The sequence below is a fragment of the Mangifera indica genome, chromosome 2 (assembly GCF_011075055.1).
Source record: "Mangifera indica cultivar Alphonso chromosome 2, CATAS_Mindica_2.1, whole genome shotgun sequence".
Taxonomy (NCBI): domain Eukaryota; kingdom Viridiplantae; phylum Streptophyta; class Magnoliopsida; order Sapindales; family Anacardiaceae; genus Mangifera; species Mangifera indica.
In genome coordinates, this window is record NC_058138.1 from 6,440,601 (window position 1) to 6,512,689 (window position 72,089).

Sequence of the window (72,089 nt, forward strand, 5' to 3'; positions counted from 1 at the left end):
ATGTCTCACTAGTGCTCCCTTGGAACCTTTGTTGCAACTCTTTACCTATAAAATATTAAATTAAATGTAGTGAACAACCATGACTTAGTAAGAAAATCATACTTAATATTTAAAGCATTTCATACTAGTACTAATATCTTCCATACTCAGCGTGTTTGGGTTATTCACAGACAAAATAATTGACAGGGAACACGCTTTAAACATATATCATAATTCTCTTCTTTCACCCATTTATTCATTTCCTTACTATACAAATATGATTCACTTGTTATGATTTATGCATGTATGAGTGCCATGATTTTTCTATTTTTTGATCATACATCTTTCTCAATTCTTTATCAGCCACATTGGCTTACATGTATGATTCTAATGTAAATGACTTTAATAAAATATTTGCTAATTCTTTCTTTTTTTTTGTCAAATGTTTTCATTGACCAGTGTAAACTACATATGACAGTACTCGTACTCACCATACAAGGTACAATCTCCTCTTACACGCATATTTCACTATTTTTTTCTTTGTTGTCCACACAGTACAGCTGATATTTTTCTTTGTTGTCCACACAGTATAATCGATATCTTTCTTTGCTGTCCATACAATACAGCTCGCATGTAAGAATTTTAAGCACGTTTTCTGTTTTCCTGTATCATATGAGTCATTATAAAACCAAAAACATTTGTTTTCTATTTTCTGAAAAAATGCATAACTTAGAAAATTTTTTTCCTCTTTCTTTTTTTTTCTGAAATCATGCATATGCTATGACTTCTCACGTATGTATGTATAACCATAACATAAAATATGTCTATTCATTATTTTTCCTTATTCTTTTCACTCTTTATCAAACATCATATTATTTCCTCATGCATTTATATATATTTCATGCATTGAATTAATTTCAAAATATACAATATAGGCTTAATATAAGGGTTATTACACATATCATGCACATAATTAAGCAAAATTAACCTATATCACATAAAATGACATTTTTGCCCTTATGGATATAAGCGTTATTCCATATATCATACACATAATTAAGTTAAAATTAACCTTATGGATAAAATTACATGCTTACCCTTAATGCCAATTCTTTCATCAATTCATCATTTCTCATATATTCAACACACAAAATCCACTAAGCTAACCCTAGGAATATGAAATGTCTAAAATACCCTTATAGCCAAAAATTACATCATGATTCCTAATGAATTTCTTTATCCTTTTAAGCATAAATCACCTTAATTCTAATACTTTACACACTTATACAGGTAAAAGTTATTTAACTAACCTAACTCAAATTATTTCGAGTATGTAAAGTATGAAATTCTTACTTTTCTTTGCTAATTAGGTTATTTAAGCTTATCCTCACTCTTTTCTTCTTCCTAGCAACCTTAATCAACCAAAAATATAATCATCCATCAAAACTCTAAACTTCACATCTCTTAAAAATTAAATTTTTTACCTTAAAACTTACCAGAATTGATAGATTATAACTGGAGGCTTTGAAAATTAGGTGGTTTAGCTAGGTTTTTTTTGGTGAATTTTTGCTTGAAGGAAAACTTTAGCTAAAATTATGGAGATTCTCGGCCAAGGAAGAAGAAAATGAATAGTTGGTTGGTTTTATAAGCTTTTTGGACTAATTTACCCCTGATCTTTTCCATAAATGACTATTTTATCCTTAGTCAATTACCAAAAACCCTTAGCACCACCATATAATTTCAGGTGTGCCATTCAATTTAAATTCCCACTTTGTCTTTTAAATCCTTCTAGAATGACCATTTTACCCCCTTTGAAAATTATTGCTCATTTAGTAACTTTCTATAATTCTTTTACAATTTCTTTAAACAACAAGATATAAAATCAACTCTAGGGGTAGTTTTGGAAGTAGAGTTCACTGACATACCTGAATCTGAGTGTTACAAAATATGACTTGCCATTGAGTGTTTTTGTGTTATAGGATCCCCAAGTGTCTTAAATCTCTTATTACTTAAAGAAAAAACATATCTAGTTTGTTTTGTCCTATGCCACACATCAGAAGACATCTTCTTTTAGCTAGATTTATCAACATTATAGAATTCCTTTATTCTTTGAAATTGAATATGCCTGAGCCTCATAGGAAGGATTTCAATGTCCAAATTTAGTCTTGTTGACTTTATTATAAGTTTAGGTTCTTTATGGAGGTAATAAAGTCTTATTAGTTCACCCACTCCAATAGTCTTCTTGGAGTAAGATCTTGCAAAACAAATACATTAGTTCCAAAAATAATTTTACAATTAGAGTCTTTAGTGGGCTTACTAATTGAGACCACATTGCCATTAAAATTAGAGATCAATGAGGCATCCTTAATTAAGACAAATAATATGAGTTATTTTTGCCATTCCAATGGCTTCTACATTAGCTTGTTCATCAGTAGGAAGTGTAACCTGCAATTATTTTACTAGTTTTGTTATAAATTCGAGTAATGCAGCATTGAATACAATGTGATCCAAAGCTCCACTATCTAATAGACAACCTTGGTGTTTAAAAGAGAATTTAGATATATCACCAACAAAATTCACCATGATAACTTCTTATTTTTCTTCTTCAAGATCCATCAACCAATCGAATTGTTTTTTAGTGAGATTTCTTGGGCTCAATTGCATTGGTTGTAGCACTTAACTTTTATGTGTCCAAAGGCTACTCAAATACCATGATATAAAACATAATGTAATGAGAATAATTCTTTCACCTGCCTTGAAACACTATCATATGTACGTTATATAAATTGAGGGAGTGGTTGTAATTTCATGAGCTAAAGTGTACAACAAAGGAACAAAATAATGGGTATTGATTATAGAATCAATCACCAAATAGTCTTCCTTGATCTTAGGCGATTTTAGGAGTGAATAATTGTGGGAATTGTCCAGATTCATAACAAAAACAACTTTCTCTGTATAAATATTAAGAATCAAATAAATAAGTGAAAATTAGTTAATGTACCTGACTTTCGTCAATTTGTAATATAATAATCCTTAGGCAGCTTTCATGACCCGGCCACCACCATTCCAATGCACAGCTATAATTCTTCAATTTAGCACATTGCTTCACCACGTATCTTTTCAATTTCATCAAAAATCTACCATATATTTGTGTTTAAAGTTAATTGGCTAAGTATCAAAGTACTAAATTTCTCCGGTTACTTTTCATGCTTATACAACAAACCAACATAGTTGATTAGTTTGGGTTGAAATAGGAAAATAGGCCCATTGGGCTGTTATGGCTGCATCTCTAACCCTATAAAAATTTTCATGGTGACAGCTATATCAATAATGATATTATCATTAATGAATTTTACTTAATAGTAAATATTAGGCCCATTGGATGCATTCAAGCCAGCTCTTACTTGACTAGGTGATGAGAGGAACTCTCCTCGAGCTAAACCTCCGTTATCTAGTAACCAATTTCACAATCATTATTTATAAGTTAATATTTAATCTTGATATAGACTCACTGAATCTTGTACCCAAGATCTGCGTCTTAAGGATTCCCAGCTATCATCGCTCCAACTATCCTTAGGAGTCTTCTTCAAAGATTTTGCTTTACCGCTCATACTACTGCTTGGGGTGAAGTGTTCTATCATTACATCAAGCCTAAAAGTTTGATGTGGTCAATTCAGCTATAAACTATAAAGAAAGGGATCAATTATGCCTATGAGTTTATCAGGTATGAAACTAGAATCAGCAGGGAAGATACAAACACTGAAATGGTTGTTGACATAATTCAGTTTCTACAATATTTCCTTTCATTTTGCACTTCCATCGTCACTTGCTTATCTATATTACATAGCAGTAGACTTTGAAATATTATCCGATTTCCATTATTGTTACTTTCAGAATTTCAGGGTGGCATGATATTTATTTGAAGAGTGCGTTCACTGCTGCTTGGAAAACGCGTTTGTTTAAATAATCTTCCTGCTTTATTATGAGGTCAATAAGTCAATTCCACCATCCTCTTTTTATTTAATATATATTCTGGTGAGTTTCCGTTGTTAAATCAATTGAATTTCGTGGAAACAACTCAAACCTCTTCATCTCCATCAACTGAGAACGCGTTTGATAATGAATTATTCGCAGTAAAGTTATAAGCAATTGATACTGAAATCTCTCTCCATCTTCAGTTTTCTTCTCTGAGTCATTCAGAAACCACTCAAATATACTTTCACTCACAAACCTCTCTGAAACCAGTTCCCTTGGTTTCTTGCGTACCCTAAAATCTTCTTTATTTCACCTATTTTCCTTACTTTATTTGAGTTTGCACCTTGGTTGTCGTGTTATTATCTGTGTTTCAGTTATTTTCATTTGCCTTGCTTCTCTACCGTTTTTCAAACTTGAAAAAAAGTTTTAAAAAATGGTTGATGTTGCCGGGAATATTGGGGGTGTGTTGAGTCCTGTTCTCGAAGTTGGCAAGTGGTTGGCTGCCCCCATTTGGCATCAATTCAAGTATTTGTACAACTACAATACCAACTTCAAAAATTTGGAAAAACAAGTCGATAAGCTGAAGAATACAAGAGAAGAAGTCCAGCGTAAGGTTATTGCTGCTGAAAGAAACGTAGAAAAGATCAGACAGAATGTTAAGGACTGGCAGAAGGATGTGGAGAAGACAATTACAAAAGCAGAGCAATTGATTCAAGGGAAAGAAAAAATCCCTGGATGTTTCAAGGGATTGTGCCCCAACTACAAACAAAGCAAGAGAGCTTTCAAATTAAAGCGGGATGACATTGATCCTCTCCTCAAGCAAGAAAAGGAATTTGATCAAGTTTCCTTTCCTACTATTCAACAAGATATCTGGCTTAGATCTAGTGAAGATTATTTGACGTTCGAATCAAGAAACTCCACTGTGAAGCATGTATGGGACGCTTTAAATGATGACAATGTGTACATGATTGGTGTTTATGGGATGGGTGGTATTGGGAAGACCACTCTTGTGCAGGAGGTTGGCAGAAAAGCAGAGAAGGATAAGCTATTTGAGGACATTGTTTTTGTTGAGGTAATGTTTGAACTTTCTTATGATTATTTTGAGTGATAATTATTTATATGATTGGTATTACTTGAGTCAAATTAATAATAGACAAATGAAAGAAAATAAAATAGTTATTACTTTAGAATTATTTTTTCTCTGTTTGTTGTTCTTGAACTGGCCATATTATTCTTGTCTTTAGGTAACACAAACTTTCGATATAAAAAGGGTTCAAACAGAAATTGGAGACAAGCTAGGCGTAAAATTCAGTAACGAGAGTGAAAGAGCAAATAAGTTATATGAGAGATTGAAGAGTGGTAAGAAGATCCTTCTAATTTTAGACAATATTTGGGAAAATGTTGATCTCAAGACTATTGGTATTCCTTCTAAAATGGATCGTGGAGGATGTCAACTAATGTTCACGACAAGAAACTTAGATTTATTGGAAAAGATGGGTTCCACAAATAATTTCAAGATGGGTATTTTAGAAGAAGGTGAAGCATGGAATCTATTCGTGAAGATGGCAGGTACTCTTGTAGAATTTCCACTTATATATTTTTTAAGTTTCCCCAATGTAATATTATAACATCCAGATATATTAATGTAGCTCTCATTCTTACAGAATTTTCACAATTTTAATTGGCTTAACAAATAAATTTTAAGTTGACTAGAATCACCTATTGTTAAGTTAGTAATTTGTTTTTCATTTGTCATTTGACATTATTAAATCCAAAGTAGGCATGTAAATACAAATGCAATTACTATAATCCTAATCCCAGCTTTCTTTGCAGGTGATGTTATTCAAACATCTGAATTGAATTCTTTACCAAATGATGTATGCAAGGAATGCGGAGGGGTGCCCATTGTGATTTGTACTATAGCAAAAACATTAAAATACAAGAGTCATCCATCTGTGTGGAAAGTGGCCTTGCAAGAATTGAAAGCACTTTCAACAACTAAGAGTCACTCATCAGTGTTAGGTCAAGCAAGGGTAGCCCCAACTTGAGATTAAGTCAAGTTAGTTCGACTCAATCAAATTGTCTGTAGAATCATCTTCTCTGATGACATTTCATTTGATGACTTTTCATATTTTTTAATGATGTTTTTCTTTTCCAATAATTATTCTTCTTCATTTTTGGCAACTCTTCTTCTTCTCCAAAGACTTCTCTAGCAAACTCATTGTCAATCAAAAGAGTCAAGTTTGATCTTCTTGAGGCTTGACTCATTTTAGCTTTAAATAATATTAGTGCAACATTAATAATGGTAACCTGAGAAATAATTTTTTAACTTGACTATATAATATGACACAATTCTGAAATAATTTACTTGGATTAGGGTTCATAGAAACTATTCATTTTTGTTTTTTTAAATCAAGTTTCTCAAACCCTATTAGTGTTATGTTAAATTTTTTATTTTAAAATTTATGAACCAACACAATAATGTTTTCAAGTACCATAAAAAATTGGTATTTGCAGTATGAAACTTGTCTTTAATGATAATATATGTAAATTGATAGCAACACATGATGATACATATTGTCTCTGTACATTATAGTAACGCCTTCCGATTTCACATTTGGTAATTTAGTAAGTTATTTCAGTGGAAGAAGTAACACTATAGATGGATAGTGTATCTAACACTAAATTTGCTATTTTCCAAGCTTGTATAATATAAAAATAAACAATAAAAAAAGAATTAAGAAAAAGAATACTATAAAATAGAATCATAGAATCTATTATAAATTATTCTTGAGCAAACACATGTAGATATTTAAGAAAAAAACAATAATACACATCAATCTATATGATATATTGAGGAAGAGATGAGTAACACATTGAATAGTAGAGAGAAGATGAATTCAATATGAGATTTAAAGACATTTTCGGTTTGAAAATACAAAAGATATGTGTTTAAACGATTTCATGATTTTTCTTCTAAAAGAAACGTGTTTCAAAATTTTTCAGAAATTTTGAAATGACTCGAAATGTTTTCTACAAGTTTTGGGGTGTTTTGTAAACGGAAATATTTCCAAAATGTGGAAACACACCCCATTGTAAGTTTTCGTGCTATTTTGATTTTACATTGTTTTTATTGTAATTGTAAATTACTAGTATTGTTTTAGATTCTCTTTTGTACAAAACCATGTGCAGAGAATATTACAAAACATAACATAATAAACAGAAAACAATTTTATTGTGTAAATTATATATGGTATCAGAGCAGCCACAGTCTTGATACAGAATGACCACCAAATTCGCAATCAGCAAGGGATGATCCAGTAAGAAAGAGGAAGCCCCTCATTACATGCTGAATAGTGCCGACAGACCAAGAGATCAACTCGTATCCTATCCTTTGAAAGGGTCCAACTATCCAACATGGCGTAGGACTATAATGAATGCGTTGGCATCCAAACACAAGATTCGTTTTGTGGATGGAAAACTGAAAAAGCAGCCTGCTGGTGAACTTGAGGTAGAAGATTGGGTGACATGTAATTCCATGGTAATGTCATGGATTTTGAATTCACTTAATGAGGAGCTACATGAGAGTGTTACATATCATGACACAACACTCAACATGTGGAAAGAATCGGAAGAACGTTTTTCTCAAGGAAGTGGAACTCGTATTTAGGAAACTAAGAGGGAAATTGCAAGCACTTAACAAGGAGACATGACAATTTCCCATTATTATGCAAAGATGAGAGGACTTTGGGAGCAACTTGTTAGATTTGTGAAACCACACACTAATGGATGCACAGGTTGTGTTTGTGGTGTTGGAGCAAAAGAAAAAGAGGAGGAACAACTGCACCAGTTCCTTATGGGACTCAATGAGGCTTTCAATGCAGTGAGATCAAACCTATTATGTAAAGATCCCTTGTCTTCCTTGTCTAATGCATACTCATTCCTCACATCAGAAGAGATCACCATGGCACAACCTAATGTTGATGTTGCCGCTTTCAAAATAAATTCTCATAACTATAAAGGGAAAGAGCAAAACAAGAAGCCAAAATGTGAGCATTGCAAGAAGCTTGGACATATGAAGGACAATTGCTTTGAAATCATCGGATATCCTTCCAACTAGAAAACTAAGACAAGAAAAGGGAAGCACATGGTCAATGTTGTCATCATGAAACAAAACGAAAGGGAACAAGGACAAACTAATGAAGCTGCCAACAAAAGTAGTACTTCTTCTAAAAACTCTTATAATTATAATAATAACAATTGGATTTTGGATAGTAGGACGTTTGACCACATTGTATTAGACACCACTCTTTAAGATATGATCGAAAGCTAAGAACCAAAATTCATGTGATACTTCCAAATGGAGAAAAGGCAGTCACGGACAGAGTTAGAGTTATGGAAATAAGTCATAATATATGGTTGAAGGATGTCCTATATATACCCAACTTTAATTGCAACTTAATCTCCATTAGTAGATTGTCCAAGATTCAAATTGCAACATTGTATTCACACCTACTGGTTGTTCACTATAGGTCTTTCCAAGCAAGAGGATGATTGGTACAGGTGAATTACAGGGGGGCCTTTATTACCTAAAGCCAAAACCAATGACAAATTTTGTGTCCAAAGTTGATATAGAAATTCTACATTGTAAACCTGGCCATGCTTCTTTTTAGAAAATAAAATATGTGTTTGATGTTGATGTATAAAAAATAAAGACAGAACTATGTGATAACTATCATAGAGCTAGACAAACTCATCATGTTTTTCCTATTAACAATAATAAATCCAATGATGTTTTTGAACTAGTACATTTAGATACTTGAGGCCTCTACAATGTTAATACTCATTTGGGCGCATTGTATTTTCTTACTATCATTGATGATTATTCAGGATCTACTGGGATTTGTTTGATGAAAAACAAGGGAGATGGACCTACTTTTTGTATAAAACCATATATAGAGAACATTACAGAATGCAGTATAATAAATAGAAACAATTTTATTGTGTAAATTTTGTAGTGTGTGTCATTTAGTCTAATTCACTTAAGTAAATGTAATTCAAATTTTATAATTAATGATCAAGCAAACAAACTTGTTTATAATATTAATTATAATATTTAGTTCAAAAGTAACTCAATCTCACCATCAATTCAACTGGTTTGATCACCCGTTGACTTTGATTGACCTTTTCATTTGGTCAAAGTGCAATCTGGGTCTAAAAATATTGTGACAAATTGTTAACTGATAGTAAGTTCACAATGCCATTTATTATGAGAAAACTCAAAAACAAAAAGAACAAATACTAGTATTCAACATATTAGCAAAAATTCTATTCAACCAAGAAAAACTTTACAGAATTGTTCAATTTTTGTGTCCCTAATCTTGATATCATTGCAAATTTATCAACTTCCTCTAACATTTTCTATGTTCATCTAATTACATTTAGATGAACATTAGGCCTTGCACTTATAGTTGTAACAACACCATGAACTATTGAGAGGTAGGAAATTTGCCTTTCCACATAACAGTTTTCATTAACCGGAGTGGATGACAAATGGATGAATGGACTTTTCAAACCTCAAGGGTAAAAAATCATCATTCAGCCTATTATTTATATTATGTTAGCTGATAGCGAAATATGATGATACAAATTGCCTCTGCTTATTACAACAAAATGCCATTCAATTTTACATTTGGTAATTTAATAAGTTTAGTGCAAGAAGTAACATCATAGATGATAGATTGACAACAGATTTGCTATTGTTCTCTAGCTCAAAAATCACAAAATTTGCGGTAGTTTAACATAAATAGAAGACTGAAAGTTAAGGTTCATAGTCCAAGGACTGGTGGTTTCCCAAGGGTTGAAACCATAAAACTTTCAAAGAAATATGACAAATACATTAACAACAACTAAACTAATAAATTAACCAATTTGATTAATCTAAAGTTACCCAAAAATTAGAAGAATAAAAACTTGTTGATTTAGCATATGCTCGAGAATTCTACTCAAAGAACTTTACAGTATTGTGCAATTTTTGCGTGACTTATTCTTGATATCCTCAAAGTTTACAACAAAAAGCTCATATTATTTGTTGAAATCAATCACCACTTCTATTATAAGTATTTATGACAATACATCCAAGGTTGTTACTGCCTAGTCGATGGGTGAAGACCTACTCCTTAGTTATTTGGCGAGAGTTGCAGAAGCTAGCACCGTCGAGCTAGTAGTAGTGTTTAACTACCCAATACCTACTCCTTACTTGTGTAATAGATAGGGTGTATCCAAGTAGACACTACTCTAAAGAATAAAAATTTTAGTAAAGCTTGGTTTAGTGATAAGAATCCTAATAGGGTTAGGTAACTGGATGATAGTCATAGTATATATGACACATTATTATCTCATAAGAGTGTGATGGTAAAATAATAGTTTATTAGCAAATAAATTCACTGTAATGAGAGAGTTCATGAAAGATTGAAATAATATTGATCCTAGACTAGTTTGTTTGTTTGGTTATTGTTTATATTTATGAAGACTACTGGGTCCGAGTCCACCCATGACAGGTCGACCCTACCAGTTTAATTTAACTGTCAAGGGCGGTTATAAGAAGGATTTAGAGGGCAGTTGAACATATATAAATTGTCCAAACTGTCTCCCCAATAAGTGAATGCTATTTTTTATAGAAGAAAATTCTTCTTCTGCACACTATACAGAAACTAAGAACAGGGCTCAGAAAGATCATGTCTCCCAAAAAGAAAAGCAATATGTGAGGCACATTGGGTTGTGGAAACAACTAACGTCAACTCCTCGTGTCGTATTTGAAGGGATTTCATTATAATTGAATTTGGGTATGCTAATGTAATATTTATAGAATTTCATAGAACTTATTTTTTGTATGATTGTTCCTAACATTGGTATCAGAGTTTAGGATGCATATATGCCATGTTATCTGTGAATGAAATTGCGCATTCTATAGAAATTGGTAACCTATTTTATATACATGGTTAATGAGACAAACAAGTGTTTGTAATTGGTCACCACATGCAAACTAATTTCTTTTATATCTTCTATGAAATAGGACATTCAACAAAAATTTTAAATTAAAAAGAGAAAATCAACCAACAGATAATCATAATATTGTAGTATATGTTTGAGGTGAAACATAAATGAATAGAAGAGATGATTGGGAGGCTGTTGCATCCTACCTTTTTTCTGTCATGTGTATTAATGTTTTTACTTCATTTGTTGTATTATTGTTGTTTTCTCTTAAATTATTGGTCTGGTCTCAACCTTTAAGTACCATGTGACTATGGTTTTCCACTACTATCCTTTATTTTCATCAATGTTTTTATTGTTCACTGCTATAAGTGGAGAAATTTGATAGTATTAAATTTATGCAACCATCTGAATTAATCAGAATTTCAATAATTGTAGGTTATGATTTTATTTTTCTGTTTTTTAGATGGGTAAAACATATTATGTTTTCGTCGGTCGAGCTTCATACTTATTTTCTACTTGGGAAGAATGTAAAACACAAGTTCACAAGTATCCAAATGTTGTTCATTATGTTTTTGAGTCAGAAAATGATGCTCGCGCTACTTTCATTACTTTCAGTGAAGAAAGTAAATGGTGTAAAGAAGTAAACAATCCTTGTGCACATTTTCTTAAATAATGTTTTGATGTAACAAGATGCTATATAATGTTGGTTTTATCTTGATATTTTCCTTACTTTGCAGAATTATGTTCTCGTTTGTCCTTTATGTCAAGATGACATGGAGGTGGGTATTTCAAACCGTCAAGACACTATCAGTCAACATTGTTTTAGTTGTCAAACTGCAGTAAGTGCAATCATTCCTCTTATGTTATAATTCTCTAATGTTTGTATTTTTATGCATTAATTATGTTTGGTTTCCTATACTTGTTGAGTTTAAGGGTTGTGGTCATTTGTTATAGACAAAATATGCCAAGAAAGGTCACCATAAAATGAGCAAGATAAAATTTTCCATGGGACTTGATGATATTTTACAACTTTGCAATATTCATTTTTAAACATTGCCTTAAAATGGTTTATAATTTTGTTGAATCCTTTGGTTTTCCTTTTTAATTTTTATGGAGATCATTTTCTCTTTCCTTTTCATATTTGAAACTTTTTACTTTTCATTTTCAATATATCTTCAGTCTCTTAGCCTTTAAATCTATCTGTTGTTGGGTCCAAGATAAAGATGGTAACAGTAGGTCTTTATCGGATGATATTTCAAAAATGCCAGAAAAGGTGTAAAGCTCTTGAGACTGAACTTCAAACTGTGAGAGAGCAAAGAGACTCCACAATCATGACCTGCAATTTATACAAGGATTTGATGCATGGATTTCATAATTTGAATTTCAATGATAAGTTAGGGAAATGGATTAATGAAACAATACGTATCATTTTTTATCTATATCATATCATAAGATACTTCAAAACATTATATAGCAACTTGTTACATCAAAACATTATTTAAGAAAATGTGCACAAAGATTGTTTACTTCTTTACACTATTTACTTTCTTCGCAGAAAGTAATGAAAGCAGCTTGAGCATTATTTTCTGCCTTAAAAGCACAAGGAACAGCATCCGAATACCTGTGAACTTATGCTTTACATTGTTCCCAAGTAGAAAATAAACCTGGAGCTCGACCGACAAAAACACAACATGTTTTACTCATCTAAAAAACAGAAAAATAAAGTCAGAACCTGCAATTATTGAAATTCTGATTAATTCAGATGATTGCATAAATTCAACACTATCAAATTTCTCCACTTACAACAGTGAACAATAAAAGCATTGATGAAAATAAAGGATAGTAGGGGAAAACCTTAGTCAAATGGTATTTAAAGGTTGAGACCATACCAATGATTTAAGAGAAAACAACAATAATACAACAAACAAAGCAAAAACATTAATATACATGACAGAAAAAAGGTAGGATGCAGTAGTCTCCCAATCATTTCTTCTATTCTTCTATGTTTCACCTCAAACATGTACTACAATATTATTATTATCTGTTGGTTGGTTTTCTCTTTTAATTTAAATTTTTTGTTGAATGTCCTATTTTCATAAAAGATAAAAAAGAAATCAGTTTGCATGTGGTGACTACTTACAAACACTTGTTTGTCTCACTAATCATGTATATAAAACAGGTTACAGGTTAAATTGAAGGTGATATGCATATAATCGAAGACAAAAAAGGTATAAAATAATTTGCTACGTATTAACTCTATGTTTGTGATATTAACATTCAGACTTTTACAACATTCACTTTAGTTTTGTAAAACACTAATAAATAAAAAGCATTCACTTCACTGTATCAAGAACTAATAACAAGAATATATATATAAGACAAACATTAAGCACAAAACTACCTTAACTTCACACAGGCCTTTATTCAAATACCTTGCAAACAATCAGTGAATAATGACCAATCTTCTTCCAAACAATCACTCTTAATTCCCACACAAAACAGACAATCAAAGATTCTAACTACACAATAGCAAGTCAACAACACAAAAGCAAACCTCTTATTTTAACAACCAAATCCTTCGACACAGCTAGCATTAAAAAAAAAAAGCGGCTACAACAAGAGGAAAATTAGTTGTTAAAAATTTATTTCCCGTTGTTAAAACTCTTTATCGAAGGGAAAAATCTCGTCGTCACCCATCGTTATAACCTCTGCTGCCAAAAGTATAAACATCAAGAAGAAAAATCTCATTGTTAATATAAATAATGAGAGATGTAAGTCCCGTTATTAAAAATAGTAATTTTAACGATATATATCCTCATAATTATAACAATATTTATCCATCACTATACATAGTATCAACGATGAATATCCCTATTGTTAGAACAATATTTAATGGTCGTTAAACATAACATCAATAAAAAATATTTCCGTCATCATAATAATATTTTTGGCATGAAACAAAAACTATACATGGCGAAAATAAAACTTTACTTTCTATGAAGTTAATATTAAACAATAAAATAAAGCAGCAAAATTCTGCCATTAAAAGTAAAACAGTACTTCTCTCAGAAGAGTTGCATAGTAATTCTATGCACACATATAAAAAGGATTCAATATTAAATTCAAACCAGAAAGTATATCTCACCTTAAATAATTATACATAAACAGCTCTCATACCATACCTAAATCATGTTAACCTGCCTTTCGACAACCCAAAAATTTCAACAATATAAAAACCAAAGATGGCACTATTGCTAATAAACTAAAATCTAAATGTTGAGTGGACCTACAGAAAGCATGAAAACTTTTACTCATGAAGAGGTAACACCTAACTCTTGTTTTTATCTAAAATTCAGAACAGTGAAATTCCACAAGATCAGAACATTTCGTGATGTCCCTCGTTTACAACTCAAAAAGAATAATATAAATATATACATATACATATAAATACCTCTCGCCATTAAGGTCATTATCATCTGCAACCTCCTTATCCTTGGCTTCTTCATCCTTAGGTTCTTCATCCCTTGCTTCCTCATTTTATAGTTTTCATCTTCAGCCACTTCATCTAGTGATGATTCAGCTGAAGTAGCTTCTAGCTCTGCCTCAAGAAATGCAGCAAAGTCGTCGCTACTGGATGAATTTACCAGAGAATCAATCACAAGACTTGTCAAATACGATTCATGAATTTTGCATAAAAATAAACTGAATGAACTGAAGAAGAACAGAGCGAGAACGAACCGAAGAATGAACTCAAGAAGAATGGAGTGAGAGTTAGGGACTGGTGAAAGAGAAGAGTAGGATTAAGATGCGGGTCTATTATTGCAACACCAGGATCAATATATTTGTGCCTAGCTACTTCTATTATTGCAAAAACATCACCTCTACAGAGATGGCAAATGCCAGCATTAAGCTGTGGTCCTCTTACTCCATATTTTTTCATATATCTCAATCGCCTTTTTGTATCTGATAAATGAAAAGAATTCTACTTTAACTAATATGAACCAGGGGCATCATTCATGGCTTTCTGGATTAGGCCTCTAGATTGAACATATGACATGTACAGCCCCAAAAGTGGACTCACTTCTACTAAACGCTGAAGTCCAACTTAAGATTATGACAACTTCTTATTATAATTGCATAAAATTATTAAATGCAACTTACCGTTCTTGTTGAGTAGAAAATTGAGCAACTTTCAGTTTGCACTATTTGGCTGAGGTTGTTGCTTCTGCATTTTCAAAATATTCAGACGCCTGTTCAAAGAATAGAGTAGCCTTCTCATCATTCTCCTCAAGTTCATATAACTCACCAAAATCCTAGATAATACAAGAATAGTTACTCAAGTCAGCTCGTGTTAATTTCAATTACTGAAGTTACACAAACAAATTATTTATACAAAATTTTGCAACAAATTGATATATCACATATCATTACTTTGTACAACACAATTCATCTATATTAAATTGACTTTCCTAGTTCCGTTTTTTCATTGTGTTATCAATCTGTATACAAAATTTATAAGAGTAATATTCCTTTGTTTCAATGTCTTTTATCTTTCATAGAAATAAAAACATAATGGACACGCAATATACATACTCAAAACATTGCAGAATGAAAGCTACGAAATTCCAACCAATCAGGAGAAGCCATTGATGGATTTTACTGATTTCTAACAAAATAACAAAATCATGAAATCAAAATGTACCTTGCAATATCTCGCAGCAATGCCGATTCTACCTAAGTGTTCTAGCTCGGTCTCCTGAAAATTAGTATAGAAACGATTAATTATCTAATTAATTAATGTGTAAAACACAATCAAACGGAAGATTAATTCATTAATTGCACATACAGGATTTGGCAAGTTTGAAATGTTTGGCAGATTTAGCGTACAACTCAGCAGCATCATCAAATGGACAAGTTAGGGTTTATCAGATCAAGAGAATTGAAATTTATGGTGAAATAAAAATAAAATAGAGTAGACAAAATGTTTGATGAAATACCTCAGAAGAGTCTTCAAGAGGCAGTTAAATTTTAGTAAAATGGCCAGTGAAGAAGGCAACTTGAAATGTGAATGGAAGGACAAAGTTTTTCCAGATATCCAAAGAATTTATGACGACGAGGTAATAAGAATGGTGGTATATGTATTCAAGGCTGGGGGTTTCATTCATATGATTCATTGGTAGTACTTTATTATAAATATGGATTGAGTTACTCAAGTTAAAAATGATTTAGTTTGATTTTTGCTTGAGTTTATAACTTAAATTTGTGGTTCAGTTATGTGGTTCGAGTTCATAGTTCATTGACAAAACAATATTGTTTCATCCAACAATGGGGAAAACGATGGTGTTTTATACAATTCCTTGATATAACTTGAATTAAGGAGCGAATTATATTTGAACTGAATCGAGCCATCCTACATATCACAATTTAGATTGAGTTGAATTCCCTCTAATTCGAGTCTGACTTGATTTTAAAATCAGCTAACTTTCCCAATTCAAACTCAACTTGAATTTGAGATCGAGTCAGCTCGATTCAATTCAACTATACAATAACAATAGGTTTCTACGTTTTTTAATGAGAAACTTATAAGGTCCATCACTAAAAGTACACATTTATTTAGTTTTAGCAGGAGTATAAATAGTTAGTTGCTAACATTATGAAAATAGTACTTTTGACGATCGAATATTTATCCAGTTGCTATTTTTTTCTCACTAAAGACTTTTTTATTTTTTTAGTGTAGCAACAAATCAAACCAAAAATTAGGTTAAATAAATTAACACAGCAGCAAACTAAAATTATAAACCGTTCAATTCTCACTCATACTTGAAGTCTTCTACACTTTTTGGATAAAGTCGACAAAGAGAAGGTAAGCAAAGAGATTGAGAGGGAGGAGTGACGGTGGAAGATTGGGAGACCTTTCGTTCGTTAGCAAAGAGACTGAAAGCGAGGAGTGACAGTGGAAGATTTTGTGTGAGACCAAACTCATTTATAATAATGTGTAAAGTTCGGATTTGGGCTCCAACTCGCTTTTACAGTGCTTATCTCAAACTCATTCGAACATCCCTTGGCTTGAGTTTGACTCAAATATAACATGATTCGATTTAATTTGATTTGACTTAAATTGATGGTTTGGATTCATTTGACCCGAAATTGATGTAGCTTTATTTGGTTTGGATTTATAGCTCGAAACAAACAAAACCTTTTGACTTGAATTTAGTTTAAATTCAAATTAAATAATAATTCGAATAAAATCAAATCGAGATTTATATTTAATTACTTCATTGGTAATTTACATTGACTTATTTAACTAAATTCGAATCGAATTAAATTTGGTATAATACAATGTACGTATGGTTCATATCTAGACCTAAACCCTAACACGATCAAAGATAAAATCATGTTAAAATTTCTCAATCCTAAATCAAATCAAAATATTGTCAGGTTGACCTGACCGATTTGAATTAACCTAAACTATATAATAAGTAAGGGCATGTCAAAACACATATAATGACATGATTTGTTACAAAAAAACGCATTTTGTTAAATTTTAAGGAATAACACAATTTATTACACAATAATACACAAAAAAAAAAAGACATTTTAATATGAAATGATATTTTTTTCAAAACAAAATTGAGCTATTTCAAATTAATACTAAAAAGGCATTTGGTTCACTGTATTAAAAGATTACTTTAATAATTTATTTTTTATTACTAATATTATTTTATTTGGTTTGTCATTAATAAAAAAATTTGAAAATTTTTTATAATTAATAGTGATGTGGTAGGTTAGTGGTGTCAATGGGCCGAGTTGGGTCGGCTCTGGCTTAGCCCATCAGGTTAATGGGTCGGGCTAGGCCTGAGGCCCAAATAGAAATAGGCCTTCGGGCCAGGTTGGCCTATTGATATATAAAGGCCCAAGGCCCGACCTATATAATAATGTGTCTTAATTGGGTTAGGCTTTAATCGGGTTAGGCAGGCCTATTTAATCAATTTTTTTAAAAAAATTTAATTAAATTTTTAAAAACACAAATTATTTTTTAATTATTAAAACCGAAAACAGTATCCCGAATATTTTATTTATAATCTCTCACTTGTGGCAGAAGAATACTATAATTGTATGGTGAAAAATATTATAAATTGATAATATAGTATAAATAAATTAATTTACATATTATATAAAATATAAAATATAAATAAAATATATCTACTATATAACATTTATCTAGTCACCTTCTATATCTAAATCTTTGAATTTCTCAAAGATAAAGAATTATTATTTGTAAATTCAGATATTTTATAATATTTTGTAATTATAAAATTAAAATAAAAATAAAATTATAAATATAAAGAATTATTATTTATGAATTTATATATTTTCTGAAAGAGAGTTAATAATAGAAAATTAGATTGAAAATATAATGAAATAATTGAGATTGAGAGATTAAAAGATTTGTAAATAAAAGTGAAAATGAAGAAAAATAGAATGAATTTATATAAACAAATAAATTAATTAAACAATTTAAAAAAATTAAACAGAGGCCAATGGCTTTTGCCACAAAAGGCAGAAGCAGATTCTGCCTCTGCCTTGTGGCTGAAGCAAGGCAAAAGCTTTGCTTCTCCAAGGCTAAAGTTAAAAAATATATATATTTTTTATTTTTATTTTTTATATATAGTATCGGACCGGATCGAGCTAGCCCATGGGCTTAATATTAAAACCCTAAACCCGACCCGAAAGGCTCATTGGCCTAGCCTGACATGCTATAGTGCTATGCCGGGTCTTCTCATGTCGGGCTTTTTTTTCATACTTCAGGTCAGGCCCATTTAGCCCAGCCTAATTGATGTGTCTATGGTAGGTAATATAAAATGTAATATGATTATCACTTCTACTTTAACTATTACTTATTAATTTTTATAACAAAATTACCTTTATTTTTAATTAATATAACAAGTCATATAAAGAATATTATAAAATAATTATACTGAAGGACATTTAATTAAAATTATATCTTAGTTTTTTTTATTACATCCAACCAAACATAATAATTATTTATACTTACCAATTTTTATCAATATAATAATAATTTATACCTAATAATTTTCTAGGATATCTATCTTTATGACAATCTTTCATTTTTTGTAATAAAAGATTATTCAAACCAAACATTATATAATAGTTTATCTGTTGTCTTTTTATATGATCAATTGTAAGGATAAAAAAACAAAATATTATAATCAATAACCCAAGTAAATCTGTAACTTCAATTTTAAAATAATGCAACTAATAACCAAACAAGATTGACAACCATTTGTCAAATATTTAAAAAATTTAATTTTCAATTCATATAATGAACGTCATTCTCATAAATATTAAAATTATTAACAAGTGCATGAATATGACACTCCAAACATAATAATTTCAAATTAATAATACTTATAACACATGAACAAAAAAAAAATGCAAATAGTTTTTTATAGGTCTCCCAAAAAGAGTTATTAAATTAAAATGAATGTCTTTGGTAATACATATTTTGTTTTTAATGATAAACTATTGATTTCTTTGTTGATTCAAGTTAGGGAATATATATTTTATGAATTGAAACTTTTTTGGTTAAATGAAAAAAAATAAAGGATGTTAATTTTTTTTCCTTTTACTATTATGATGCTATGCAATATTTTATTTAAAATTTTCGGGTTAGTTCAGGTCAATTTGAGTTGGTCTCATGTCAACCCTAACCCAACCCAATTTTTCAAGGGTCAATCCTAATCTATCCCAAATTACTTTTTATGTTGAAAATCATAACCCTAACTTGATTTTTTTTGTATCGTATTGTGTTAGGTTAATAGGTCATGTCAAATTTTATTAGGTCTATTCATATTGATAAAATTAATGATATGGACAATACACCTTTTTAAAGTAAATTAAATATATAATTAGGAGTGGATACAAACTGAGTCAAGCTCGAACACCACTTTGCTGAAGAATCAAGTTGAGCTCACTTCTGATACTAGGTTGACTTAATATGGATGTAGCTTTTATAGAAACAATGTTATTAAGAGTTTGTATGCACATGAATAGTTTGTGTAATTTTATCATAGTGGACAATATGATTCAAGGGTGAGAAAAAATAAGATTTGATAGCCTGTTAAAACATAGATAGAGTTGGATTTAGGTTGAGTTTGAATATGGTCAGACTTGAATCCTAAATAATAAGTTTTAGTTCAATCAAACTAATTAAAGATGTTGTTAGAGGTTGTCATTGAGATGAGTGTCACCAACGAGATAAACAGTAACATTGATGAGATGAAGAGCATAGTCAAAGGGAGATTTAAGATGAATTTGAGTTAAGCTATCAAATTGAAACTCCAACATGAATTCAATACGAATTAAGTTAAACACTAATTTGAGTCAAGATGGTTTGGTTTGAGTGCAACCTTAGTTATAGATTCTGTTCAAGTCCATCGCTAATCTAGCCTTCCATGGGCCTCATTTGGGCTTGCTTCCACAATAACTTGTTTGGGTTAACCAAATCTATTCTATGAGTTGCCCATTTTGTTCTTATAGATATTGAGAACCACTAACACTTTAAGGGAGCGTTTGGTTGGAGGTTAATAAATATTACTTTAATAATCTATCTTTTATTACCTACGTTACTTTGGTTTATAAGAATGATGATATAATAGTTAATATAAAAGGTAATATGATTATCACCTCCACAAGGTAATCTTAATTTTATTATAGTTATATTTTTATTATTTTTTTAATGCAAAAAAATCTCATTTCAATTAATATAACCTATAACATAGAAATATTTTAGAATAATTATACCCAAAGACATTTAAGTAAAATAACATACTAGTATTTTTTGTTACCTCTAACAAAATACAATAATTATTTATGCATAATTATTTTTACTAAATTTTATCAAACATAATAATAATTTATATTTAGTAATCTTCAATGTAATCTTTCAATTTTAATAATAAAATATTTTTCAAACTAAACATCTGTCAAAGATAAGAATAAAACAATAATAATTTGTAAAATGAAGTTCAAAATATAATATTTGAAACAATCAGGCTAACATAAAATAATTTATAACCATAAGGATGAAAAAATTATCTCAAAATCTTTCTCTCGTTTCCAGGTTGTTATTCTTCTTTTGGCCTCTAGACAATGTCCATGTCTAGTCAAAGTCTCACAGCTCTCTCTAGCTGGAAAGCACTCAATCAAGCTAAATGAATGTACATTTTTATTCTTGTTGGACCTTAGATGTTTTGATTTAAGTCGATTTAGAATTTTTTTTAATTTAATTTTTATAGGCAGATTAACCAACCAGAATTAGGGTGATACTGTTCACCCAATTGGCAGCCTAAAATATCAATCACCGATTGGCTCTTATTTGAGTGTGGCTTAGTTTGAATCCACTTTTATTTACATGATATTGGAGCAATCCATAAGTTTGAGTATTGTGTGTTGTTTGTGCATGAGTGAAGTTGAATTTTTCACTTGGTTATGAATACTTGAATGTATGGGAATAGAATTTTTAAGTAGCTTTCGAATTTTCTTGATTTAATTTCTATAGTTAGGACAACCTACTAGAATTAGGGTGATACTGTTCACCCTATTGGCCACCTAAAATATTGATCATTGATTGGCTCTTATTTGGGTGTGGTTTAGTTCGAATTCACTTTTACTTACCAAAATATTGGTAGTTCATTTATTAAATATATCTTGACTTTGCACAATTCATATTATATAGAGGGATGAGTTCAAATTGAGTTTGAACATGGTTTGACTTGAATCCTAAATAATTAATTTGAGTTTGATTGAATTGGTTAAAAGTATTGTTAAAGGTCATCATTAAAGTGAGAGTTACCGACTAGATGAATAGTATTATCAATGTAATGAACAATAATATTGACGAAATAAAGAGCGTTGTTAAAGAAAAAATTGAGCTGAACTCCAATCGAGTTATCAAATTGAAACACCAACATAAATTCAACACAAATTGAGTCAAAGACTAATTGAAGTCAAGATGATTTAGTTTGAATCTACTTCTAATTATAGATTCAAATTAGTTCCATCATTAATTACTCCAACATTCCATGGGCTTGATTAGGGCTTGCTTCCACAATAGCTTGTTATTCTATAGTTTGACCATTTTGTTCTTATAAGCAATGGCTTCCACCAACACCATTTAAAGGATAAAAATAAAACAATAAAACAGTTTGATAAAAAGAAGGTTCAAAATATAATAGTTGAAACAATCAGACTAAATGTAAAAAACTTGAAACCATAAAGATAAGAAAAAAATTATCTCAAGCCTTTCTCGCATTTCGAGTCCCTTCTTCTTCTTCTGCTGGTCTTTGTGAACAATGTTAATGTCTTGTCAAAGTCTCTATAGTTGGAAAACACTCAATCAAACTGACAGAATTTACATTTTAATCAATCTTCACATGTTAGGTCTCCACTGTCTTCTTCAATCATTCACACTATAGTTAATAGACTTTTACTATAATATCTCTTCATCCTATTTAGTTTTTCTTCTCTTGTAATCATTTAGAAACCACCCAAAATTACATTCACAGGCAATTTGACAATAAAAACAAAAAACAACAAAAAGGAGGAGGAGGAGAAGAAGAAGAAGACAAAAGAAAGGAAGAGAAGAAGAAAAAACAAGAATTACGAGAACTCAGGCAATTTCACAATGTCAGCATTTCACCACATACACTAGCATAACAATTCAACACTTGAAATCACAAAAGCAGGAGTGAACATGGGAAACATAGCAGCATAAATTGACATAATACAGATTCAATGCAATTTCACAAGATAGCAATTCTCAGAGAGCAAACACAACAGAGAATGTCATACATTGGCATTGTAACAACATGCCTCAACTGTGTGAACTTGCAAGGAATTTCTGAGATTTGATGAAATATCTGAACAAATAATAGCAAATAACAGATATGTTGTAGATTGAGTGAAATGAATATCAGATCTAAAGAAATAGTATAGATCTAACATCAAGAGCTAATATTTGATATAACACTTGAGACAATCAGAAATATCAACGGCAAATATGTAGATCTACATTATTAATATTAATAAAGACAATCCAGCTGCTATGCCAATGACTTGCCAAAAAATCTTAAAGTCGAAGCCAGTAACCCATAGCCTTTAGTTATGTCTTTGTAGCCCCTCACATGTACCGAGGGAGATTTTTTTTTTTTTCTTTTGAACTTTTGTTTTGAAAAAGTTTTCTATAAATGCATAAAATATTGAGGCTTGTACGCCGATTTGGGCTGTTGGGCTTTCGGCCTGAGGTCTTTTTGAAATTTCCATTATTATTAGCATGCAATAATTTTAGGTAAGTCTAACGTTAAAGGGTGAGTTTACGCTACATACTTCCAGTAAATATTTTAGCTATTGTGCTCATTCTTTTTTACAGCACACAAAAGTAAGTTTAGTAGCTTCAAAAAATTTTCAAAATTACATATGTATTAAAAATGACTAATTTACATATAATATTTTAATTTTTATGATACATCATCTTTTTATATAAGGGTGTACATAGTCTGGTTTGATATGATTTAAAAAAATTTTTAAACTAAACTAAAAAAAAATTTAGAAAATTTTTAAATCAAACCAAATAAAACCAAACTGAAAAAATATGATTTAGTCTGATTTAAATTATGCTTTGAATTTATTAAAATCATTCCCTTCTAAATATTATTATTTAATAAATTTATAATTTTTTAGAACATAATATAAATATGTAAAATAAATATGAATTATATATACAATATAAATATAAAAAATGAAAAAATAAGTTGTATATCTTATCACTTATTAAAAAATTATGTCAAATATAGTTATATATATTTTAAAGAAAATATGATTTATAGTGTGATTCAGTTTGAAAATTATTCAAATTATAATCTAAACTGAAAATGGTTTTTTAAAAATTTATCAATCCAAACCAAAATAATTTTACAAACCAAATTAAATCAAATCATAATTTTTAAGTGATTTAGTTTGGTTTTACAATTTAAACCAAATTATGCACACCCTAATTTTACAAGTGATTTATAGTGTGTATATTTCCCAAATGATGGGGGATAATGATAATTAGAAAGCCTGAAGGGAGGCAATTGAATTTTACCGATTAGTGGAGAATCCGAACCTGATTCCAAAGCTGTAGCTTATAAGTGACAAAGTCCAAACCTAGCGCTTGAGTTTGACTTGTGGCCCGGCAAATCAAAAATTTGGCTAGTAGTTGGCTTTATGCCCAGTCGCCTCCATCACAAATTCGCCCATTTGGGCTTTAAAATCTTATTTATAGTTAGGCCCAAAGACTTCTTCCCACCCAAGTATAGTAAAATCTCAAACATACACTTGCTAACTTTTAAAAATATAAACACTTATTTATCATCAAACTTCTATTAGAATTTTTTATTATAGTTAAGGGTAAAAAGTTATTTTATCAGTAATATTAAAAAAATTATAATTTTATTCTTCTCCATCGACAAAGATATATTTTTATCAACAGAGACGAAGAGACATATATCACTATTTTCAAAATTGGAAAAATTTTGAAAATGATATGAAATTATTAGTTTTCAAAATCTGGAGAGGAAAAAGAATGAAATTATAACTTTTTAAATATTATTAATAAAATGATGGTTTTACCCTAAACTATAAGAATAAAATTCTAACTGAAATTGAGTGATGGGAGGGTGTTTTGGTTTGAAAATCAATGGATATGTATTTAAAATTTCACTATACCTTAGGTGGGATTTCAAGCCTTTATGCCTTACGGTTATTTGTGGGCCGGGTCATATCCACCATTTACAATTTCTATTATCTAAATTAAATGTTACAAAAATGAGTTTATAATAATATTTAGTTTTATCATCTTTGAAAGATGATGAAGTTCATTATCCACCATCTCAAAATGACTAATATTATGAGTATATATTTTTTTGTATATAATTTAGATATACAGATAATGTATTTTTATTTTAGTATTATCAAGAAACCATTAAAGAACATATTAAACTTGAAAGATGTCAAATTAAAATAATAAATTTCTCAATAGACTTGTTATATTATATGTTTTTAGTCTACTTTTTTTAATTATATATTGTTAATAAAACATAATGTTTTTATGAACCCATGTTTGGATATATTTAGAAATCTATTTTTGAGCTAAAATGTATTTCTTATAAAATTAAAAAAATCATTAAATATCTAACTTATAGTATAACAAATTAATGAATTTTCATTGCACAATCATGTGAATTATTAAGATCATAGTTATCAAGAATCCTACGATATACAATATGTATTTTATAATATGATATAATACAGGTGGAAAACAATATGTATCATAAAGTGTATCAACTTAATAGTAAACATAGTATACGATACGATATGTATTATACAATATAATATATATTACCGATACAAATCAATACATCTTTTTAAAGAAATTGATGATGTAATATGAATATATATGAAAAATTTTAAATTTTTGAAAGTGTTTATGATATTTTCTAAAATGATAACTTATCAATTAGGATTTTTATTATTTTATTTTTTAAAAAAGTGTATTATGCCATACAATACTAGATACATGATATTAAAAATTAAATTTTTCATACACAATACGGCTATCATGATTAAGATAGTTATAAGTTATTAGTATGAAGAAAACTAGAAATTTAATTTTCTAATATGATATTTTTTTTATACATATTATGGGTGTGAATCTCTAATTATTATTATTATTATGAAAATATTATTCATTATTGGACTAAACCCTTCTTAGTTGGATTTTTCCTAACTAATAATCTCATTGCATAAAATAAAAACATAATATAATATTTTGGTCCATCAATCTCACAATCAACTATGGTTGAATTCGGTTTGTTTTTACTTAGCCAAAAAAAAAAAAAACTACGGTTGGATTTGTACCATCTCTAAATAAGACTCAATTTAAATTTAATTTAAACTCATTCAGATTAGCTCAAATCATAAACGATAACATTAGAGTTGTTTTTAGAAAAATAAAAGTCACCAAAAAAATCACCAAAAAAGAAAATTTTCAATATGAAACAATTCAGTTTATATCCACCTCTACATTAAAACATATTTCTTTTTTCTTTTCCTTTTCTAAATCTCTTAAATTCAAACATGCTAATATTAACATCAATCATACATTCAAGTACGAGTACATTCAAACCAAACTCGACAAGGGTGAATTCGAATTCAACTCAAACTTATTTGAACCATCTCAAATGGTAAATAGTAACATAAGCAAGAAAAAGATTTGCCAAAGAATAAAAAAGTTGTCAAAGAAACAGAATCGTTGAAAAACAAAATTTTCAATGCGACAATACTAACGAATCCTTGAACTTGAGTTAAACTAAAACTTCAATTTAAGTTTAACTTATTCTAGCCTAAAATGAACTCGAAGCCAAGACAACTTGGTTCAAATCCACCCTTTTATTCAACGTAAACATAAATTTCTTTTTACTTCTTCCGAATCTCTTAAATCCAAACATACCATCTTATTGGTTACATACTATATCGTACAAGTTTTCATCTTTGATCAAACCTTGACCACGATCCCTGGAACATGATTCTAAGGAGAAAACTGGCTGAAGAATGTCCAACCATTTTTATATCCAAGAACTTGCTCAACCATGAGAAAGAGACTTTTTGTGCATAGAACCAACCAACTGATAAGTGCATACCGTGTTAGCATGTGTGAAATACACACTTTCTTTTTTTTTCAACACGATAACATTAGGAATAATATAATATAATATACATAATATTATTTATATCTCTTATAGTACAAACAAAATATTTTCATTTTAATTATTTTATATATATTTTTTTTTTCAGACTAAATTCTTGGTTGTTGGAAAACATCTGAGGAGAGCCAACAAAGCTGGACGTGTTTGGGGCTTATGTGGGCAACAAGGGATTTTAGAGTTTGTGAAAATAATAAGATCCAACTAAAACAAAACTTGCCAATAATAAATCAGAGCAAGAAGCGCCAAATCCTCTAATGTTCTTTATATAATTTTTAGTTTTTATAAAAATTAATCAAGGATGGATAAAAAAATTTATAACCTTTTTAAAGTAAAATTCTTGTTTAACTTCAGTACAGACAAAAAAATTTATCTTTTTATATACTTTATAAAAAGAAAAAAATTAGCTAATTGTATTAACAAATTTAATAAAGAGATGAGATAATAAGCTTTTCAAATTTAAATAATTTAAAATCATCCTTTTACCAGAGTTGGGATGAAAAATAGTAATTAAGTTCAAATATAATATAAATAAAAGCCTATAGGATCATGTGATGATGAATAGGAAACATGCACATAATTATTTAAAAATTTCCACCCATTCTATTCTCCGTTGACAAAAAAATAAAAAAATATAGTTGACTAACGGTTGACTGTCTCCTTTTGGAATTTAGAATTTAGTGGATTTTGAACTAACATATATTTCCATTTTGTTGTGCTATGATCAAGTGGGCTGGTTATAAGATTCAAATCAAAATTAATTAAATAACTTTGAATGCTCTTGATATATTTGTGTAGGTGTTATAACTTATAAGATTCAAATCAAAATTAAATTAAACCATTCAACTGAAACTCAAATTTGAATTTGGCTTAGTCATGTCATACCTCATTCGAATCGAATTGGTTTGAATCTATTCATGAAGAAAGAATCAGAAGATGTAACATCATTAAGTTGAATCAGTCCATTAGGGAAATTCCACATTTGAAAATGACCTAAAAACAAAAAGCTAGTGGTTGTAATAGAAAATTTCTTGCTATTGGCTTTGAGATAAAACGTGAAGAAAGGTTTCTATCGTTCTAAAATTATTGAACCAATAAGGAACCGTCACATCAGGTTGTCTGACGTGCACGAGCTCCATCATTGGCCCCTAAAATTCATAGAAAAATATTCCTATTATTTTTGCATGTGAAATCAAAAGAACATACTAAATAATAGTCGTCGGTCCACTACCTAAAGAGCCCACTTGTTCCATCAATCTTTGCAAAATTTTCTCCCATTCACCTTCAATGTGTAATAATAATATTATTATTACTATTATCTTATTTAGTTTGTTAAGTAATAAAAAATATTATTTAGATAATTTAAAGGTAATTGAAATAATCTAATAATTAATTATAATTTTCCCTTATCTATTATTATTTTAGGATAAAAACACCTTATTATTTAATTAAAATAACAATAAAATTATGTGTATCTATTATAGTATATAGATGATATGTCATCGTGTGATTTTGAATTAAAAACAAAACAATATATAATTATAAAATAACATCTTATCTATATATATAAATTGTGTAGAAAAAATAAATACAGATAAATTGCTTTTAAAATAATAAGTAACCCTTAACCTTTGTAATCTTTCCTCTTTCACAATGTCATTTACCAAGATCTCGATTCCTTGGTTGCATTGCCCTCACTTACATGACTAGAAATCTGTGGTTGGCTTCATGAGACTGTCCCTTTTTTATTGTCACCACCCTTTTGTTTTCCATTGGATCACCATCATCACTTTGATATTGCCCTCCACCTAATCCCATGACATTGCTCTCTCGATGTTGATCCAAGGTGGGCCAACATACCTTAACAATAAGTGTTAGACTCTTCAATTCAATCCACACATTTTGATTTACTACAATTTATCCTATTTCATTTCTCTCAAATCTCCCACCTTTGAATTGTCGTAGTTTTCTGCTAACACATTTTAGAGTATTTCAAAAAAGTAATATTTTTTTATTGTTTTATTATTACAAACCAAATACTATAATTATTTATATACGTTAATTAATTGAACAAATAATGTTCTAATGACGCAAGTCAGGTTGGGCCTCAATTCAAAGGAGATGAAGGGCCAAAAAGTCTAACACCTAATAATCTTCAAGACAATTTCATAGGCTCAAATTTCATTTTAGATAATAAAAAATTACTCAATCCAAAAACATTCTTAGTATTTAAGAATAAAATCTGGACCCACAGGGACTAAAATGCAAAGAATAAAAAATCTCGTATGCATGGAAATTAAAGAAAATGAATCAAGTAGACTTGACCTAGTCATCCCCCAGACCACAGGTAAAGCCCCGAAGCATATACTTACAATGCACCTATATAAATAGATTTTTAGAAAAGGCTAGACATTATTGGTCCATTCTTTGCTCTTTGCTTCTTGAACTCATCTTCTTCAGCTTTAAGTTTTACATCTATATAGAGAACAGCTGTTGAACGAAGAAGGAGGTGGAGATTTCAGCCATGGGAGTTGGAGGAGGAGTTGCAGAGAAGCAATATGTGAAGGCTAAGACTTCAGTGTGGTGGGATATAGAGAATTGTCAGGTGCCAAAAGGGTGTGAGCCTCATGCAATTGCTCAGAATATCAGCTCTGCCATTGCTAAGTTGAATTACTGTGGACCTTTGTCCATTTCTGCCTATGGTGACACCAATCGGATCCCTCAATCTGTGCAACATGCCCTCTCCAGCACCGGCATCTCCCTCAACCAAGTCCCTCCTGGTACCTCTTTCATCATCATATATAATTACCATCTTTCAACTTTACTCTTCTTGCTTTTACTGTTACGATTCTTAACTTATAGATAATGCTAATTAGATGGAGTGCAGGGGAGATTAAGATTCTTATAACTCTGGACTCACAAAAAAATTTATTAATTTCACTAAATTTTCTGTTTTGATCAGGATGAATTTGGATTAACATTTCGAAATTTGATCTTACCGACTTAGTTTTCCTAGAATTTGCATTATGTTTTGAGGAATTTTGTTTTTCAGGGTTGAAGATTTTCAGGAAATTCAATGAATATTTATGGGTTGTTTTGTTGAATGAGCAGGGGTTAAAGATGCAAGTGACAAGAAAATTCTAGTGGACATGTTGTTCTGGGTAGTGGACAATCCTGCACCTGCAAATATAATGTTAATTTCTGGAGATAGAGATTTCTCCAATGCTCTCCATCAATTGAGGATGAGAAGATACAACATTCTGCTTGCTCTCAGCTCCTCTCCTTGCCGCTGTCAAGAGCATATGGCTCTGGACAAGTCTTGTGGCTGGAGGCCCTCCATTAATGACTAAACTTGGTAACAAAATTTCTGTCCCTAATGATATGCCTTTTGTTGATGTACAAGTTCCCCAATTAGGAAATTCTAATGAGAAATTTAGTAATAGTGCACTAGTCAACATTTTGGAAGATCAGAAACCAGTAAATTATCACCACCCTGGTACCAATTATAATCCCAAGAGTTCCTTGATGGGGCCTTGCTTGGATGGATTTACTCCTTTCAATGTTGTTCAGAATGGTTATAGAAATCAATATCCACCACTGCCTTTAGCGCTAAACAATCTCACTAATCAGCCTCCTAGTTCTGTCCAAAAAGGTAGTGGAGTCACCCAATTTGATCCTACTAGCATGAATCCGAAGCCTGCATTATTGAGTCAGTCACAAAATGGACATATAGAGCATAAGAAGCTGTCGCTTTCTTCACCAGTGAACTCGATTAACATTCCTAGTAGTGTCACATGGGGGACGTGGGGGTGTCCAAAACCATCTGATTATGTCCAAAGCCTCATAGGAGTTGTGTTACTAACATTGAACTACTTGAAAACTGAAAAGATAATGCCGACTGAAGGTAATATAATTGATTGCATTCGATATGGGGATCCAAAGCATCAGAATATTGACATTAAAAAGGCCTTGGAAATTGCTGTTGATCAGCAGATGGTAGTGAAGCAAAAAATTGGAGCTATGAACTTGTATGTTGGTAGGAATGAGAAACTCTGGAAATGTGTGAACCCTATTGCTGGTAATCCTATGCAAATCTCAGAAATGACATGGGAAAAAATTAAAAAGTTTCTGGTGTCTCCTGGAGGGCAATCTGCAATAATGGCTTCTCAATGCAGGTAAATTTCCTTTGTTTAGTTTAGCCTTAATTAGCCTCTAGGATTTATAATTACACTGTTTTTTCATTCTGTCTTGTGTGCTTTTGCATTTTTGTTTGTAGGTATGAAGCCGGCACTATTTTGAAGAATATGTGCTTGACAGAGCTTACATTAGGTGACATACTTCAGATCTTGAACATGGTAATTACCATAAAGAAATGGATTATTCATAATCAAGCAGGATGGCAGCCGATTATCATCGCTGTTGCAGAGTGCAGCCCTGAATTAGGCGCTATATCTGGTTCATAGAGTTTCAAGGTAATTACCCAGCTATCCATGGTAAGGGAAAGGGACCACTTGATAATTTCAAGGGCATTAAGTGTATATAGATAGATGATTTGTTGCAATAAGGTTACTAAAAAGTCTCTTCGTGCCAAGACTCATTCTGTAGATTTACTAGTGATAAAAGTTCTTACGCATGATGGCTACCGTCTAGATTTTTGATTAGAGACGAACTTTCAAGTGAAAATTTGCTAGATGTGTCAAAAAGTATACAATGCAAGGCTCTGAGGTACAAGAAAGTGATCATCTGTTGCATCTTCTGGATTCTATCGACAATTGCAAGGATCATCTGTTTCCAAATTTCGATGAAACATATTTCTGCAGAAAGATTTCCTACCTCTCGTATAATTCTTGGTGCCATGAGAGCTCTAAATGCAAGGCCTGATTTAAAAGTGGCATTGGAGAGGTAAGAGTTCGGTTAGTTTGTGGAGAAGCAGATGACAAAATTTACAGAAATTTATGAAAAAAAATCCAAATGTAACTTAGATAAACATAGAAAATGTTCTGGTGGAAGCTTCTCATTCTCCTATGATCACATCATACCATGAAAATATCAAGATGAGTCACGCAAAGGCTGCACAATGATGTAAAGTTCTTCTGGATAGAATTCTTAAGCATGTGTCAAATCAACAACTCTTTGTTCTTATTATTTTCGGGTATTCTCAGAATAAATGGATTTGTAAATTCATCCCTCTGCAGCATCAGTTTAGCAGTTTGCCACTGTATTTGCTCTACTTCTTTGAAAGCTGTATGGTTCCCAGAGCTTGTGAAACCTAAAATCCTTATATTTAAGTCTCCTGCATGCAAACTTTGATAGAAAAATCAAAGTGTTTCCTATTTTTGCCCCCATTTGGATAGTGCTTTCACTTTTGCATTGAAACTTTTCTTTCTGTTAAATGGCTGCTAGTTTTAAGGTTTTCAAGCTTGGAAAATAGCAAGTTTCATACTGTAAATACCGAAATTTAATGGTACTTATTTGAGAACATTATTGAGTTAGTTCATAAATTTAAAATCCAAATAAAATATGTTAGATTTGTGTCATATTATTAGGTTTGATTCGAGTCGAACTTGTTCAAACTTGAAAACGAATTTAGCTCGAAATGAGCTTGGTTTAAATGAACTCAAGCTTGAATTCGAGAATTAAATATTTTTTAGTTTGAGTTTTAGGAGTGTTTAACTTGCCAAGTTTGCACGCTTAGAAATTTTCGATATAAATCAATTAAAATACCCTATGTGCAAAGGCCACAGTAAAAACATTAACCAAATTAAGATTTTATTAACTTACCAAAATTGTAATAGATATGGCTTAAAATTCATCAAGAACTTTTTTTAAATTATGAAATCATCATAAAAATCTCCAAATTACCATACTTCAATTTTAGACTAGATGGATTCGTGGATAAAATCTCCAAATTTCTTAAACTTGATGGAAAAGTCTGAACTTGATAATAGTTCTAGTAAAATCCCTAACCCCAACTCTTTGATCTTTATATTATCTGTGTAATTGATTTCATGAAGTTGGAATTTTGATTTATAGAGACGACATCACAACAATTACAATCGGTGATTATTCCGATTGTGGTGATTAAAAATATGAAGTATAGTGAATTTCAAGTGTAGTACAAAATTAACTTTTTCAAGTGATAACTATTTGTATAAGAGTTATGACTACAAAGTGCATGCAATGCACACAAAATAACCTGTTTACTATAAACATTTATGGTTTGTAATCAAGAATTTACAACCTAGATCACAGGACTCCAATATGAGAATAAGCAGAAACACTTCCAACTCAATTTTTTTTTGGTAAGTAAATATACACATTAAAAACCCAAAAATGGGGCACAAAAACAACCTAAGCTCATCCCATAGGACAGCCAAAGAACACTGAAGTACAAGACACCACGAGCCCAATGGCTAGAACTCTCACTCAATTGCAAACCAACAACGAACCACTTGAGAACAGAAAACGTACTAGAGACGACCAACTAAAATTAAAATAACCATAAATCCAGCACATCCAGCCATGGCAGGACGCCAAAGACAGCAAGAAAAACCCAGCCAACAGTATGAAGCGTCAACCGGCACACACCTGATGCAGCATGCACCATCCCAGGAACCAGGAGCAAACACAGAAATGGACCAATGTGCAGCCATTTCACTAGGAAGCAACTTACTGGAACCACAACCAAGAACCACCTACGCAAAAACACTACCGGAACGCTCCAGGAGACACAAGAAAAGACGCTGGGAGAGAAAGGATTAAGAAAGCAGCAACCATCAAACGAAGGAAGAAGCCAACAGAACCGTCAGCCGAGAACTCAAATTCGGCAGCAGCAAGGCAGCAAAAGGCCAATAAGCCCAATGAACCCCAATGCAGGAGAGAACCAACAGGGGAGAGGGATGCAGGAATCAGCAACTCCACAGAAGGAGAAAGGCAAGAGAACGGGAGAGGATTTCAGCACCAAATCAGGTGCAGAGAGCCAATCCAAGCCAAAATAGACCAGCAGCAGAACGGCCCCTCCACAGGACCCAAGAACTCACGGGAAGAAGCTAGGCCGATGCAGAGGAGAACCACAGAGAGCCTGAGACCTCCAGGGAATTATAGAGAAAAGGCTGAAAACACACCAGAAGATGGAAACAGGCAGGAAACATGGATTTGAGACTAGAAACTTCAGAATCAAACATGGAAGTGAATATACTTGAGAATTAGCAAGATAATTTACACGATAAATATGGCTCCATAGTTGTGACTGAGTCCGGCGGGTTTACAAGTTAAATCAACAAAGTAATCTGCAATACATTTCAGTGTTTGCTTCTTGACAGCAACCTGTGGAAAGATATATCCAAGTCAAAGAAAAGATTGCTACAAAAACCGTATTTCTTGCATCAGTGAAGAAGGTGCGGAGATAACGAATAGATATAATCATATAATAGTAAGAACAGAGAAATTATCAAAATCAACATCTTCAAATATCCACATAAAGTGACACCAATGTGGAACATCCTAGATGAATTTTGCATTGACAAAACACGAGAGATATTGCTTATATATGAACATCCCATGTCACAAGAATCCTTTTGGGTTGCAAAACTCTGCTTTGCTAATTCGTACAGTAGTCAATTACAGTTGTTAATGAATCTTTAAAATTTAATGATTTATAAAGGGTTAACGGATTTAACCACTACTACAACTGAAAGCAACAAAAAAGACCAGACCCAAACCCAGTAAAAAAATTTGAACACGTGTACATTGCAATTGAATGTCTAAGATCACTGCCTACAATGCATTGCCATTATGAAGAACAACCAGATGAGACCAAGGCTTTAAAAAGGAAAAAGGCTTAAACGTGACAAATTCTTAACACTATGGCTCAAGCCATGACTGCACATTTTGGGCTCGATTGAGCTGAGTTGATATACAAGCTCAAGTCAGCTTCGCTCAAATCACACTCTTGTCATGTGGTTGTTATGACGGTTTGAAATTGATGGTAAAATGAAGCTACTAAGCTAGATACTAGAGCAAACTTGACATGAGTCATTGCCATTAGATAGGGGTATTCAAAATCGGTTAACCAAACCAAATTGTCAGTTTGGAGAAAATCATAAATTGAAATTAAACTGAAATTATTGATTAACCAAACCGAATTTTCAATTAATCGGTTTTGAACTAAATTTGAAAGAAATATCTTATTTTTATTATTTTTTCCAAGTTTTTTTAATTAGGTTCAATATTTTATTAATTTTTAATTCAATTCTTTTAAAACCGGTTTCATTCAGTTAACCTTCTATAAAAAGTTGATGAACCGGATTTTCTATTTTTTTTAATTGGTACCTAAACTAGTTTTTCAAATAACTTATTTTCGGATTGATTTTTTATTCAAAAATCAGTTTGATTCAATTATTAGATATTTTTAAACACCCTTTCCATTAGACGCCTAACTCTGCCAAAATTTATATAATTGGCTAATGTCATTTTGGTCTGTTGAATTATTAATCAATATTATATTTAACCATCCAATATCTTAAAATATAATACCTAAAATCTATTTAGTCAATTGACTTCTTATGAATTATGTTTAAAAAGACAATGTAAACTCATCTAATACCATACACTTACCATGTGACTTTGCAGTTTGCTACCATGGGAATCTTTCCCATAACCTTGCACAATCTGTAATCATATAGAACAATACATTAATGGTAAAAACAAAAACTGTGGACAATGTAAACTCATCTAATACCACACACTTACCTTTGACTTTGTAGTCTAATATTCGGGGAATCTTTCCCACAACTTTGCACAATCTATTATCATAAAGAACAAGACATTAATAGTGAAAACCAAAACTGTAGAGAATGAAATCACAAGATGAAGAATTTCGTCATTAAACACCTTACTAGTTGAAAAACACATAAATCCTAGTATTGTAACTTCTCACTTTGAGGATTTTGTTTCAATACTAAAGGCCATACATGATTGATTAGAGTTAATTCAATTAAGGAGAATAGAGAACTCTAATAAAAAATATATTGTTAAATAAATGATTACTTACCATTTTGTAATTGTTGTGTAACTGAATTTAAATCACTTGAACAGTTTTTCCTGTTCACCTCTACTAATCTTGGCATGCTTAAGCCTCCTTTAGAGAAAGTTTTCATCTTGGAGCATCTACTCACAAACAATGCTCTCAAGAATGGGAATTTTAAGGTGTAATTCCCATAGTAGAAGTGCGTGAGACTTTTTAAACCAAGCAAAGACAATTTCTTCAATTTTCCAAAAACAATTTCACCGTTCAATATATCTCCCTCATTTGCTAATACTTCTATCATCATTTCACATTCTTCTATTGACAAACTTTCAAGACACATTAGACTTTTGGCTATTGAAGATGTCATTAAGTTTTGCATTCCATTACAATGATGTACCCTTAAAGTCCTTAGATTTTCAAAAGATAGTGAAGGCATCAACAAAGTATTCAAATTGTGACAATAGTATATATTTAAAGAATGAAGATTTTGAAGAACTGAGTTCAGTCGGGAGTCTTGCTTTGAAATGCACTTTAAATTAAAAAGCCCCCACAATTCTAATTGTTTTAAGTTTGTGAATACTCCAATGTCCTCTTCACCTTCTCCAAACTAGAATAGTTCTTCGTATGAACTCACTGTCAATATGAGGTTTTCAAGACTGACAAATTTCTGAAGGATTTGAATCGGAATATATGTATGTTCATCTGTAATCAATCCAAGAGTTTCTATTATGCAAAAGTTCTCTTGAAACTCTCCTTGCCAAATCACCATGATATCCCTTCCATTTAATTTCAATGTCTTTATATTGGAGTCAACCTAAAGAAAAATCATGTGTCAATCAATTTAAAATTAATTTTATCTTAAAAACATATGAAAAATTTAAATATGTTCAACAAGAACCAAGAAGAATAAAAATATAATGAATTGATAGCCAGTTGTATCTTAGTAAAGAGGCGTGAAAGTGTGTGGTGACCACTAGTTAAATAATAATGCTCAGTAGATGCACAAACTAATATTTTTTTTAATGTAGAATCGAGGTCAACATTTTTAAAACAAATTTATTATAATTAACACCCAAAATATATTATTATTAAAAAATTGCATAAATCTATTTAAGCTAATTAATTTAATGCATACCTTTTCTTTGTGTGCTTGTTGTATGGTTAAATTCAAGTCATTCTCTTCATTTTCTACCTCCTTTCTCTCATAATTGACTTTGTGTAACATTGGTGTGCTTAACATTCCTTGGCAAAAATACTTCATATTGGGGCAATCTTCTATAATTAACTCTTCCAAAGATGGGAAATTGAAAGAGTAATTCCCAGAGCAAAAATATAAGAGACCATCTAAATGTTCAAGTGGCAACTTGTTCAGATTATTTAAAACAACTTGTTCACTACTCCATGCTGCATCTCCCTCGTTTTCTAATATTTCAATCATCATTTCACAATTTGATATTCTCAATTCTCTCAATTGCACCAAACTTTTAGTTATTGAAGGTGTTGTTAAGTTAACCAACCCATGACAACCTTCTACTGTAAGAACTTTAAGATTCTAGAAAGAAGGTGTAGATAGCAATGGACTCAACAACATTTCACACCAAGATACATCTAGAACTTCAAGACTTGGAAGATCCGATAGCATCTTAATTTCTTTGTAATTACAACCATTTAATTGAAGCTTTTTCAGTTTGTAAAATCTCTGAAGGGGTCCAATTGGAATATATGCTGACTTATCATAAGAGATTTCAAGAGTTTTAGATTTATTTTGCCAAGTAATTTCTGCTAAACCATTCTGAAATTCAAATACCTCCAAATGGGAGTTGATCTACAAATTCATCAAAACAAAATTCAGTTAGTATTTGATATTTTTAAAACAAAACTTTAATCCAGTTACACTAATTTTTGAATTTATCATCCTTTTAAGTATGAATGAAAATTGCTCATTTTTTACAAAGTAAAAATAAAATTTTATTGTTGATTTCTAAAATCATAATTAATAATCTATCTAAAAAAATAGGACTTCAATGACTTTAATTGATAGAATCCTAAAGAGAAATTGCTCAAATCAAATAACCATTAAATAAACAAAACTTTAATCAAGTTAAACTAATTTTGAATTTATCATCCTGTTTAGTATGCATTCAAGTTGCAAATTTTTTTCAGGTAAAAATAAAATTTTATTGTTGATTTCTAAAATTATAATGGATAATATATTTTCAAAAATAGGACTTAAATGACTCTGATTGATACAATCCTAAAGAAAAATTTTCAAATCAAATAGCCATGAATTTTTCTAAACTTCAGTTCCAAAGGAAAATCAAAGAAGATAAGAATTCCACAAATAAAGTTTTGAATAAAGTGTTAAAACATATAGAGAGAGAATATTAATTCTTTTTAAAGAAGATATTCATACCTTATCATCCAAAAAGATAGCTTTTGGATCTAAACTATCAATTTCACTCTCCTTGGTGATACTTTTGAAGCTCAGATACTTGACACAATTTCTCACCACCAATTCCTTCAACTTTGGCCATTCTGAAGTATGTATTTCAGGGTAGAAAACAGTCAGATTAGGTAGATTTTCAAGCTTCAATAAAGTTACATTTGGAAAGACAAAATTGACCATAGCATTTGCTCCTTCTTCTTTTGTGACAATCTCTTCTAAAGCCATACAGTACCTTATCTTTAATTGTTGGAATTGGTGGAGAGTTTTGGCAATGGAAGGTGAAAATGCATATTTTATATTTCCACAATTCCAAAGGATCAAGTGTGTCAAATTTTGATAAAAGGAAGTTGGATGTTGGTTGTAGCAAATTTCTATAGAATTATCATCTTTGAATGTCTTGTGCTTGAAATCAATGGAGATTTCCTGCATTACAAGTTGATAATTGTTTCAATATAAAGTAATTAAAAATTGCATTAATTCTTCGTCTCTCTTTCTAAATTCACTAAACTTGCATAAATAAGTAATTACAGAAAACAAATTAATTGATTGCGTACCTCATCTTTCTTTTTGCACAATCCATGTATGATTTTATTAAGATCATTCCCTTTATTTTCTATTTCCAATTCCTCATAATTGACTTTGTGCAACTTTGGAGTGCTTAGCATTCCTTGAGAGAAAGTCTTCATATTGGAACATTTTTTTATAATTAATTCTTCTAGTGATGAGAAATTGAAAGAGTAATTCCCAGAGCAAAAATATGTGAGACTTTCTAACACTTTAAGTGACAACAACTTCAAATTGTCAAAAACAATTTCAGTACTTGTTGTTGCTTCTCCCTCATTCTCTACTATTTCAACCAACATTCCACAATTTGATATTCTCAATTCTCTTAACTGCACTAAGCTTTTAGCCATTGAAGGTGTTGTTAAGGCAACTAACCCACTCACACGCCAGACATCTAGGACTTTAAGATTTTGGAAAGAAGTTGAAGATGGCAGTAGACTCATCAATTTCATACAATGCATTACATACAGATCTTCAAGATTTGGAAGATTAGATACACTCTTAATTTCTTTGTATTCACACACATATAGTTCAAGCCTTTTCACACCTTGAAATCTTTGAAGGAGTCCAAGTGGAATATTTGCTTTGTCCAACGAGATAGTAAGAACTTTATATTGACTCTGCCATCTAATTTCTCTCACACCATCCTGTAATTCAAATTCCTCCAAATTGTGGTTGATCTACATATTCATTAAAAAAAAAAGTTTAATTAATAACTTTTTTTTGGAAAAATTTAATTTTTTCCTTGTTTTCTTTGAATTTAGTCATACATAAGATCAACAGTAATGAAAAATCAGTCGACTCATTAAGCTTTCCAATAATAAGACAAACTATGCACCTATAAAATATATTTCTAATAAAAAAATAAAATTATATTTTTGGTTTTCACAACTTAGATTACTTCAACAAAAAAAAAATGTAAAAATAAAAATAAAAGAGATGCTATGAATCACATAATGCAATTAAAATGTGTGACACATATTAGATAATTTAATTCAAAATTACATTGATTTTTTGCTTAACAGAATTGTCCCGTAACAGAATTGTCCAAATTCAATTGATCATTCTTGTTTTATTTTCTAGATTTTGGTTCAAACAAAAATAGACATTAAGAATCACATATTTAAAACAAGAGATTCATACCTTATTTTCTAAGCAGAGGAATTTTGACTCTGATTTTGGAAGTGCACCCTTCTTGTTATCATCTTGCAAGCCCAAATATCTCGAAGTCAAATTTTCACAATATTCTATCACCAACCTTTTTAACATTGGGAATTCTGAAACATGTGTTCCTGGATAGAAAATTGTAAGTTTTGGTAGTCTTTTGAGCACCAATTCAGTTACCTGTGGAAAGATAGAATTAACAACAACTTCAGCTCCTTCGTCAACAATCTTCTCTAAAACCTCACAATCTATTATCTCTAGGCATTGAAGTTGTTTGAGGCTTTTGGCTATTGAAAATGGAAACACATGTGTCATCTTTCCACATCTATCGACCTTCAATCGTTTCAAATTTTGAGAGAAAGTTGAAATTCGGCTATCCCAAATCTTTCTTAGACTAATATTGTACAAAACCAACATCCTAAAATTGGTAAAAATAACCTGCAACCAAAGTTAATTGTTATTTCAATATATGTATGAATTTATATGAGAAAATCTTAAAAAAATAATTTAATAAAATCAGTTTGACAGAAATTGCTTCATTATATGGACATTCAAGAGAAGGACTTGGTAATGAAATTGAATAGAAAATTTAAATCACTAGAAAAAAAAAATTGCAAAAAGTGGTTAAAAAACAATATTACAACTATATGTGAATAAATGTGAAGAAGTATAAAAGAAAACAACAATATATAATAGAGAAATACAAGAAGTTATAGTCAGTCAAACCTTTTCATTAAACAAAGGTATCATTTCATTGGACTGCAAATCAAATTTTGAAACCTCAACAGAGTTCTCATCTTCTGAAAATTCAGCTAACTGTACGAGTTCAATATTCTTGAATCCATGTAATTCTTCTAGTGACTTGACAGAATTAAATTGAACTTCCAACGTCCTCAAAAGCTCATGTTCCCCATAATGCTCAAGTTCTCCATATTCTCGAAATATTTTCCAAAAATCTCCTATTGATATTTTGTACCTTTTAAGCTCTTTGGCAAATAAATTTTTAGGTAACACCTTGTTATCTCTAACATCCAATTCTACACTCGAGAGATTAGATAAGAGTTTTAACTCCTTAAGTACATCAACCTTCCACTGAATAGGACATACCTTTATATGAAATTCTTCCAATTGTAATAATTTTGACATCACATTTGGCACAATGACTTGCAATTGTTTACAATTGCTTAAATCTAATAGCCTAAGTTCAGTCAATTCACCTATTTCTTCAGGCAACTCTTTAATAAATGAATGTTTCAAGCTAAGGACTTTTAGTTTCTTTAGCTTTCCAATAATAGCAACATCGTTAATTGTGCTATCATCTAAACATAGTGTTCGAAGGTTTTTCAAAAGATGAATAGATGATGGCAAAGACGATTGGTGCAATTGAACCAAATTTAAAACTTTGAGCTTTGGCATCACTTTGAAGAAGTCCTCCGAGATTTTTAAATAAGAGCTTGACATGTAGAAATATTCAAGAGCTGGACAATCAAAATCCTTAGGCTGAAGTTGACTAATAATAGTACTATTACCATGTAAGGAGATTTTTGTGCATTTCTTGAGTTTATCTTTATCCCTCCATTCTCGTTCAATGTCATTTTTCGATGTAAATACATGGTGATCAACGTATGCTATTGTTATAGCAACAACACGAATAGCATCATGCATAGTAAATTGTTCACTTCTAAACCCGTCAAGTAACAAACTAGCATCTTTGAGGTCACGAACCAATTTATCCAGTCTATCTCGTGCATCTTCCATTGTTAAATTAGCTCCTTCAAGTATATCCAAACACATAACATGTTTGAATAAGTCTGAAATTGAAGTATTATTGTCCATTAGACTAGAAATTAAAAACGTTTTCTTAAGTTCTTCATCCCTTAAATAATTGTAACTTAAGGCCATCTTCATGTATTCCTTTTCTAGGAATCCTATAAACTTTGTTGGTGATGGAGCTCTTAATTCTTGCAGTGCTACTTTCCAATCAGATGGAAGACTCTTATTTTTTAATGCTTTTGCTATGGTACAAATAACGATGGGCAACCCTGCACACTCCTTGCATACATCATTCGGTAGAGAATTCAATTCGTGTGTTTGAATAACATCACCTGCAAATAGAGCTAGGATTATACTAATTGCATGTGTATTTACATGCATACTCTGCATATTTGAAAATAAGAAAAGTTTAAAATAAGATTATACTAATTCCACCTTATAATTAATGTCAAATGACAAACAAAACACAAATTACTAAGTCAACAATAGGAGATACCGGTAAACTTAAAATTTATATGTTAAACAATTAAAATTGTGAAAATTCTATAAGGCTATAAAAATTAATAAATCTGGACGTTATAAAAATTGGGCAAACCAAGAAAACATACGATTGAAAATTCTATAACAAGATTACCAGCCATCTTCCAGAATAGGTTCCAAGCTTCTTCTTCTTCTAAAACGCCCATCTGGAAATTATTTGTGGAACCCATCTTCTCCAATACATCTAAGTTTCTTGTTGTGATCAGTAGTTTACATCCTTCACGATCCGTTTTAGAAGGAATACCGATAGTCTTGAGATCAATATCTTCCCAAATATTGTCTAAAATTAGAACGATTTTCGTACTACTCCTCAATCTCTCATATAACTTATCTGCTCTTTCGGTCTCATTACTGAATTTTACACCTAACTTGTCTGCAAGTTCTGTTTGAACTTTTTTTATATCGAAATTTTGTGTTACCTATAAGACAACAATAATATGATCAATTTAAGAGTAACAAACAGAGAAAAATTATTCTAAACTAATAGCTATTTTATTTTCATTTATTTGTTTATTATTAATTTCACTCGAATTATAGCAATCATATAAATAATTATCACTCAATATAATCGTAAGAAAGTTAAAACATACCTCGACAAAAACAGTGTCCTCAAATAGTTTATCCTTCGCTTCGCCACCAACTTTCTGCACAAGAGTGGTCTTCCCAATGCCACCCATCCCGTAAACACCAATCATGTACACATTCTCATCATTTAATGCATCCCATACATTCTTCAACATAGAGGTTCTTGATTCGAATGCCAAATAATCTTCATTAGATCTAAGCCAGATATCTTGTGGAATAGTAGGAAAGGAAACTTGATCGAACTCCTTTTCTTTCTGGAGGAGTGGATCAATATCCTCCCGCTTTAATTTGAAAGCTTTCTTGCTTTGTTTGTAGTTGGACCACAATCCCTTGAAACATTGAGGGTTGTTTGCTTTCCCTTGAATCAACTGTTCTGCTTCTGTAATTGTCTTCTCCACATCCTTTTGCCAGTCCTTAACATTCTGTTTGATGACTTCCACATTTCTTTCAGCAGCAGTAACCTTAAGCTGAACTTCGTCTCTCATATTTTTCAACTGATCGACTTGTTTTTCCAGATTTTTGAAATTGGTATTGTAGTTGTACAAATACTTGAATTGACGCCAAATCGGAGCAGCCGACCACTTGCCTACTTCAAGGACAGGACTCAACACACTCCCGATACTCCCGGCAACATCAACCATTTTTTTTTTTTTGAACTTTTTTTCAAGTTTGAAAAACAGAAGTAAAGCAAACGAAAACTGAAGAAGATTTTAGTAAAGAAAATAAAGTAAGGAAATTAGGTGAAATAAAGAAGATTTGTGGGTAAACAAGAAAACAAGGGAACTGGTTTCAGTGAGGTTTCTTAATGATTGAGACAGAACAAAACTGAAGATGATGATGAGAGATTACAATGAACACGAATGAATGAATTGCTTTTAACTGAGCAGAGAGAACAACTTTCTCTATATAAACATTATGAATCAACTAAATATGTGAAAATGAGTTAATTTGCCTGACTTTACGGGTCAATTTGTAATATAATAATCTTAAGATGCCACTTGACTTCGTCCCCATTGATAAAGACAAAAAATGGCACTTGCATTAAACTATTGTCAAAATCAGATGTCTACAAAGATTGGGTATGTATCATTCTAATTTAAATATTTTAACCCAATATCAACAACTGGAGGCAGAAAATCCATCAAAAATATAAAACCTTGAAAGCAACAAACCTGATTTTACGGGTCAAGTTGTGATATAATAATCCTTAGGCTTTTTAAAAACATATTTGTAAAATTTTAAAACCGCAAATACTCATTCAAAGTTTTATTTATTTCCACACATTCAATTTTTTTTTAATCAAGGTTAAGATCAAAATCATTATTTTATCAGTAATATTAAAATAAATAAAATTATATTTCAATTTCTTCTATTTGTTTAAAATTAACAATTTCTCTCTAGATTAAGTTTTAAAAAAATTTATTTTTCTCTCACTTATAGGGTTTTATCTTTGATGGCTCTAAAAATATATGGTCATTGTCCGATCTTCTCTGCCAAATCGTTAACTCTGAATCGTTTCATCTTCCGTTGATTTTCTTCAATGAAAGACAACGCTTTATTGTCTATATTTGGAAGACATTTTGTCGTCTAGACGTTGTTTTTCACCAAATTTTCAAGCAATGCTCCTTTCATTAGATCAAAAGCTGTTGTCTGATAACGTTGTTAATTGTTATTATTTTGATTTCTAATACCCTTATATTGTGTGAAAATTTTATTCAAGCTAATGATATTATTTATCTTTTTGCACTTAGGAAGTTTTGAGCATTTTCGGAGTAAATTAGGACAAGAAATATAAAACTGGAGTAGAGTTAATAATCAACAAAGTCTGTGATGCTAACTAGGTGTGGGCACTTGAAATGACGAGAGCGAATTTTGAAATTTAAATTTTGATTTCCAAATCAGTTGAGATATTTTAAAAAAGTCAAGATTTGTTTCTTAGAAAAAAGGTGATTATTAGCTGGAAAAGGGGAACGCTTTGTGATAAGGAATATACAAGGAAGAGACGGAGGGAAATTTGGAAAGGATAAATATGTGTGTGTGTGTGTGTGTGTGTATATATATATGTTTCCTTTTAGGAAGGGATTATTTTTATTTTTATTTTGAGCTTATCTAAATGAAAGGAGATATATAGATAGATATTTTCTTTTGGAGGAAAAGAGGACCTTTTAGTTTTCATTTCATTTGAAGGAAGGCAGATCAGAGGATGGCATATAGTAGCTAAAATCTTTTCTCTTGGTTGAAGGAATCTGAAACCATAAACTACAAAGATTGTTTGATTTTTGTTCTTTAATATATCTTTTTAATTATTCAAGAATTGATTATCTTTCTAAATTATTTTTCATGATTGTGTTGGTTAATTGCTAAGGTGCACGATTAGTTTATCAATTAACATAATCTACTACTAGTTTAGGTGTTGAATCCATAATTGTTCAATTCATCTAATCGAAGTAGCAATTGAGATTTATTGTTTGTTACGTCAGAAACTGTAATTCCTAGGAAAATAATCAACTAGATTAAATACAACGTCATACGCTTGTGTTGTCTTGTTTCGTTGATCTTTTTGATTCTTAATGTTATTGTTTAATTAAATTTGAGATCGTATCCGAGTTGTTAATCAATAAGGGTTAACTGGAATACATATTTTTGGTTAACTAATCATAAGAAAAGACGCGTAATTAATACCACAACAAATATTTGAATAATTAATTTGATATTATTTGGTATCGATGATCTATCGTAGTTTTAATAGTGGATGTGACCGTATACCAAGGTTTATTTAACTGATTATTTATTTTAGATTATTTTGTCAATTTTTATTTACTGCTTTTAATTATAATTTGTATTCAATTAAGAAACCTCATAGTTTCGTTGTTTTGCGAGATAAGTAATGGTTTACTAATTGGAACTCTTTGAGGGAACGATCTCTACTTTCTTTTACTATATTTTTGTTGCAAAAATTTAATATTTTAATTTGGGTGTCAACGATAGTACTTACCATCGTCCTTTTGTCATGCATTCATTGAATTAATTTTCTAAACCCTAAAGGAAAAATGGTAACCTTTCAAAATTTATTTTCGGAAAAATTGTTAGTTTTTTAAACTAAAAGAAAAAATAATATAAATTTTTAAGATTTTAAAGTTTATAGATAAAATAACAATTTTATCCTGAAATTTAATAAAAATTTAAAGATAAATAAGTATTTAAATTTTTGAAATCTCTTCAATATTTTTTTAAGAATATATTAAAATCTGTGTGAGAAATAGTGTAAATATGTTATCCAAATTAATATTTATTATTGTCACCCACTTAGCAAGGTTGACGGGACATTTTCTGAGTTCGAGCAATATTAATTAATTATTATTGTGTATATAGATCTAATTTTTAGGAATAGATTAAAATCTGAGTGAGTAATTTACCAATTTTTTTTCACCAAAGCTTTGATTTTAAAACACTTTTTCCCTTATAGTATGGATGGGAAACACCTTTTCACTGAAATTACGTATAAATAATATTTTTTTATCTAAAATTAAATTCAATTAATGAAACAATATTATTAAAAATAAAATTATGATTTAATCTTAAATTTTTACAATTATCATATAATCTTAAATTAATAAAAATTAAAAATAATTTTTTAAGTATTCAAATTAAATAAAAAGTCTCTTATTTTTATTTCTTTTCACATTCACCATTTATTCTTCTTTTCCTATGAGTGTTTTTATTACAAAATTGTATGTTAAAAAATAAATTATAATTTTTGAAAATATCAAGATTCTTTTAAAACTTTTTAAGGGGTTATCAAAAATTCAAAGAAGTTGCAGTATTTTAAAAGTTTTTGAATACCAGTCTACTTTCAATAATTTAAATAGGTATAAATATTATATTATATTATAAATTTCAAAATATACGAGGGTTGGAAAAACTTTTAAAATTTATTTATACATTTTTTAATATTTTTAAGGGTATGATCAAAAACGGTTATTTTTATTAAAATTAATAAATGATAAATTATTATTTTATGTTTTTAATAAGTAAAATATATATTAAGAAATCAAAAATACCTTAAGCTCAGTTTTTCAATTATAAGGTGTTAATTTTACTTTAAGGTTGATAATATTTTTTATAAAATTTAATTTTAAATAAAAAATATTATTTATACTAGGGGTGGATTTGAGTCGAGCTAACTAGTTCAGCTTGCATTAAAAAATAAGCTAAATCTTTTTGCTTGAGTTTGATTTGAATTTTATTCAGACAAATTTAAACCGAACTAAATCGAACTGAATTAACTTTTAAGACTAAGCTAACTTGGATTATATCTAGACCGTATTGAAAATTAGAGATCATCCCATCTTTATGTCCAATTGGAATATTCTAAAAATAACGTCCCTATTTAGAGAATAGTAAAACAAAAATGAAATCTAAAGAATATGAAAATGTGAAAAATAAGTTTGAAGATAATTTGATGAAGTTCTTACTATGGTGACAATTGAGTCCCTTGTAAGTAGAGCAAGAGTATCTGTACAAGAAACTACACCAGCGCATTCTTCAATTGAGTTGAATTCGAGCTAAATCGATCCGAATATCTTTTGGCTCAAGTTCGTCTCTAATTAAAAAATGAGTTAAATCTTTTGATTAAAGTTTAATTTGAATTTTAATCAAATAAATTTAAATCGAATTGAATCTATTTTTAAGACTGAGTTAGCTCAAATTATATGCAGGCCTAATTTATACCAATTAATTTAAAAAAATGTTTTCAAGCCGTAGATGAGTAAATGTTATTTCTTCATTTAACTATTATTTTTGTTTGATCTACAGCCGTTAGAGCAATATTAAATATTATTTTATTTTCAGATTTAATTATTATTTTATTTGGTCAACAGCTTGGCATTGTCAGTCTTTGTATTTAATAACATTCTCCCTTTTCTATTTAGAATTGATACATAATGTTACCATAATTTTTTTCGGTTTATACAAGTATATTCAATTTTTTTCTCATTATATATATATATACCACAAAGTGAGTTGTAACATCAAGTTTTCTTTTGCCTTCAACCTTAAAAATATAAGTTTCAGTCGGCTTTTCACTACAATATAATAGTTGTTTTGCAAAAACTCTTTTATAAAACTCACCATAATTCAAGTATTGATCCAAACCCTTATTTTAATCTACATTTTGTTATACAATTGAAAATATTATAATTTAAAGCACACAAACACTGTCATTTTGTTGGGCAAATAAGATTTTTTGATAAATATTATTTTTTGTTAGTTAAATTAGTTAGAGTATTAATAGATTTACTGAAAAAATTTGTTTGTTAGTTGGAATGCATGTTTATAATGTGTTCAACATGAAATTAATGTTGAAAAAGTAACTGGTGAAGAACTAAGGGTTGACAGGTCTCCTCTAGAGGATAGGCATGCCCTATCTAGGCAAGATTGGACCAGGCGTGCCCTACCTAGGCATCCAGTTGTAATTTCTCATTTTATTTCAAAATTATAATTTCTCAAATTAATTTGTCGTATTATAATTGTAGGTTATATTTTCATTTTAAAATAAAAAAAACTACATTTATGATTCAATTTGGAGGGCAATGGGTTATAAGAGATGATAATGTAATAAAATATGTTGGTGGGGATGAAAAAGAGATTTGCATTGACACAAACTTTGATTTTAAAGGATTTATTGAAAAAATTTGTTATCATTTGAGAATCAATTGAAGTGGATCACATGTTCACATATTTAGATGTAATGAAGCATCATTGACTAAAAAGTCATATGAGAGTCGAGATGATAATGACGTTAAGTATGCGATATTGGTAGCAAGAAATAAACATAATGTTAGGGATATTAATTAAAATAAGCATATTTTTTTCCGTTTATACCTTTTTAGGCACACGCACAGTTCTTTTACTTTTATAAGCAAATACATTTTTAATCTCAAAAATACCCTTCGGCCCTGTAGGTGTTAGCGTAGCCTAGCGCGGGAAGTTTTTGAATAAGTTTATGGGATGCTCAGTACGTATAGGGTGCGTGCGAAGTGCGCGTGGAGTGCGTTGGGTGCGCGCGGTGCGTTCGCAGTGCCCGGAGTGCGCGCGGTGCGTGCGGTGGGCGGAGTGCGCGCGGTGCGCGGAGTGCACGCGGTGCGCTCCGAGTGCGCGCGATGTGTGCGTAGTGCGTGCGGAGTGCGTAAACTACATAACTTAAAAATTGATTATTGTTAATCAACTACAAACAAATTTAAAAATAAAAATTGATTTGAATAATTAACGCATTAAATTGTTAGCTTGAAGGCAGATGAAGATATTTACTCCGCAAACACAGTTTCACCTTTTCATTCTTTATTTCACTTTTATCAGTTGACTTTCTCCGATTCATCTTTGTCTCATTTCACTTGTTTCAATTGATATTCCATCTGGTTAATTGAAAATTTTGATAAAGATGATATTCATGCTTGGATTTGGCGGGCAATGGCACAAAGAAGGTAATCATGATTTAAAATATATTGGTGGAATTCAATCGTTAGTTTCAGTAAGTAGAAAAATCGATTACAATAGGTTTATTGAAGCAGTATCTTCTCATTTAAATATCGATACAAGTTCTTTTGAGGTAAAAATTTATATGCCAAATCCAACCGAATATAGTGATTTGCCATATTTATTAAAAGATGATTATGATATTAAGATGATGATGAAGCTATCTAGCTCATAGAGAAAGTCTTCTGTATTTCTTGAAGTGGTAGCAAACCAAATTGAGCAACATGTAGAAGATATACAAGCTAACAATCAACAACAACATCCAGAAACAGAAGGATGTGATCAAATGGGTGACGTTAATCGTGATGATATTGAGGTTGGTGTTAGTTGGAATCCTTATCAAGATTGGACACATGACGAAAGAGATACAGCTGAAGGATGTTATCAAATGGGCGACTTACCAACAAATGATTTTCGTTCTGGCGGAGAAGATGAATATCATGCTCATGACGATGGTGGTATCGATTATAATTGTGTCAATAATATTGATGGTCCCGAAGAAGGTGTCGATAACACAGGGATTGGTCCATCAGGGTTAGTGCATGAAAGTTCAACACATTATGGTTCAAATCCTTTTTTCGGTGTTCCAGAGCCATATAGAGATATAGAAAATGAAGTAAGTCAAATTCATTCAGTTGCACCACGTGATGGCAGATTCAAAATCACAGATCAATTTGCTTTTAAACAAGTTTTAATTGACACCATATGTAGGGATGCATTGGAAAATGGTTATCAATTCAAAGTATCAAGTTCTAATAAAAAGAGATGGGATATAAAGTGTTTGCATGAAGGGTGCAAATGGAAAGCAGGAGCTGGGAAGTTAAGTAACAGTGATGTTTTTGTGTTAAAGAAGTTTGGAACACACACTTGTCCTCGTGATATAATTAGACCTCATCATAGACAAGCGGGTAAAAGGGCAATGGGGAAAATATTAGTCATTGTTTACTGCAGGTGACCGTGTATATAGGCCAAAAGATATTATCACGGATATAGCAGATAGATATCAAATTGATATCTCTTATACGCAGGCTTGGCGTGCTAAGAATTGAGCTTTAAATGAGATAAGAGGTTCGCCAGAGGAGTCATTCAGACTATTACTGATATTCTGTCATAACCTTGAACAATGAAACCCTGGCACCATTACACAAATAGACACGGATGAAGATCATCGATTTCATTTTGTCTTTATGGCTTTAGGATGTTCAATTAGGGTATTTCGTGATTTTTGTCGTCTGGTCATCTGTATTGATGGAGCATTCTTGAAAGGTCGATATTGGGGTACACTTTTTATTGCAGTGGGTAAGGATGGAAATAATCATATTTTTCCATTAGCGTTTGGCATAGGAGGAAAAGAGGAAACAATAACTTGGAGCCCGTTCCTTCGAGCTTTATATCGGTGTATTGGAGATATCCCTAATTTAGCAATTATTTCATATAGACACAATGCTATAATTCGTTGTGTGAGGGAAGTATTTTCGAATGCACATCATGGGTGGTGCAACCATCATATCAAAGGAAATATGCGAAGTCGGTATAAACAAACAAAACATATTGAAGGATTATTTTGGCGAGCTGCGAAAGCATATCGAATAGAAGATTTTCAGGAGGCTTTGCGAATGATCAGAGCTGAAAATCCAACCGCAGCAGCTTATCTAGAAGGTATTGACTATCAACGCTGGGCTCGTGCATACTTTCCTGGCATCCGATATAATATCATGACTACAAATATTGCTGAGTCGTTTAATGCCTTGGCACGACAAGCGCGAAAGTTGCCAGTGATGATGCTTCTGGAATTTTTGCGCTCAACTTTACAAAAATGGTTTTATACTCGATGCAATATGGCAGGTTGGAATAATTTTTTTTCAATTATTTCATACTTTTCATTATTTATAAATGAGTAACATTCTGTATACGTTTAATTATGCAGGTGCTTGTACTCATTCTCTAACTCCATGGGCTGAAGAGAAGATGACCAGTCATATCCAAAAGTCAGCTAATATGATTGTCAAGCTGATAACAATTGATCGATATGAAGTACATGCTCCGAGTAAACCTGTTGCTATAGTTGATCTTGCTAAAAAATAGTGTACATGCAGAAAATTTCAACTATCACAAATAGCATGTACACACGTTGCAGCAATCGCCAGATTTCAAAAACTTTCGCACTCTTATCCATGGGTGAATAAGTATTACTCAGCTGAATATTGGCAAGCAGTATATAGAGAAAGTGTTGAACCATTGGGTGATCCATCAGAATGGGTGCAATCAGAAGAAATACGTATAGTCCACCCACCTCCGATGGGACATCGACGTTCTGGTCGACCTTCGGAACACAATAGAAGGCCATCGCAAGGGGAGGAAACCCGTCAAGTTGAATGTAGTCGGTGTCATGAAAAAGGACATACTCGATTAGTTTGCACAAATCCTTTGTCAGGTGTCGGGTCTGCAAGAGGGGTGTAAATTCAAATCTCCTATTTCTTCTATGTTTTGTTATTTATCTTTCTACTTTTGTAATATAATTAGCCCCTTGTTGACAGTAAAAAGGGATATGGTAAGCTGAACAAAGGGGATATGGTAAACTGAACAAGCGAAGAATTGCATTGACTGATAACTCAATTGTCCAGTTTGTGTTGTTTATTATTACTTTCGACGTTATTCTTTATTGTTACTTGTGAGCAATCTATTTGGAGGGGTTGCGCATTGCTTATTTATGTGATAGGCTTATATTCCTTTCTTCAGAAGGGTTGTTTTGTTTGTATTGGTTTGTTTGATTGAGTGAGCAGGCTGGCTAAGACATTGCTTAGTGCCATCACGGGGCTGAAAAGGTGCAGTGCGCACGGAGTGCGCGCGGTGCACGGAGTGCACGTGTGGTGCGCGGAGTGCTCGTGCGGTGCGCGAAGTGCATGAGTGCGCGTGCGGTGCCCGGAGTGCGCTGAGTGCGCGTGCGGTGCGCAGAGTGCGCGCGCGGTGCGCGCAGTGCGCTGAGTGCGTGAGTGCGCGCGGTGCGGGAGTGCGCTGAGTGACTTTGCGGTGTGCGGTGCCTTTTACATCATTTGGCCAAAAGTTTTTGCTTAATCGATTTTTGCTTTAAATTATTTCTGTTTATATAAATCAAAAAAATGATTGCTTTATGTTTCAATTAGAAGGAATTGATTTTTCTTGTTAAATCGAATGAAAATGAAATGCAAACCAAAGTTAATTACTCCAAATTTACGCAGAATTAGAAGGAAGAAACCAAATTTTCCTAAGGCATTTTAATGCCTTTACATAACCATTTGGCCAAACTCATGAATAAATCAATCATGTCATTACTTTTTCACAATAAAATTTTGGCAGCATTTCCCCTGTTTATTTAATATTTCCCAACCTGTAATCAAATTAAAACACATCAATATATCGCAATCAAACACTTCAATATCAATATTTATGCCACCGATACTTCAATTGCTTTCATCTAACCATCAACTAATATCACTTCATCCAACCATCAACCAACCAAAGATATAGTAATAGAATGACAAAAATCAATCACAATGCAACAAAAACAACTAATAAAATGATAAACATAATATAAATAAAATAACACTGATCAACCATAACATATAATCATAATTCAATCAATCACTCGTACACATCAGGATATGAGTTCCCTCCGTGTTTCCATATCTTGGAGGCAACTTTACAACGCATGGAAGATGCATTAGCGACAGTAAAAAGCAAATCACGTCCGGTTGCAAGATATTCCAATATATAAATAGTAAATATCCCACAATCACCGGAGGCTGTACCCTATTACGGTACATCCGTTCGTCTTCTGATTGTCAAGGGCTCTGTCCGAGGCTCAACACCCTTAACCTGCCAATAACTCGTTGTATTAATAATGGTTAGAAGATAAGAATAATGTGTCATCGCCCGAGAGAAGCTATCCGTAGAGTCAAAGAAAGTCGATGATGAGTCATAAACGGTTAGAATCCATTCATTTAGATCCAACTCACCACATGCCCAATGCTGACATTCAAAATTAATTGGAATATAAACCTGACAAAATAACAATAAGTAAATCAAACAACCTTAAACCAATCAAAAGTAAATCAAACAACCCTAAAATTGATTTATTAGTCAATAACATTAAAATATGACAAACCTTATCCACATAAGCCCATGGGATATAACCACGATCTAAAATTGGATCATTTATTCCTTCAATCGGGTCTAGAAATAACCGTGGCCACTGGTAATTATCAGGTCCAACTTCTTCCCGATTCTTAATCTCACGTGCCAACCACCCATCGAAAGATGTCTCAACACAAGTCCATTTAGCCGATGGAAATGCATGTCGCAACACCACCAAATAAGAATCGATATGCTGTATCATCAGATATATAAATATATAGTAAAATCATTACAATAACATAATAATGGATATATAAACAAATAATCAGTAAATATATATTACGAACCTGATCCGTCAAACACTGATTATCTTCACATAATGTTTTCCACCAGTTAATTTTTCTACATAGCCCAAACAAAAAAGTGTTCGCTGAAACTTCAGGACTTTCCTCGTACCATTTTAAATATTCTATCATATTATAGCTTTCTCCTTTCGGGTGTGAGTGTTTGAATACTTCTCGTGCACGACGCTGTCTCAATGGATCAGTGTATGGACTCCGAAGCGAGCGACCCTTTTTTACAATCCTTCCTCGTAAAGTCTTACGAGTATTGGATCGTTGTTGAATTGGTGTTTCAACCAAACCGTCAGTTGATTGCGGAAGTTCCATTTCATCCTGTCCGGGAAACTGAATCTCCACTTCAGCATCATCCTAAAATTTCAAAGGAAATATTATCAACAATCAAAAAAATATAATCACAAATTTTTAATAATGAAAAATATGGAAAAAAATTTACCTGAATGAAAGGGACTGCGTTATACGTATGTTGCAACTCAGATAACTTGGCTTCTATTGACGCTTGACGTGCTTCAAGATTGGTTTGCCGTTCGTCAATATTTCCAAATCGCTCATCAACTTTTTGCATAAACCCTTCAATGAGATGCTGAAGTTGATTGAATTTATCTTCAATATTCGAAGTAGGACCAAGGGTAGTGACATGGGGGGTTGTTTCTGTAGTCGGCTGAAATGATGTCATGATGGGGCTATGCATAGATGGAGCTGATATGATAGGACTACAAATAGGTGTGCTTCGATGCCTATGTTGATCTGAAAGTGGAGATTGGATTCCAAGAGAAGAGCTTATAGGAACACGGGCATTATCATGCTCTTCGTTTTCACCGACATACTCTATAACATCATTGTAGTATGATAACTGTTGCTCGGTTGTGGATGGAATCAAAATAGGAGTCACAACATCCTACAAAATATAATAAATTGGTTAGTCATAAAATTTTAAAAAATAGATATTTAATAAATAGATATATAGGATAATAACATACTTCCGAAGCTTCAAATATTCGATAAACATTCTCCCAACTTGGACCTTCCAAACTCTTCCATTTTAACATTCGAGGAATACTGTCTCTACTCTTACAAACTACGAAACGCCCTAAATTATGTAACGTTTCGTATATCCAAATCTACAATATTAACAACATAATATTAAATATATATCTTTAATATAAATATATATTTAACATAAAAATAAAATAAACAATAACATTGTATTACCTGAAAAGCCCCTACATATCCCATTATCGCATATGATACAGTTGGGATATCCTCTGAAAAAGGTGGATATGCATCACAAATTTCCTCGTATTTTTTCTGTAGATTTCGACTCATTGATTGTGTAGTCATCTTCCAAATAGGTATCGCCCATGGATATCTATTAAAAGCATCCCAATCATCAATGGTACTTAATGTATGTTCTGAAATGGCCTTCCTATTATCTGCTCCCATTAACCCATAGTGAAGCAAATATAAAGCAGTTATTTTTACAGCATCCTCATCATTATTTCCCCATGCTTTTTCTTTAAAAACTTTGACCAAATGACTATAGGTTACATGCTTAACCCCTGAAAAATACTTATTCCTTAACTCTAAATCTCCTATTATTCTATCATTTCTATCCATTTCTTGACCAAATTTTAATCCTGTTATCAAAGCAAATTCAACAGGACCAAATCTACAATCAACTCCATTCAACCGAAACCAAAACTCTTCACCTAATACTCCCTTATTAATCTGTCGGAATAATACAGAATGAATAAGAGGAGAACTATATTTAAGAATTTCTAAATTCAAAAATTGCCCCAAACAACATTCTTTAAACATTCGTTTTTGCCGAGGAGTAAGTGAAACTCTGATATGCTTTACTGTTTCAACATGGCTTCTAACTTTGATTATAGCAGTAAAATTATACGCATCATTGAAACGCCGTTCACCCGGCTCATTATTAACTGAAATTGCCTGAACAGAATCCTGAAAAAATAGAAAATTTGCAATATAGGTATAAGTGTGTATGGGGTGCGTATGGAGTGCGCGCGGTGCGTTTGGAGTGTGTGCGGTGCGTGCGCGGTGCGTATGGAGTGCGCGCGGTGCGTGCGGTGCGTGCGCGGTGAGAAATCCAGTGCGTTTTCCTCTCCGTCGCCGGCAACACAGAAACAATAAAATCCAGCCAAAATACTAAACTCAAACTAAAAGCATGCATCCAGAGATCCACTTACCTCAGACGAATCCGATGACATTCTCGATCCACGATCTCACAATGCCGATCTCAGTAAAGCCAGCCAAAATAGATAGCAGATGGGTGGGTTTTTTAGTGTGTTTTGGAAGTTGGGAACCAAATGGGCTGAATAACGCACCACGCACTTTACGCACCCTGTAACAAATACCCGATTTTGAAAGTTTTTTTTCTTTTAATTAAACAGAAGGAATAAGCTGTGGGGTATTTTGGGAATTAAAAATGTATTTGCTTATAAAAGTAAAAGAACTGTGCGTGTGCCTAAAAAGGTATAAACGGAAAAAAATATGCTTATTTTAATTAATATCCCCATAATGTTATGTTACAACTTTCTCTACATAAATATTATGAATCAAATAAATAAGTGAAAATGAATTAATCTGCCTGACTTTACGGGTCAATTTGTAATATAACAATCTGAAGATGCCACTTGACTTTGTCCCCATTGATAAAGACATAAAATGCCACTTGCATTAAATTATTGTCAAAATCAGATGTGTACAAATGAGTAGGTATGTATCATTGTAATTTAAAATATTTCAACCCAGTATCAACAACTGAAGGCAGAAAATCCATAAAAAATATAAAACCTTGAAAGCAACAAACCTGATTTTACGGGTCAAGTTGTGATATAATAATCCCTAGGCTTTTTAAAAGCATATTTGTAAAATTTTAAAACCGTAAATACTCATTCAAAGTTTTATTTATTTCCACACAATCAATTTTTTTTTTTTATTAAGATTAAGATTAAAATCATTATTTTGTTAATAATATTAAAATAAATAAAATTATATTTTAATTTCTTTTATTAGTTTAAAAAATTAATAATTTCTTTTAAAATTAAATTTTAAAAAATTTACTTTTTTCTCATTTATAGGGTTTCATCTCTACTAACTCTAGGAAATCCGGTCACCGTCTAATCTTCTTTGCCGAATCGTCAACTCTGAATTGTTTCATCTTTCGCCAGATTTTTAAACAACGCTCCTTTCGTCAGATCAAAAGACATCATCCTTTCGTCATCCATTCACCAGATTAATTTTCCAAACCCTAAAGGAAAAATGGTAACTTTTCAAAATTTATTTCTAGAAAAATTGTTAATTTTCTAAATTAATAAAACAATAGTATAAACTTTTAAAATTTTAAAGTTTGTAAATAAAATGATGATTTTATCTTTAGATTTAATTAAAAATTTAATAAAAATTTAAAGACAAAGAAGTATTTAAATTTTTAAAATATCATGGTTATATTTTTAAGAATAAACTAAAACTTAAGTGAAAAATAATCCTTTGACCAATATATAAATATATTTTCCAAATTAATATTTATTATTTTTGCCCACTTAGCAAGGTTGATGGGACATTTTCTGAGTTTCGAGCAATATTAATTAATTATTATTGTATGTATAGTTTTAATCGGAGTAATTTACCTTTTTTTCACCTAAGAGTTGATTTTAAAACACTTTTTCACTTATAGTTTGCATGGGTAACACTTTTTTATTAAAATTAAATATAAATAATATTTTTATCTAAAATTAAACTCAATTAATGAAAAAACATTATTAAAAAACAAAATTATTATACAAATCTAAATTAACAAAAGTTAAAAATAACTTTTTAAATATCTAAATTAAATAAGAAGTCTTTTATCACCATTTTCTTTCACATTCACCTTTTATTCTCTCTTCTTATAAATATTAGTGTTTTTATCATAAAATCTTATTTTAAAAAATAAACTTATTTTAAAAAATAAACTATAATTTTTTAAAATATCAAGAGTCTTTTAAAACTTTTTAGGGGTTATAAAAATTCAAAAATGTTTGAATTTTTTAAATATCATTCTACCCCCAGTAATTTAAATGGGTATAAATATCATATTACAATTATTGATATCATATAATAAATTTCAAAATATTGAGAGTTTGAAAAACTTTAAAGATTTTTTTATAAAGTTTTTAATATTTTTAAGGATAAGATCAGAAACAGTTATTTTTATTAAAATTAAAAAATGATAAAATTATTATTTTATTTTTTAATAAGTAAAATATATATTAAGAAAACGAAAACACCTTAGGCTCACTTTTACAATAATAAGGTGTTAGTTCTACTTTTACGTTGATAATATTTTTAATAAAATTTAATTTTAAATAAAAATATTATTTGTACCAATTAATTGAAAAAAATGTTTTCAGGCCATAGATGAGTAAATGTTTTTTCTTCATTTAACTATTATTTTCAGATTTAATTATTATTTTATTTGATCAACAGTTTGGCATTGTCAGTCTTTGTATTTAATAACATTCTCTCTTTTCTATTTCGAAATGATACATAATGTTACCATAATGTTTTTCGGTTTATACAAGTATATTCAATTTTTTTTCATTATATATATATATATACCACAAAGTGAGTTATAATATTAAGTTTACTTTTGCCTTTAACCTTAAAAACACAAGTTTCAATCGGCTTTTCATTACAATATAATAATTATTTTGCAGAAAATCTTTTATAAAATTCACCCTAATTCAAGTAAGTATTGATTCAAAACCTTATTTTAATCACTTTTTGTTATACAATTGAAAACCTTATAATTTAAAGCACAAAAACATTGTAATTTTGTTGTGGAAATGAGATTTTGTGATAAATATTATTTTTTATCAATTAAATTAGTTAGAGTATTAATAGATTTATCGGAAAAATTTGTTAGTTAGTTGAAATGGATGTTTATGATGTGCTTGACGTGAAATTTATGTTGAAAAAATAACTGGTAAAGAATGGAGCATTGACAGGTCTCCCCTAGAGGATAGGCATGCCCTACCTAGGCAAGACTAGACCAAAAGCGCCTTGCCTAGGCATTCAGTTGTAATTTGCCATTTTATTTCAAAATTATAATTTCCCAAGTTAATTTGTCGTATTATAATTGTAGGTTATATGTTCATTTCGAAATGGAAAAAGCTACATTTATGATTCAATTTGGAGGGCAATGAGTTACAAGAGATGATAATATAATGAGATATGTTGGTGGGGATGAAAAAGAGATTTGCATTGACATAAACATTGATTTTGAAGGATTTGTTGAAAAGTTTTATTATCATTTGAGAATCAATCAAAGTCGATCATATGTTCATTGTTTAGGTGTAAGAAAAAAACCATATAAGAGTTGAGATGATGATGACATTGAGTATGTGATGTTGGTAGCAAGAAAAAAACCAGAATCAACATAACTTTATGTTACAAAGAGTTGTATTGAAGGAAGATGACAATCTTCAAGAAGAATAGGTTGATGATGAACAAAGAGCGGATTATCTAACATACGACTGGACACAACTATACAGTTTTCAAGAATATAATGTGGATGATAATGATGATGATGATAATGATGAAGATAATGAGGATTATGATGATGATGTTGAGGGTAATGATGATCATTAATTTGCAAGATTTGTGAAATTTGATGATATGTACAATGTACCAATCGAAGACCATGAGATGTATAATGCATAAGAAGATGTTGAAATAAGTTCAACTAATGATCTTAATGACGGGGTTGAGTGTAGTGCAAGGCATCACGGTTCAGTTAATCATGGAGCATATGTGAGAAATATTGATGTTTCAAATTCATTTCAATAGGTTCTTTAGGTCGCTATGGATGTTAAGAACACTGGGTATCGGTAATCATGAAACACGAACTAACATGAGTTTAAAAGTAATGAGGCTTTCTAGTTTTAAGGTAGAATTGAAATAATTATTTGAGATATATGTTTTAGAGACTGGTTGTTAATACAAAGTCCTTTACTGTGATAGGAAACAATGAGAGATCAAATATGTAGTGGAGCAATGTAAATGGCAGGCATGGGCAACAAAGAATAATGATACAGATTTTTGGGTGTTACGATATATGGGCGATGAACACACTTGTCCACAAGATCAAATACTGCCACATCATAAACAAGTTGGTGTTCAAGCCCTCGAGACAATCCTTAAATTAATGTTTGTAGTTAACCGCATATATTAATCGAAGGAAATTATCTCTAATATGGTAGATAGGTACAAAATTGACATATAATACACATAAACATGATGTGCCAAGACATATGCACTAAATTTATTACGAGGATCACCTAAAGAGTGTTTCATGCTCTTAGTCGAGTATTTTCATAATCTGGATGAAACATCTTTCCTTAAAAGTATTATCTACCAAAGGAGAAATGTTACAAATTAATATCCAGAGCATCTATTTTTTTTAAATACTTTAAAATGAACGCATCACTAAAAGTGTTTAGAAATTATTCTAAGAAAACTGAAAAATCTGGAAGTGAACATAAGATATATATATCCCATATGAAAACTCATCTAAAACATCTAAGATCATGGAGTAATCATATACATGCCCTGTATACAATTATACAACTATCTAAATATGACCAAAAATCAATAGTATCATATGTATATAACAAAAACCATAGGTAACCAGCCCTAGCCTACCCCAACCTCATAATTACCTCGATCACCAGTGCTTGTAATTAAGTACTTTCTGAAAAGAAGTGAGAGATAAGAATACTCAGTAAGGGGAAAGAATTAAGTAAACTATATTTTTCCTGTTCTAACTCACTCTCGAGACTCAACCTTACATCATAACCTTTATAAGAAATGGAGGGGATAATCTAGTTCATCCTTTACTATTTGGGTCATGCTTTGTCCCATCTGATGTCTATTTAATACTTTTTAGAAGCTGGCTATAGGGATTTGGCACTTTTCTAAGCTCAAGCTCTCTTTCTTTCTCTTACTACACTATTTTTGAATCTGAATTATACTCTACTATCAACATGCTCTATTGCGAGCAGACTTTACTGTGGGTTTATGTCCTACTACAGATGTGCCCTACTGCGGGCGGTATAGTGTAAAATTCCCTCTTATAGTTCATAACATGCATGCATGCATTATATCTTACTAATCTTGCTTCCATCTAAAACTATCCATAACTCACTAGATTATACTCTTGGGATAACCACTGAATCTTGAGCCCTAAATTTCTTTTCTTGCTTTTTTTTTCTTTTCTTCTTCTTCTTTTCTTTTTCTCTCCTTTCTTTCCTTTCCTTTCTTTCTTTATTCCTCTCCTTTTTCTCCTTTTTTTTAATTTCTCTCTTTCCAAACACTGTGAAATACTATTCATGAGACTGTTTATTTGGTAGGGTAGTCTTTTTGTTCATACCATTTAATAGTCCAAACGGTCTCTAATTTATACAAGCTATATATATTTGAAAAGAGGATTCAAAGAGCTTTCCAGAAAGCTATATTATCCCTTATGATTCATCCAATAAGACAGTCAAAAAGTGGGATGAATTCAATGGCAAAAATCTGTATTTCCTGTTTATTTGGGTAAAGCAATTTTTTTGGTTCATACAGTATTTAACAGTCCAAACGGTCTCCAATTCATATAAGTTATATATCGTTGAAAAGAGAATTCAAATATCTTTCCAAAAAGCTATAATAGCATTCATGATTCATCAGATAAGACAGTCAAAACGTAGGATGAAGTTAGTGGCAAAAAACTATCTTCACTATTTATTTGGTAAGACAATTTTTTTGTTCATGCGATTTAATAGTCCAAACGGTCTCTAATTCATACAAGCTATATATCATTGAAAATAGGATTAAAAGAGCTTTCCAAGAAGCTATAATAGCATTCATGATTCATCAGATAAAACAATCAAAATGTAAGACGAAATCAGTGGCAAAATTATAAATATTATCCAACTCTCTGCTATGAACAAAATCACACACATAGATATCCCAAATAGCAAAACAACATTTCTCAACTTCAAAATCATCATTTATAATATAGAGCCAAGGAATCAAAAACATAAAATATGAAACATATCAAGGATAATACCCCTTACCTTATTTCAAGCCAATCTTTGCTAAATTGGCTCCCTCCTTTTGTCTTCCTTCTTTGATCACCAAACCCACCTTAAATCAACACCAAAACACACTAACATCTTTATATAACATGCATCCAATATATATAAGCATAGGAAAAGGGAAAAAGAAAGAGATTTTTTGGTTACCAAAGTTCCAAAAGTGTTTCCTTTTCTTTTCTTTTCTTTTCTTTCCTTATTTTCCTTCTAAAAACAAAGAAAAAAAACATGAAAAAGGCTAATTTTTCTAGAAGAGAAGAAGAAGATGATGGAAAAAGGTAGAATTGCCTTTTTTTTTTACTTTTCTCTCTTTATAAATATATATACATACTTTTTAATATATATATATATATATATCTTTGTTTTTATTTTGTAATTGCTTTATATATAACACACAGAGAGAGACACATTTCAACATATACATTTAAAACTGGAAATGTCTTAAAGTGGGATCAAAAGATATAAATATCCCTAGAACGTACCTGAGGGTATTATACTAGAGCTACAAAGTCTTGGAACAATCACATATATTGACACTAACGCAAACAATAAGTTTTTCTTTATGGCATTGGGTGTTCGATTAGGAGGTTTCAACAGTTTTGTTGTCCAATAATTTGGATTGATACTTCACATTTAAAGGGAGAGTATATCGGGTCATTTTTCATTGTTGTTGCCAAAGATAGTAATAATGAGATTTAGTCATTACCATTATTTCATACTGACATCTTATAATCATGGTTTCAGTGGCAAACGTGTCACCTTATGTCATTCACGGTTATTGTAACCATCACACCAAAGGTAACATGCATTCTCATTATAGGAAAACTAAGCATATTAAATGATTATTTAATTTATTGTATAAATATATTTATATTATTTTTATATACATATTATATATATATATATATATATATATATATATATATATATATATATATATATATATATATATAAATTGAGTGTGAAACGTGTGAGAAGTGCACTTATCGCAGTCACACTCTTAACACTCGTACTTGCATTTTTCGTACTCGTATCTATTTTGCTTTTTGTTTTGATATAGACATATTAACATTCAAACAAAAAATCGAGTTGTTTTCAAACATGTTTATGAATGTTTCGATTCATAAATTATCAAACTTACAATCAATGTGCTGATGTTGGAAGATGCTATCGAAGAAAAGGCTACCGAAGAAAAAATACGATTGAAGAAAAATAATTACTAGAGAGGGATATTATTGAAATAAATATTGAGTTTGCTTAAAAAAGTAAATTCATTAAAAGTTTACTTAAAAAGATTTAGGTGCAAAATTTTTTACTTATTTTAATTAATATCCCTTTTAATATAATTGATTGAAAATGTTATTGACTAAATAGATTTTATCAAAAATTTTAAATTAAAATTTTTTATTTTTACAGTTTGTCTTGAATTTTTCATTAGTTATTTAATTACTCTGTTAATGAACTAAAAACTTATAAATTCAACAAAACTCTCCTCCCATTAAATTGCAATAACATAAATCTTTTGATTATTTTTTTTTTAATTTAAAATCTTAAATATAAATTTAAACTCTAAACTAAGGGAGAATTCAAGTTAAACTCATTCAAACTTAGTTTAGTCTTTAACTTGAAAACTTAAATAGTCAAGCTCAAATTGAAAAATGATCAATTCGTTAACCTTAAACAAAGCTCAAGGTTGATGCTGATGATGGAACTTGGTTCTTTGAAGACTCTCCTATACTTTATCAATACTATTACTTATCGTCTCAAATAAACAAAACTTGATCAAAAAATTTTAAATTAAACCTAACCTCAAACAAACCCATATCATTTATTGCAATTATATGAAAATTTACATATATTTTGTCATATTTAGAGGGTGAAAACATTATTTAGGCAACAAGGATGCACACATGGGATCATCATCTCTACCAATAAAAATACCATCGAGAAGGCATGCTCTAATGCTTCGGATGCAAATTCACCATTCTCATTTCTGTTTTATCCTAACAATTAGCCACTTGACAATACAGGTGATGATGGTAGAAAGATTGAGAAAGGAATTAATCAAGAGGGCTCAGTAAGCCAACGTGTCATAACTGCTATAATAATGAGTCATGTAATTGGGAATTTGCCTTGTTTGGCTGTTGTTCTCGCATATGTTATTCAAGGGTTTGTGGTAAGGATGAAAATGGTTATGGTTTTGAGAAGGGAAAGAAGAGAAGGAAAGAGTGTTGTTGCTTTAGGAAAGATGAATTTGAGAATGTCAAGCAATATGATCTTGTGCTATAATGATAATTGGAATTTCTAAATATGAAAGCAAATAACTCTTACTTGAATTAGATCACCTCTTTCACATCTAGTCAAAAGTTATAAATTCAGTTTAATTGAATCTGAACTAATTATACTAAGTTAGAGAAAACCCTAAATCCAATAATCAATTTTAAAACCACTTTATTAGGTAAGTGAAGAGTTTGATATTAATATATCATTACTAAATTTCAAACTCATGCTTGCTTGTTTCGGTGTCCCTACTAACCCTCTATCTTGTTGCTAAAACTACTATTTGGAGGTTATTTGTATACATTTTTTTTTTGGTGAGGAGAAACATTTACTTTAGTTAAACCATTCATTTTGCATATAACAAGATTACTTTTTTGATTTAATCAGACTTGAACCAATTACATCAAATAAGAGAAAAACTTAAATCCAATGATTGTATAATATTTTATACCAAAAAAGTGAAAAATTTGATTTTATATTTTCAATAAATTATGAATACATAGGCCTTTTGTTTGGATACAGTCATCATTACCGCTTAATCTTTCTTGGGAAGCTATTTGCTTGCAATTTCTTTTCTTTGCAATTGTGCACACTATTTAATAAATTGTCAAAAGAAGTTAGTGTTGACTCAATGAGTCATTATGCTCTTATTTTGATGATAACAAACTAATATGTTCTTAAGCATATTAACTAATGATTTTACTTGAGTGTGAGTTTAGATTGTAAGAATTTATCTAATACACTTGAAGAAGTTTCAAGATGAAAATGAAGATAAGACTCAAGTGAAGAATTCTTGAAGATTTAAAGTAAAACTCAAGTTCAGGTAGATATATTTGTAATTTAGAGCATTTGTTTTGATTAAAATATTTATTTGCATGGGATAGCTCACTTGAAAATTCATTCTCATATCTTTTACATTTTGGGTTAAAATGTCATTTTTCAAACTATTGGGTTAAGCCAATTTTTTCACCAAAATCTATTAATTCATTTAAAATGATGAAGTTTTGTGAACTACATTTTCATATCTTAAAGTTGGTTTTGAAAGAATTTTCAAAAATGGGTTAAATTGTCACTTTACAAAGCTTTAGGGGTTAAATTGCAATTTTTGAACATTTAGGGGGTAAAATGAATAAAATTTGGTCGACCGAATTCTTCGATGGCAGCTTTTAAATTTTCCAGAAGCCATGTATTTTGGCTTTCAAAAATTTGGTTGACTGAATTAAATCTGGTCTACTGAATTTTGGTTTGAACTTTCTAACGGCTAGTGCCATGTAGGCACAACGGGAGTGCCACATCACATCTGGTTGATCGAATTACATCCGATCCATCGAATTGTGCATTTTCTGGAAAACTAAAATGGCTAGTCTTTATGCACAACGGTAACTTTCCTTATTTTCCTTTATATAAACCCAATCAAATTCGTTCGAAAAGAACTTTTGCCACCAAAAACTTTCACATATTTGAGAGCAAATTAGTTTTGAGCTATTCACTTGCAAATTCTCTTCTCTAATCAAAACCCTTGCTCATATACTTTGTAATTTCATTTGTATTGGGTTGTACTAAACTTAACTTTCATATACACTCTTTGAGAGAGATCACACTTTGAATTCATACTAAAATTCGTATTATAAAAGAGTGAGGTTCACTCTTGGAGAGATTAGAACATTTCTAGTGAGAGAAATTGAGTTTTAACACTTGTAAAGGTTAATAGCACCTTGGAAGCTATTTTCTTGTGAAGAAAAGTTTGGTTGAGTTTTTGGTCAACCAAAGATTAGTGGAATACTCTAAGGGAGAAAGCTTGGAGGAGTGGACGTAGACCGGGTTGAGCCAAACCCCTATATATCGCGTGTTTGATTTTCTCTTCCCTTAAACTCATACTTTATGTTGTGTTATTTTGATTGTATTGATTATTTGAAATATTTTTGTTATTCTCATAAATTGGATTAAAAATAAGCAATATTCATTGATTTGGATAAGTTTTTTTTAAGTCTCAAATTTGGTAAAGATAGTTTTAAATTGCCTAATTCACCCCTCCTTCTTAGGCCATTCGATCTTTCATTTGGTAGCAGAGCTTGGTTGTTCATTCTTATAAACTTAACCGTTTAGAGCAATGGCCATAAACTTAGGAAAATCCCATACCATTAGTAAAGGGTTTGCCCCTAATAGACCGTCATTATTTGATGGCACCGGATATGCCCATTGGAAAAATCATATATCGATTTTCCTTCAAAGTGATTATGAATTGTGGGATGTAGTCCAAGATGGACCTTTTGTTCCTATGAAAGAAGTAGATGGAAAACAAGTGCCCAAAACTAGGGAAGAAATGACCCCTCAAGATAAGAAAAATATTGCCATTAATGCTAGAGCTATGAATGTGTTATATTGTGCATTAAATGAATATAACTTTAACAAGGTACAAGCTTGTACCTTGGCTAAAGAAATTTGGGAATTATTGATGGTGTCAAATGAGGGGACTTCACAAGTGAAGGAGACTAAAATTAGCATGCCCACACACTCATATGAGTTATTTAAGATGAATAAAGATGAAACTATTAGTGACATGTTTGATAGATTTATTACTATTGTGAATGAATTGAAAAATCTTGGTAAAATTTATACTAACCAAGAAAATGTCAAGAAACGTCTTAGGTGTTTGCCTCCCTCTTAGGATTGTAAAGTAACGACAATCGAAGAAGCAAAAGAGGTCAAGACTCTACCCCTTGAAGAGCATTGAGGTTCACTTCTCACTCATGAGCTTACTATGAAGCAACGACAAATTAAAGAAGTGAAGAAGAAGAAAAAGAGCATTGCCTTCAAATCATCCATTAAAGAGAATGAAAAGTTCCTAGAAGAAGAAGAGGAGACATCAAATGATGAAGATGAAGACATTGCACTTTTAACTAGAATGATTGGAAAGCTTTTAAGGAATAGAAAGCTAAGAAGAAATGGAAATTTCATAAAAAAGGAGGTTTCCAAAGGTGAAAGGGGAGAAAGACAAAGGAGAGAATAAGTTGTGTGTTATGAATGCAAGAAGCCAAGACATATCAAATATGATTATCCTCTATTCAAAATTAATAGATCAAAAAAGAAAGCGATGAAGGCTACATAGGATGATAACGACGAAAGTGAATCCGAAAAGGAGGATAATGAAGTAGCCAACATGTGTTTCATGGCAATTACAAATAATGAGGTAATTAACTCTAACTCATCTAATACTTGTGATGATTTAGATGATATAGATGATGAGATAGATGAAAACCCCTCATATGAAGAGTTATATGATACACTTGAAGAGATGAATGAAAAACTTGCTCTTTGTATGTCTAAAAATGCAACTCTTAAGAAGAAAAAATTTAACTTGGAAAAGGAAAATGAGTCTTTAAAGAAAGAAAATGAAACTCTTAACCAAAAAATCTTTAAGCTTAAAGGAAAAGAAAATGAAGAAAACAAGTGATCCATTTTGAAAAAGAAAAACAAAATTTTGAAAATGATCTTTGCATAGCTAAGAAGGAAAAAGAAATTATAGAAAATGAAATTGAAGTTTTAAAAAGGGGAGCAAAAGATTTAAGTGAAATAGTTTTAAAATTTTAAATGGAAAAGATATTCTTGATAAAATGCTTGGTGTAAAAAGGGGAGTTTTAAACAAAAGAAGACTTGGTTATAAACCTTTTATCAAGGCAAAATACTTAAAAAATTATTTTGTTAAAGCCTCAACTTCAAATGAATCAAATATAACTTACAATTATTGTGGAAATAAAGGTCATATCTCATCATCTTGCCCAATTCAAAAGAAACATCATATGGGCACTAAGAAAATGTGGGCTCCTAAGGGAACAAAAACTAACCACCAAAGACCTAACATGATTTGGGTACCTAAGACAAATTCTTGAATCTCTCATTGTGTTTAAGAACCAAAAAACAAAAGGAAGAAAAGCAAATGGTTCCTCGATAATGCTTGCTCAAGACACATGATCGGAGATATTTGGCTTTTCTCAACAATAAGCACGAAAGATGGAGGACATGCCACCTTTGGAGACAACACGAAGGGTAAAATTATTGGCATTAGAGATATCGGTAACAATTCTCATATTATCATTGAAAATGTTCTTTTGGTAGATAGTCTTAAGCATAATCTCCTTAGTATTAGTCAACTATGTGATAAAGGATTTAAAGTTATTTTTGAGCCAAATAGTTGCATTATAGAAAATATGAATGATGGAAAAACAATTTGTGTAGGAAATAGAGATGGAAATGTTTACACTATAGATGTAGAAAATGCATCTAATGAAAATCTATGTTTCTCCGCATTGCATGAAAATAGTTGGTTATGGCATAGAAGATTAGGTCATGCTAGCATGGACTTAATTTCAAAAATCTTCAAGAAAGAGCTTGTAAAAGGTCTTCCAAAAATAGATTTTGTTAAAGATAAAATTTGTGATGCATGCCAATTTGGTAAACAAACAAAAAATCCTTTCACAAGTAAAACTCATATTTCCACATCTAGACCTCTTCAACTTCTTCATATTGATCTTTTTGGTCCTTCAAGAACCGTAAGCCTAAGTGGAAAACATTATGCTTTTATTATTGTTGATGATTTTTCAAGATTCACTTGGGTACTTTTTCTTGCATCAAAAGATGAAACCCTCCATGCATTTTCAAAATTTGTCAAGAAAATACAAAAAAAAAAGAAATGCCTATTTCTTGCATTAGAAGTGATCATGGAGGAGAATTTGAAAATCATTTATTTGAAAACTTTTGTGATGAGCATGGTATTGAACATCAATTTTCTTGTCCTAAAACTCTTCAATAAAATGGTGTTGTTGAAAGAAAGAATAGGACAATTCAAGAAATGGCTAGAACCATGTTAAATGAAAAAACTTTACCTCAATATTTTTGGGCGGAAGCTGTAAACACCGCATGCTATGTTCTAAATCATGTTTTAATAAGACCATCTTTAGATAAAACTCCATATGAACTTTGGAAAAACAAAAAACCAAATATTGATTATTTTAAAGTTTTTGGATGCAAATGCTTTATTTTGAACACAAAAGAAAACTTAGGAAAATTTGATTCAAAATTTGGCATTGGCATTTTTTTTAGATATTCATCATCTAGCAAAACATATAGAGTGTTTAACAAAAAGACACCAGTAGTAGAGGAATCCATGCATGTTATTTTTTATGAATCTAATCCTTCAACTAGTATACAAGTTGATATTGATAATGCTAAAGTTAAAAATGGAGACCAAACAAAAATTGATGATTCATCGAATAATGTTAAGGATGAAGCAAAACAAGAGCTAAAACATGAAGAAGATAAAGATAAAGATCTTCCTAAGGCTTGAAGGTATGCAAATGCTCATCCTAAAGAATTAATTATTGGTAAGGAAAATCAAGGTGTTAAAACTAGATCATCTTTTAATCTTTGTAATAATTTAGCATTTCTTTCACAATTTGAACCAAAAACAATTCATGATGCATTAAATGATGAATTTTGGATTTTAGCCATACAAAAGGAACTAAATCAATTCGAAAGAAATAATGTTTGGGAACTAGTCCCTCGTCCGGATCATCAATCCGTTATTGGCACAAAATGGGTTTTAGAAACAAAATGGATGAGTCCGAAGTGGTTGTGGCTCAAGGCTATAACCAAGAAGAGGGAATAGATTTTGAAGAAACTTTTGCACCGGTAGCTAGACTAGAATCCATTAGGATGCTTTTGGCATTTGTATGTTCTAAAAATTTTATTTTATATCAAATGGATGTCAAAAGTGTTTTCTTAAATGGTTTTATCATGGAGGAAGTTTATGTTGAACAATCTCCTGGGTTTGAAAGTCATGATTTCCTAAACCATGTCTTTAAACTTCAAAAAGCTCTTTATGGTTTAAAACAAGCACCTCGAGCATGGTATGAATGTTTGAGTAAATTCTTGCTTGAAAAAGACTTTTGCATTGGAAAAGTAGGCACTACATTGTTTATTAAGAGAAAAGAAAATGATATATTTTTAGTTCAAATTTATGTTGATGATATCATCTTTGGATCTACTAATGTCTCTTTGTGTGAAGAATTTTCTAATCATATGAGCAAAGAATTTGAAATGAGCATGATAGGAGAACTTAAGTATTTTCTCAGACTTAATATCAAGCAAAGAGGGTATCTTTATTAACCAATCTTCATACATCAAGGACTTATTAAAAAAGTTTGGCATGGAAGGACTAAAAGCCTCAAGCACACTAATGAGTTCAACTATCAAGCTCACCAAAGATGAAAGTGGGCCAAACGTTGATGTTAAAATGTATAGAGGTATGATTGGCTCTCTTTTAGATTTAACTGCTAGTAGACCCGATATTATATTTAGTGTGTGCTTATGTGCTTGATTCCAATCATGTCCCAAGGAATCTCATTTAAAAGCCCCTAAAAGAATCTTCAAATATTTGCATGACACTATATTTTTAGGCTTGTGGTATCCTAGAGAAATGTCTTTTGACCTAGTAAGCTATTTGGATGTCGACTTTGTCGGAAGCCAAGTCGATAGAAAAAGTACAAGTGGTACTTGTCATTTTCTAGGTCAAGCATTAGTTTCATGGTTTTCAAGAAAACAAAACTCCATCGCTTTATCGACCGCGAAAGTGGAATATATTGCCACTGGTAGTTGTTGTGCTCAAGCCTTGTGGATGCAACAAACCCTTAGGGATAATGGAGTTAGCCTATCTAAAACTTCAATCTTGTGTGACAACACAAGTGCTATTAGCTTATCTAAAAATCTCATTCAACACTCTCGAACCAAGCATATAAAAATTAGATATCATTTTATTTGGGACCATGTTTAAAAGGGTGATATTTGTCTTGACTTTGTATCCACCGAAAATCAACTTGCGAATATTTTTACAAAACCTCTTAGGGAAGAACGTTTTTGCAAAATTAGAGGTGAGCTTGGGATTATGGAATCACTACATTAGCAATTGCACTTACATATCATTGTGGTTGTGGTGTTTTGGTTGAATTGAAAGTGTCAATATATGTTTAATGCATCATTTCATATTTGACCATATTTGATAGTTTTCTTATACCAATTATTTTTGCATTGATTTTTGATGTGTTTGATTTAATTTTCCTCATATTTAGCATCAAATTTCATTGTAATTTTTGTTATTGAGTCAAAATTGCATAGTCGGATCATTTTGGCTTGTTTATACTCAAAATGGGACAACAAAGTGCATAAAATATACACCAAAAGTTTGCAGAATTCGGCTGACAAATTGAACAATTCAGTTGACCTAATTTTTCAAAATTCGATTGACCTAATTTGTCAAAATTCGGTTGATCGTTTTCTTCAAATTCTGCAATATATAAGGGCAAATGTTTCTCCACTCTTTATATCATGTTTCTTCAACTTTTTTTTTATCAAATTGGTTCCTAACATATTTTCTACACTTTCTAACCAAAATTCTCTTTCAAAAACATCATAGTTCACCTAAAATTTCAACAAAATCTCTAAAGACTTTAAACCCTAAAAATTTGATTTTTGCTCCAATTCATCCAAATTTTTGTTATTTTCTATAAAATTAAACACATATTTATCCCTTCTAGCATCATTCTAATATTTTCTAACTACCAATTTTTGAAATTAATTCTTAAATCGAAAACCCATAATTTTATCATCTAAAATTTGGTTTTTGTCTTAAAATACATCTTTTGGCCATCATTTTTGGATTTCAACTATACCATTGGATTTCTCTCACCATTTTTAACTTGGGTGTGCATTCAAATTTCAAATGTGTGAATGTTC

The 72,089-nt window shown here is 30.9% G+C and overlaps 4 protein-coding genes, 1 long non-coding RNA gene and 1 pseudogene across 7 annotated transcripts; 2 read left to right on the forward strand and 4 right to left on the reverse strand.

The window, feature by feature from the left end:
• The first annotated feature begins 4,053 nt into the window (after positions 1-4,053).
• On the forward strand, positions 4,054-6,138 carry LOC123209514 (probable disease resistance protein At1g61190). The gene is made up of 3 exons (XM_044627595.1): positions 4,054-5,026; positions 5,199-5,523; positions 5,788-6,138. The coding sequence occupies exons 1-3, from the start codon at positions 4,388-4,390 to the stop codon at positions 6,000-6,002; spliced, it is 1,179 nt and encodes a 392-aa protein (XP_044483530.1). The 5' UTR covers positions 4,054-4,387; the 3' UTR covers positions 6,003-6,138.
• A 6,279-nt stretch (positions 6,139-12,417) lies between these two features.
• Positions 12,418-16,098, reverse strand: LOC123209640. 3 transcript variants are annotated; one of them, XR_006501101.1, is made up of 5 exons: positions 15,948-16,098; positions 15,653-15,706; positions 15,112-15,263; positions 14,402-14,580; positions 12,418-12,654 (listed from the first exon to the last, which is right to left on the reverse strand). It is a non-coding gene; the product is annotated as an uncharacterized LOC123209640 (long non-coding RNA). The 3 variants fall into 3 exon arrangements; XR_006501100.1 differs by having other exon boundaries at positions 14,402-14,548; positions 15,797-16,098; XR_006501099.1 differs by having other exon boundaries at positions 15,797-16,098.
• A 13,095-nt stretch (positions 16,099-29,193) lies between these two features.
• On the forward strand, positions 29,194-32,076 carry LOC123207859 (annotated as a pseudogene).
• A 3,783-nt stretch (positions 32,077-35,859) lies between these two features.
• Positions 35,860-37,306, reverse strand: LOC123209043. Its single transcript, XM_044626759.1, has 2 exons — positions 36,938-37,306; positions 35,860-36,616 (listed from the first exon to the last, which is right to left on the reverse strand). The coding sequence occupies exons 1-2, from the start codon at positions 37,241-37,243 to the stop codon at positions 36,410-36,412; spliced, it is 513 nt and encodes a 170-aa protein (XP_044482694.1). The 5' UTR covers positions 37,244-37,306; the 3' UTR covers positions 35,860-36,409.
• A 48-nt stretch (positions 37,307-37,354) lies between these two features.
• Positions 37,355-42,139, reverse strand: LOC123208492 (probable disease resistance protein At4g27220). The gene is made up of 5 exons (XM_044626029.1): positions 40,703-42,139; positions 39,956-40,414; positions 38,803-39,492; positions 38,216-38,671; positions 37,355-37,627 (listed from the first exon to the last, which is right to left on the reverse strand). Exons 1-5 carry the CDS (start codon positions 42,137-42,139, stop codon positions 37,355-37,357), a joined length of 3,315 nt encoding a protein of 1,104 aa, XP_044481964.1.
• A 75-nt stretch (positions 42,140-42,214) lies between these two features.
• LOC123209041 (probable disease resistance protein At1g61310) lies at positions 42,215-43,749 on the reverse strand. The gene is made up of 2 exons (XM_044626758.1): positions 42,880-43,749; positions 42,215-42,708 (listed from the first exon to the last, which is right to left on the reverse strand). Exons 1-2 carry the CDS (start codon positions 43,513-43,515, stop codon positions 42,310-42,312), a joined length of 1,035 nt encoding a protein of 344 aa, XP_044482693.1. The 5' UTR covers positions 43,516-43,749; the 3' UTR covers positions 42,215-42,309.
• Positions 43,750-72,089: the final 28,340 nt, after the last annotated feature.

Coding starts and splice junctions, on each gene's coding strand:
- LOC123209514 (XM_044627595.1), top strand. CDS start 4,388: ATGGTTGATGTTGCCGGGAATATTGGGGGTGTGTTGAGTCCTGTTCTC. Junction 5,027..5,198: donor AGGACATTGTTTTTGTTGAG/GTAATGTTTGAA, acceptor TCTTGTCTTTAG/GTAACACAAACTTTCGATAT. Junction 5,524..5,787: donor TCTATTCGTGAAGATGGCAG/GTACTCTTGTAG, acceptor CTTTCTTTGCAG/GTGATGTTATTCAAACATCT.
- LOC123209043 (XM_044626759.1), bottom strand. CDS start 37,243: ATGATGATTGAAATATTAGAAAACGAGGGAGATGCAGCATGGAGTAGT. Junction 36,617..36,937: donor AACAAGCACACAAAGAAAAG/GTATGCATTAAA, acceptor ATTTTTCTTTAG/GTTGACTCCAATATAAAGAC.
- LOC123208492 (XM_044626029.1), bottom strand. CDS start 42,139: ATGCAGAGTATGCATGTAAATACACATGCAATTAGTATAATCCTAGCT. Junction 40,415..40,702: donor TACCTTTGTTTAATGAAAAG/GTTTGACTGACT, acceptor CTTTGGTTGCAG/GTTATTTTTACCAATTTTAG. Junction 39,493..39,955: donor TCCTCTGCTTAGAAAATAAG/GTATGAATCTCT, acceptor ATGAATATGTAG/ATCAACCACAATTTGGAGGA.
- LOC123209041 (XM_044626758.1), bottom strand. CDS start 43,515: ATGGTTGATGTTGCCGGGAGTATCGGGAGTGTGTTGAGTCCTGTCCTT. Junction 42,709..42,879: donor AGGACACTGTTTTTGTCGAG/GTATGTTTTAAC, acceptor GTTGTCTTATAG/GTAACACAAAATTTCGATAT.